A 72,089-nucleotide genomic window follows, 5' to 3' on the forward strand; every position below is an offset into this window, starting at 1 on the left:
CACCATCCAAAGGAGGATACAAGGGCATATCACCCTCATGCTCTCTACATGCAGGCCCCGTTCTAGGTATAGGGGATGTAGACCTAGGGTGCCATCTGTCTGGAAAGACACCAAAGAAAAAAAAATGTATCCATGATAGTCAGCAGCAGTACCACTTTTTGGTGGATATCACAATATACAATACATGTGCTATGTACACATTAAGGCAGTGAACACATTAGTCAATACAGCACATGATAAAAATGACATTGAACATACAAAATTCCAATATCAGTGTTCTTGAGCAGGAATGCATTCAGCACTGAGACACAATAGCGATTTAAGATGTGCCTTCATATTTAGTTTGTGCAGCAGACACATTGTCGCAGGGTTGTGGAGCAGCTGTACAGCTGGGTCTATTTACTGAAGCACCTTGAAGAATCTTGCTCAGGGGTACAGTACATTTGGGTACGAATTCAATGAGTGCAACATGAAGGGAATGTTAAGGAACATGTCTCGTGATCTCCAGCCCACCAACTGTCAAAGAAATGAGTGGTGAAGTTCGAATGGCAGCCATTGTCAAAAATGTGACAAGCCTCTTTCCACAATGTCATCTTTTAATTACATGCATTTTTCATGCCCCTTTGCACACAATAGTGACTGACTGTTTGAATACCATCCTTATTAGAGTGCGCTCAATCAAATCGCTAATTTGTCATGAGGAAGTGTTAATGAATAAAAAATAACAGTGCCAAATTATGATGACGATTAACCACAGGATTCAATAAAACAGCCAAGCCATCTTCCGGGATACCTTATGTTGTAATTGCACTGGACAGATGTACAGAGACACAGTCCTTGGCATTGGCAGCACCTTAGAAAAGACACAACAATTCCAACATCGTAACGCACCAGTACTAGCACAAAATGTACAGCTTCTCATCAAGAAAATGGGGTTGTTACAAGGTTAAAAACCCAACTGACAAATGACATTCTTAAACTCAGTGGATTGATGTCTCTGCTGCTTTCTCTGGATAGATTCCCAGTCACAAAGATCCATTTAAAATGGGCCATTCTTTCCAGAGCGCTGGTAGATTGCGGAGGTTACAATGCACAGAAACAAAGAGCAACTCCGACATGTTACTGTTCATAGAAGGTCTAACTGTGAACTCTGAAGAGCCAGTTTTTTCTGGTTTGCTTTTGCATTTGGCAAAAGATTCCTTCTGTCTGAGAAAGACAAAGCTCTGCATCTTGTGTTTTATAAAATGCATAATGCTGCAGAATGTAGAACAGAATCCAGGGACAATTTTGTCATACAGAGTGTGCTGTAGGAAAGGCACAGTGAACAAGAAAGTTCAAGTTATTTTGTTGTCACTTTGCTTTGCTTTGTAATTGCAATTACCCATTTTGCTTTCTTCCTGTAAGCTGTCTGTGTTCTGTATTCTCTTCTCATGTGAAATGTTTGACAGCATAGAAGAAACAGCATTTTAGTGGGGGAAAAAATATCAGACCCATATTCATTTAATCAATTTGAAATTTGAATGATACCTGGCCTTTTAACGGTAAAAGTTCAGTTCAGTTCTTTGAATAGAATGAAATTAAAATATAATTAACATTGCATGGCAACTGCATATGGGCCTCGTTTACATTTACATTTGACTACTGACAACACAGATACATTTTGAATTCTGTTGATGTGTCATATGCGGTTGTTGGCTGATAGATTTAATGTATACCATGATGCATATCTGATCCAGAACCTGGATCACATTTCTCCTCGTTGCTTGGCTTGGTGTTCCATCCAACCTGTCAGCCAGCTCTACAACACAGTTTACAGCTAAATGTCAGTAAACACAGCGTCTTGCAGTGCCAACAAACTCATTATGGGATGTTATTTGTCAGTAGAATGTTAAACTGTGCATATAATTACATTCCTTAACTGATGTGTTCCTCAGCGCTGAATCACAATGGTGTGTGGGCCCGGAGATGGATTGGCGACCTGTCTAGGGTGTATTCCTGCCTCTCACCCACTGCATGCGGAGATAGGCTCGAGACACCCATCCCCGCCCCCCCTTCCCCCCAATCCCTGACCCTGACCAGGAATAAAGGGTTCAGAACATGGATAGATGGATGGATGGATGGATAATGAATCACTTAAATGGTGAATGGTTTTAATTTATATAGGATACATCTATACACTTCTTTGTTTTCTGTTCCAAGACTGCCATTAATCTGTTGTCCCAGTTGCATATGGCAACAGATGGCTTTTTTTTTTTTGCAGATGGATCCGGTCATGGTCAACTATATATAACAGTTTACTGAAACTGTTGAAACCTGTGTGATAATATGTTTACAGTGCAACCTTTTGAGTGCTGCTGGGTTGTATATAGAAATAATGTACCTATGTTCACAAGGTATATCATCTTGTGGTTAGAAGTGATTTGTACAGTAACAAAACAGTACCTCTAAAATTCATGATTTAAACACTCTCACCCTCATTAAAAATATTTTGGAAATAACTGAGAAATGCAAGCTGAGAAATGTACCATCTTCTCTAAATGAGCAACAGACATTTTAGAACACAATGGCCCAGTTAATTAAACCAATTTTTTGGCAAAGATTATTCTTAATCCTATTTATCTGACTATAATTAAAAAACTGGCACAGATGTGGTTTGTTTTGTCATTTCCACCACAAGATTTAGGCATGGATGTCCAATGACTTTAGAGGTATATTGGAGCAAACATAAATTTTTAATTAGCAATTAAAAGTTACAGTTAAACATTTTGATAAATTATCCATGGGTGACACAGCTTAAAACTAAATTAAGTTTATTTTTAGCTCCATCCCTGATCTGAAGTTACACTGCCCATGTTGTTAACATCCACACATTAATAGAAAAGAACAAAGTGTGACAAGAGGTTAATGAAAATGGCTTGGCTAGGACTTCGAGACATGGTTGAAGGCGTGATGTGATTTCTGACTTGTGTAACCCTACACACATTCATCCATTATCCTGAGCACTTATTCCTGGTCAGGGTCACAAGGGGGGGGGGGGGGGGGGGCTAAAGCCTATCCCAGCATGCATTGTGCAAGAGGCAGGAATACACTCTGGACAGGTCACCGATCCATTGTAGGGCACTCACACCATTCACTCACACACGCATACGTACGGGCATTTTATGTTCTCCAACCAGCCAGTCCTGCATACATGCGGACTGTGGGAGGAAACTGGAGTACCTGGAGGAAGCCCACACAGACACGGGGAGAACACGCAAACTCCACACAGAAGGGGCCTTCTTGCTCTGAGGCAACAATGCTATCTGCAGCACCACTGCGCTGCCCACATTGCAAAACAGCTTCTGAAATAAATGACTGTGGGTCAACCTCCATCCTAATAGAAATCCCTTTTCTTTCAAAGCATCCTTCTGGGGGAGGGACACAAGATCAGGCCATTTACTTGCTCTCTGGGAAGCCTTTCTGTTACTTTGCTCATGCCCCACAGTACATCACCATGTACTGTGAAAATTGACATACGTGGTGCTATTAAGACACCCATGGATTGAAATTTCGTTTTTTTACATGGTGTGGAATGTGCTTCTTGCTCAGAAGACATCAGGCACAAATGAGTCCGCATACCTCAGTTTGAAAAGAAACATTGATTTTCCATCTTTTGTGTGATCAGCTAAAGACTGAACCAACAGCGACTAAAAACAAAATTCAAGTAATCAATCTTTATTTATTAAGGGTCAGCACGGGTCTATGATCCGTAATAACACTACTGGGCAAAATCCCACTGTCAATATGCATTCTGTAAAAAGAACATGCAATACTGACTTTAAAATGAAGTCGGGAGAAAAATCAATATTGTCAATACAAAACATCTAGTCAAAGAGGACTATAAACCAAAGAGTCCTGTCAGGTCTACAAGGCGTCTGAGCAATAATAAATTAATTGAAGAGGCTGAGGATGCTTGTAAAGCTCCATTCTTTAGCTAAACAGGACAAAAACTAAACAAGCTTTTCATTCTGAGTCAATAACTGAACCAGGAATTTGACAAAAATGGACATTAAGTTGCGAACATTTTGTTTCTGTCCTCGAGCTGAGCAAATTCCATTTGGACAAGTTTATCCCATTCAGAAAGTATGATTACTTCTGCTTTTTAATGAAAGTGGAAAGGCATAGATTCAGGAGAGTAGCAAAACCTTCAGAGAAGGGAAAGATACAACAGTGATCACGTTAAAGGGATATTTCATTTTGGTATAACATGAGTAATTTTGTGGAGCTTGCCTCATTGTATTGCGTAATGTGAATACAAGCATCATTAGCTGAAAGTACCCTGTCATATAGCATCAAGATAAAATATTCTTTTGACTTGGTCCTTTTAATGAGAAATGTTATGAAGGACATGCAAAGTACCAGTTGGCAAATTTCCAACAAGGAGTGGTACAAAGGTTCAGTGCCGAGCTTGAGTCTTGTGGGCAGGTGGACAGTATGTGGTTTGGTAAATGCATGTCAGTGCACACACTGTGTATTCTCAATGTCCAATGTGAGTCAGCGAAAAGTCTGTATTTTGCTAATTGAATTACAATATATTACCTCACAAATTAATATCAAGGCAGTTGCATGGATCCATTATACAAATTTCATTTTCTAATTCCATTTTCTAAAGCCAGCCAAAAGGTGCCCTCAAACAAAATGTTAAGGATTTAATTTTTTATATGATACACACAAATATAAAATGAGTTAGGATAGGAAAGCCATAACATTAGAAAACAGTTATATAGATATTACTGTCCATTATGTGAAAACAGCAGACTTGTTTTCTCACATAAAATTTAAATGCCTCGATGAAAGACCTTGTAAATATATATATTAAAAAACTGTTTTCTCCACAGGAAATCTTGTTAGGTGTGGACAGCAACAGTTGGTCAAAACGGATGAATTGATGCACATTTCTTTCTCATTTAATAGCCAGTATTGTCATCACTCCACAACACTTATATGGCCTTCTAAATGAAAGACATTACTTGTTTAGATATTTTTCCTTCTAGCATTTCCTACTTTCAGCATCCAAAAGATTATTATCATCCACGAAAGATGTGGGGATTTATTGAAAGAGTAGTACAATATCAAACATGGCAACCACTTCAGTGCCCACAGTGTACCCAAGTGCTGAAAACACAGATCTCACAAGATCCCATTGCTTAGATGTGACTCATAAGTTAGAAATGCAGTACTGACATTCTGGCCTGTTATTGCCCGTTCCCAAAGGCTGACATGTTCACTGTTACCTGCACTTCCAAATGAAAGACTGTCGCACACAAATCTAAAAATATTGTTATAAAGGAGGATGATACTGTAGTTTGTAAGGGTCGAGAAATCAACTGAAAAATACTGTGCAAACAAAATACTGTTAATGTGTAATGTCAGCTTTAGATCCATTTACATTTTGTAAAATAAGGATGTACAATTCAAAAATCTATCTATCATACAGTTCTCATGGAGTAATTGCACATTACTCTATATCCATATGATTTTTGGAAAGCACTAGATTTCTATCAATGCATTATTTAAATCACTCCAATAAAATAATTCAAAATACATTTATTGATATAATACAGTCCAAAATAATGCATACTTTTACATCATAGGGTAATAACTTGATATAAAAGAAAGAAATCTTATATCTTTGGGCCAGAGTTCAGCATTCTTCCTGTAAAATAATGACAGCACTGCCACCTGCAGGGGAAACTATGGGATTATCACTGTAGAGTGGATTTGATGTATGAAGAAATGATAGCCAGCACGGCCTTCCATAAGCTACAAGATGGAACATTTGAATTAAACAGTTTAGTATTCAGCTGCCCAAGTACTTTTATTTCTTCTATCACTTTAAAATGAATAATGCATACAGATAATGATCTTAATGAAGACTGTAAGCATGTTTGTGCTCAGTGCTGGATTTATAGCAGCCTAAAGAAGAGCTCCCAACTGACAATTCACTGTTATTTAATCCCTTAAAGACCAACGGTTTCATTGGCTGGGACAGACTAACAGAAGTGTTTGTTACATCCATCATTCATCACAATCTATGCGTGTGAAAGCAGTACTACAGCATAGCATAGGCCAGGAGAGTTGCAACACTTCTTAGTTGCTGAGTGTGTATATTTGGTGTCTGCGACTGTGCTGAGCAAAAGGAAATGATTCTGACATAGTTTTATACTCCAATATGCTCATTTATATCAATATAAAATATAAGGCAAATATAGTACAAGCACGTAAGTGCTGTGGTGTTACCTTTGAGTGCTGAGGTATAAAATGCAGGGCCATATAAAGTTATGCAGTCATGCCAATGACTACAGCATGAAGCTCATGCATATGCATGATAACAAAACCCATTTAAGTGGGGTTCCGTAAAAATGACTGATACAGCAAGAACATTTTCTGAATGTCCTGCATTAAATAGATAAATATGAAGCACTCTGCAGGTAACTGAAGGAGAAAATAATTCCCAATCTTGTGGGGGTAATGACAACACAACACACCTGTGTCAGTTTTTGAAGTTATAGTCCAGTAAATGGGATTAACAGTACAGTAATTTGTGTTAAAGATGGGTATAATTAACTGGGCCATTATGTTATAGTTAACATTAAGTGAATTCCTGTAAACCAGGTTTGTGTTGACAAATTAAAGAGGATAAAATGACTACAAAAACTGAACTTTAAAGCACAAAAAGATAAAAATGTAACGTGACACTAAAAGCTACATTACGGAATAGTAATTAGGGTTCCAGTGTCTGTCTGTCTGTCTATCTATCTATCTGTCTGTCTATCTTCCTTTCTCAGTCATCGCTCTCAAAGAACAGCTGCACTCGAAAGAGGGGAGAACCTGGGTAAATGGTAAATGGACTGCATTTATATAGCGCTTTTATCCAAAGCGCTTTACAGTTGATGCCTCTCATTCGCCAGAGCAATTAGGTGTCTTGCTCAAGGACATTTCAACACGCCCAGGGCGGGGTATGAACCAGCAACCCTCCGACTGCCAGACAATCGGTCTTACCTCCTGAGCTATGTCGCTGAATGCTGTGGACATGCAGCATTTAAATTCAGCGAGCCGATCCACCGCTCAGGGGCTCTGCTGGAGAAAGCCTGGCGCTCGACGTGTTCTCTCCAGTGAGGTCTTTGTCCAGCTCACTAGAGGCAGCAGCTCCGAATTGCCCGTCCAGGCAACCTCCTGGGTGAGGCACTGGTGCAGGCTGAGGCCAGCCCAGCCATCCTGCATGACCGGCACGGTGGCAGAATGCCTTCGCAGGGTGGTTGGCTCAGAAGAAGGGGGGAAGGCAGGAAGTAACGCCAGTTCCTGCCCGGGCGGTGACGATGCCAGGATGTGCTGGCGGTGCGGCAAGAAAGGCCATCTGATGAAGGTGTGTAACTGGAGGCTGCGGGATGATGGTGAAAGACAGCAGAAGTCAGGAAACAGGGGCAGGCTGGTGTAGACGGGACACCGTCAGTCTGTGGGCAGGACCGCCCTGAGAAGAAAAGGGTGGGCTGCTTGGGCTGCGATGAAAATAGCATCTCATTAAAAACACGTTTTCAACGTACAAAAACGGCAAGTTACTCACACTTACAAAGCAATTGCACCCAATGTCTCCTAAATTGTTTCAAGTCACATATATGATCATTTTCTGTTTGCATCCAATGTTTTTATTGATTGATGTATGTAAAATGACCAATGGGGAGACATATTCTTTGTGGGATAGGAGCATTTGTGGCAGGAAAAAGAAGAAGAAGAAGTCCCTAAGTTGCAAAATCCCCTTAGTTTTGGGGCTTTATTGCATGGACATGTGACGTCGTGAATGAATGAAGTTATGAATACCGTCCGTTGAAATGGGGTCAGAATGTAAAGAAATTAATGTTTTTAAGGGCTGACAGTCTGTGGCTGTTGCGGTTATTTCTGTGGGGAACCCTGAAAAGTGCCAAACTCTCGGTGCTGTATAGGTATGGGGCATGTCCCGCCAAGGTGTATCTTGGCTGGATGGCATACCTGCCATTCCAATTTATGTGTTGTGACGTAGCCGGCACACCAGTGACCGCGCTAATTGACACAGGCTCTACCATTAGTTTCATTCAACTCAGGCTGTTAGCCACATCATCGACACAGGTGCAGCCCTGCCTATCTGCCAGCGACTGTGGCGCCTCCTGCTGGCACTGAGAGCAGAAGTGGAGGCAAAAATTAAGGAAAGAGCTGCGGCTGCCGTCATTCGCCCCTCAGAAAGGCCTTCCCAGCAGCGCTGGTAAGAAAAAAAAAGAAATAGCTCTCTCCGGTTCTGTGTAGACTACAGACAACTAAAAAAAGACTCCTACCCACTCCTGCATGGTGATAATGCTTTGGATAGCAGAGGGGGTTCCACTTGATTTAGGTCACCCGACCTATGTAGTGGTTACTGGCAGGTCCCCCTCACTGCCGCTGTATGCCCCAAGAGGGCCCTTACTGTGGGGAGCGGCCTGTGGGAATTTAACTTTATGCTGTTTGGGCTTCCTAATAGCTCGGCCATGTTCAAGCAGCTAATGGAGAAAGTGTTGCAAGGCGTTCCAGCGACAGTCTGCGTAGTCTACTTGGGTGATATGCTGGTGCACGCCCCTAGTTTTGACGCAGTGCTAGCTAATCTGCTGCTAGTCTGGAAGCATATTAGCAAAGTCCTCCTCAGACTAAACCCAGCTAAGCGACAGTTGTTCCGGAGAGAGGCGAGCTTCTTCGGTCACATCGTGGGAAAAGGGAGCTGGCTACTGACCCAGCAAAACTAGAGGTGGGAAAGGGACCCCAGGGTGGACTCTGACTGACTACAGTTAGTAATGGCGCAGGGCCTCCAGTCCAGAGTGCCACAGTGCATCCATGGGGTGCCCGAGACCGTGCCCAGGCTCCGCCAGCAATTTTACTGGGGCTGGAGCAGAAGAGACATGGAGAGCTACAGCCAAAGAAGAGGCCAGGGGACAGGGTGAGGGCACCGTCTCAACAGCAAGGCAGCGGGGCTCCGATGCACAGGGTGGCAGTAGACATCCTGGGGGCCATCCCCAGTCACCCAGAGGGGGAACCACTATGTGCGAGAGGCCATGGACTACTTTACTAAGAGGCCGAAGGCATGCGTGGTTCCCTCACAAGAAACATCGATGACAGATGGAGTGCATGATTCACAGTGTATAATGTGAAGATATAAAAGTTAAATTTATAGTTTAGGCATGATTTACAGATATTCTAAGGACATCAGTGTCAACACTGAATAAAACATGTCATGCATTTGTGCATACTATAAATTAACAGTTCACATTTCTGATAAAAAAATCTATTCTCTTCTTCTCTCATGTCTTATAAAATGTGAATACAGTGCTGGAAAACATTTGAATAGAATATTATCCTGTGTAAAAACGGTTATAAAGGCAAAGGCAATAGATGTAGACCTATGTACAAATTTCTAAAGTGATTAGATTCGACAAGGAAATACTATAAATCTATGAGTAGTTTGGTAACAAAGCAAAATTCTGTTGCCGTGGAAAGATTTGGGTTGACATCACTATGTAGATATGAAACCTCACTGGTTAACACAACGTTTACTCTCTAGCGCCCAAACCCAGTCCAGTTTATTAGCCCTAATCCCATCCCAAACCTAATCCACCCATCCAAACCCTAGTCCACCAGTATGTCAAACTTCTATACCCCAGCAGGCCCGAGTCTCAAATGGAGCACCTTTGTGCAAGTTAGTTGACCTTAAATGATTCAGTACATATCCAGATTTAGAAATGAAAAAAGAGATCTGCCAAGGGAATGCATTAGGTAATGAACCCTATTTGTTGAGTAGGAGAACCACATGACTTGATCTGTGAATCTTCACTAAAGTCGCTTTTCCACTGCATGGTACCGACTCAACTCGACTTGATTCTACTTGACTTTTTTGGTTTTCCATCGGGCAAAAGTTGTGGATAGTACCTGGTTTTTTGGTATCACCACCGACGAGGTTCCAAGCGAGCTGAGGCGATACCAAAAAGTGACATGAAAACACTGCAGACCACTGATTGGGTGGAAAAGCGACTTCACCCTCTTACGTCGCCTTTGAGCAACCAGAGTCGTCTCGTCGTCTGAGCTCGGATGTAGGAATTCCCAAACTCTCCTGTTTTTTTCCGGAGTCTTTTGTCTTGCTGCCTTCAGCCTCTTCTGAAAAACAAAATTTGTCTCCTTGCTGTGACAGCCACGTACCGAGAATCAAGAACACCATCCGTTCGATATCCTCCATTGTTCCTGTGTGCGTCGCGTTGAAGATGACGTCACGGCAGTTTCATGCGGCGTCGCTATGACGACCAGCTACATTGACGGGGGTATTATCTGCAGTGGAAAACGAAGTACCTGGTACCAAAAGCAAGTAGAGTCGAGTAGTCGAGTCGAGTTGAGCCGGTACCACGCGGTGGAAAAGCGTCTTAAGGTCATTACTGCAACTCAACCAATGTCTCTAATCTCAATCCCCATGTAATTCTATTGTCACCGCCAAATTTGTTTATTCATATAAATAAAAATTGATGCAAAGTGACTGTGTGTAATGTAGCTGCAAGGTATACTATACATAGGGAAATCTTTGCAGAAAAAGATGAAATGGTGAAACTCTGTATGAGCTGGTTTAATCAGTACTGCCAAGAAACACACACACCAACAAATGTCCAGAATACAAATGAGACATGTAGACAAAAGAGGTACAAATGCCCCTGGTACAGCCACTACAATGTTACAAAGCCTTGTTACTATAAAATATAAAACAGTGATTAATGTATCACAGTGTTGACAAAAAGTGACAATTTTGGAGCATACACACTGTCACCACAATACATTTCTTTTGTAAATAAGATTAAACTGTCACTCGTTTTAAAAATAAATGTATTCAAAAACACAATAACATGGGGGGAAAAAAAATTTAAAACAGTCAGGTCAACTGAGAAAAGGCAAATCTGGTTCATTGTGAAGTCATTCTCAGAACCCTGGTCAAGAACCACTGCCCAAAAAAAAAAAAAAGAAGTAAACCAGAGCATGGCATAACAGTTAGTGTGGTACTTCCCCAAAGCGGTCAGAATCACTTACAATCCACTAGTTGTCATTATCCATCAGTATAACAGCATATCTAAAATAGTGTAAGTTTGATCCCTCCACCCACCAATCAACATACTTCTAAAATATTGATTCAGTTCTAGAGATTAGCGAAACAAACAAAGAAAAGAAAAGGATAAGCCATGCTCTTTCACCTGTGTTCACTTCCTTCCAGATGACTGTTCATTAAATGTACACATGAATGGCTAGGCTAATCAGAATGCCCAAGTAAATGAGTATGGGACTATCAACTGGTATGGCTCTAAATTCTGAACCTGAAGGGTGACAGCAAGTGGGAAATTGGGGCATGTGATAAGCTGTCATTTAGAAAAGGGGTAAGGACCACAGGGTCACTGTCAGTGTAAATCATTACACTTCAAATCTACTGTGAGAGGGACAGACAAAGGTTCCAACCACACACGAAAGTCCATTCAAACCACAGGCACATCTGCACTTACAATAAAACTCTTAGTCACGTCCACAGTGGCAGCCAGTTCAGAACAGCAATCTCGTCAGTACAGACCTCAGCACACATGCATGAGTTTAAACACAGGCACGCACACGCTACACGTACACGCAAGCACACACACAGACAGACACGGCACATGATGACGTGAAACTTTGCAATACCAAGACCGATTAATACAACTGCTTTGGGCCTTCAGAGTCCCAGAATGAAGAGGAGACCAGGGTAAAACTGATGAGAAACACTTGATATAGCGAGCATCCAAACGCCATAATATATATCCCTAAATGGTGTTTCAGTGTGATAAGTCTTATCACACAAGAGACTGAATCTGAATCACATTCAGGCGCTTATATACATATCATATGTATATATCTACGTTGACACACACATACTGCACATACTATAAATACATACATAGATATGTATCTGCATGTATATACGCACATGTATGATTACTAAAGCAGATATCTTGGGGATCATAAATTTAAACCCTGCAAACGGTCCGCCCCCACTTCTTTCAAAGCATACACTTAATGTACACATTCATAGTCGAGCTGCAATAAAAACACTTTCCTTTCAATTCTATTTTCCAATCCAATTTACTTACAACTCTCGTTAGTCATTTAAAGAAGAAAGGGGGCGGACCATGAGTGTACGAAAGTGCGCTTTGGTTCTTTCTTCTTTTTCCCTTAATTTATTCCCCAGAATTCCCTGCTGTGTACCTCTACAATACTGACCCCACTGACAAAAAGTGCAAAAAAGAGAGTCCTTCTCTTTTTTTCTGGATCTACTAAGTGTTTAAAAAAATAACTATTTTATCGAATCTATTTTCACAGGAAATAAACATCTTTTCAGTAACCCATCTAACAGACCCCCCACCCCCACCCCCCAATTAAACACACACACAGAGGCAGGACACATTGTAGACATTTTACACAAACACACACACACACACACACACACACACACACACCGAAACAGAGGCAGGACACATTGTACACCACAAATGGTTTGGCACTTCGTACAGTGGAACATGATAAATTTATCTGCTGGCTTGCGTGGCAAAATTATTGTCCTATTCAAACAAAATGGCACTAATTCTCCTAATGGATATGAAAAGCAACATGTGTGAATTCATCAGTCATTTTGGCTGGAAAAGTAGACTAAAAGGATATGGGAACTCTCTGTCTGATGGTTCAAACTGCATCCAACATGCTGAGGTTTTCTAAAGAAAAAACATGTTGGTCCTGGCATTTATTCAGATTTTTTTTTTCAATTCTTTGATTTTTTTTTTAAACAAACATTTCTACACTGAGAAAATATTTTTGTGTGCTTAAAAACCTGAGCAGCCTTAAATATCCCTTGGGTTATCAGAAAAGCTAGGTTTGGACTATTGCAGTGACAGCGTTGTGGCAATAATGGCAGCAAAGACACAAAATCAGCTAGTTTGTGCAAAGTTCTCTCTAGGGACTGTTAAAATGGACAGTTAGCGAGCTATGTGTTCCATCCTGGTAATGATTCAGTGTTGTCACGTCGTCTTAACTATGACCGGTCTGGCTTTCGCTATGTCTTATGAATATTCATAAATGACAACGAATCAGAGCTTTGACAATACAAAAACAGAATTGTAACACACAGGTACACACAGCTGAATATCTGTTCATCAAATAGGATATCCGTGTCCCCTCCTGGACCCTGGATGTGCAAGCTTCCGAAGGAGACGCCTAAATCTCAAAGTTCTGAGGGCCGCATACCGAAGGCCACAGATGAACCCCGTCCCATAAAAATAAAAGTCAGTTTTACACCACACAAGTTATCACCCTCCAAGTCACACCAAGTCCCGCACGCTTCATGTTCGCATGGTAGGGTCTGCCAGTCCCAGAAAGTATGTGCTGCTTTCTGTAGGACCAGGAGACTTGTGCAGTGAAATCCCAGGGATCTCTGTCAAGCTCGGAACATTCTAGAATGCGTCCAATGCATTTTGCAGAACATCTGAGAGAGTTGTAGGAAAGCTGGGCCTGAGACACTGACCAAAGTGGACGGAGGGGAGGTCTCATAAAAAGAAGAGACGCATAACAGGTTTGTTCAGGGCACATATTGCACAACCTTTCCATCGGACTCTTAGAAATCTTACCCATAATTTGGTGGAACCTTTCACACTTTCAGAGAAAAAAGCAAAAAGAGTATCTATAACGTTTTAAAATACTTAATCCAATATGCATCCATACAAAAAGAAATCTATTTTTCAAATGTTGCATTAGTTGGACTGGCCATTAAAACACACAATTCAATAAAATGATTTCCGTTAGTTGACAGTAAACTGAAGAGTTACAAGACAAAGAACCGTTCCTTGGCTCCCTTCTACAGTAACATAACCACCCTAGAACATCAGCGCCAGATTTTGCTAGTTTCGTCATTGTCATAGCAAAAAAAATTAAGACAATAAGACATTTCCTGTTGATAAAAATCCTCTCATTGAATTTTAAATCTTTACAAAATATTCTCCTGAATTTACAGTATGGCTGAATTTACCAAGCAAGCAGCATGTAAGATTAAGGTCCTTTGATACATGATTAAAGGAAAATAATGCCTAAGAAAATGCACACTGTATTGGGTCATTCAGTTATTTAATCTAAAGTTTAAAATGGCCATGTGGAGCACAGCTGTGGCCATTAAATTTTCACAATTTGGTTTTCTTGCCTGTATTTTCACCTTCCAACCAATCTGTAACCTTAAAGTGGATCTTATTCTATTGCTTTTGACTGAACGTGAGAGTAAAACAGTATAGATTTTTTTGGGATTCTGCTGTTAAACATCAGCTTTGTATGTTCACAGTTCATCATGGTCTTCAATGATGATTCACAGGTACAAACCTGCTTAGATTGAGCTGGTAATGATGCTGATGAATACCTTTTTGCTATTTTCTTAAAAGCAGGAACAGTTTAAATGCTTGCCTGGCTGGTCATTCAAAGGACAGCTGGTGGACAATCAGCATTATGTGTCTCAAGAAACAAGGTTCTTAAGAAACAGAAAAGTCAATATTTAATATAAAGCCTCACCAAGGTTCATTTACAGGTAGAAATTTACTGAACTTTAGTATGAAATATTATAGCTGGCATTTCACATTTGTTGACCGAATTATACTGAGGACATCATCAATTTCGCAAAAAAAGGTAAGAACTCACTTGTGTCTCATTTAAATTTTGACATATTTAGAATACTTGTGCAAAACTGAAAGGTCAAAAGGGTCGAAAACTATTTTTCTTTAAATATATTACCCATATTCAAACAAGAAAGTTGGTCTACAATAAACAGCAAACAAATCAAATCAGAGAGGGCCAATTTGGATATCGAACGCAGGAATACACCTTGCAGTTTGTGACGAGGACGCAAATTAAACCAACGTTAAGGAAAGGGAGGCAAGATTCTGGGTCCTGAAGGAACCTGTGCAAACCAATCCCAAACCCAAAACCCAAAAGCCCTTTTAACCCAGTCACAACAAAAATCGCAAATGGAGAAAGGATGCGATGCTGGTTTATAATTTCTCGACTGAAAAGTTTGATAATCGCAAACCAGCGTCGCATTCAATCAAACTTTTCAGTCGAGAAATTACAAATCAGCGTCGCACTTCGGTTCTTCACCGGACATAGGCGATTTTCAGGGAAACTGTACCGTAAGTCAGTGCGCCAGTGTCTTAAAACTGCGGACACTGCACTGAAGGGCCAGGGCACAGACGTTCAGTTACGGCAAGCCATTGCTTCTGAGGGACACACACAGTTTGAAGAAAGAAGTGGATACGAACGGACACGATGGAAAGACCTCTTGGCTCGGGAACAGTTCAGCTTCACGTAAACAAAACGATGGCTAAAGAGTGGGATATCCTAAGGCCTATTTGAGTAGATTGGCATCCAGCAACTTTAAAATGTATTTTTTCTTTCACAATTTCCTATTTAAAAAAAAAAATTATTTTCCAATGGAGGTGATAGTGTATTTCCACAATGACCAAAACCCTCTAAACACCATTACAAACCAAACAGAAACGGCACCCTCTGCTGTAAGGGTTTGGAACTGCAAGAGCGCTGTGGGCTTTTCCCATTGGGAAAAACCCGACCGTGCTGACAGCCGCGCCTGACTGCCGACAGAGGGTATAAGGCAACTTCTGTTCCTTTTCAGCACGTCACTTCGGATTCCTCCGCAAACCGCCATTTCGCCGTCGTCCCACACAGTTTCAGTTTTTCGTTTATTATTACTCGTCGAATTTCCGCGGGTTGGCTTCGCTCGGTCCCGGCGCTACGCGCTCTGCGCTCCCAAGACAAAACACGATCGCTCTCCGAGTGTCGCTGCTACTGAAAGGTTGACTTTTTTTTGTTGTTGTTGGTTTTATTTTTATAAGTTTGTCTGACTGTCTTGTCAGCCAGTCTGTCTTTAGAAAAAAAAAGAAGCTGGGCACTGTTCCCAGGGGAAAAACGCATCAGCGCGCACCTCATCATGTGCTCTTCCCTTTCTGGTTGCAGTTGTTGTCCGTGGAGGCGTGGCTGTTCTGGGCCACGCCCTCTCCGCAGGGGGCCTGATGCAGGCTGTTCTGCTGCTCCTTCAGACGCAGGTGCCTGGGCTTCACCGGCAGGGCTACAACCAGCAGCAAGCAGAGGACGTGGATGCAGAAGTACCACGATCTGGGGAGAGAGGGCAGGGAGGAGGGAGAGGAGAAGGGAAAGAGGGACGGATGAGAGAAGAAGGGGAGGAGAGAAGGAGGAGTGGAGTAATATTTTAAATGTACGCACTGTAATTTCAGACAACAGGATAGCCACTGAAATACACATTTACATGATAAAAATGCGCTCCTTAACGTTAGCGTTTATGACCAAAGATGGACCCCCTATAATTGACATTCGAGCAGATCATGTGACCGTGGATGACTGGCCTCTGGGGAACTCACCTGTAGAACTTTAATGATGGTCCCACCGCCAGCAGTACGAACGGAACGACTGTGTAACAAATGGCGATCTGGGTTCCCACCCACGTGATGACATCATAGATCAACTTGTGTGTCGCTGAACCCAAGAAGTGCTGCCTGATATTGTGCCTTATCTGGACATAGATCACAAAGACAGTAGTGTTAAAATGATCATGCAAAACTGAGTGTATGGGGGGGGGAGTTTGAGTCAAGTTTATCAGATATAGTTGCCATAGTCACTACGATACACCACTGGGAAAATGCATATCCATATGATTCATATGCATTTATTATTTATCATATATTTTTTTAAAAAGCACTGTGATTTTTTATGGTTTGAGTTGGAAAGACATTAAAATCATTCTACAGAAAAGTTCATCCACAGGGTTCTATGCAATAACTTGGCTAATAAAAGTGTGATGTGGCTTTTCAGTGAGTGCTCTGGTGCAGTGTGTGCTGTGTTGTGGCTTTACAATGCTTTTTGTGACGTGGTTTTGCAGTGTGTGTTATGATGTGGTTTTGCAGTGTGTGTTATGATGTGGTTTTGCAGTGTGTGTTATGATGTGGTTTTGCAGTTTGTGCTGTGTAAGGTGATGTGATTTTGCAGTGTGTGCTGAGTGCTGTGATGTGGTTTTGCAGTGCATGCTGTGATGTGATTTTGCAGTGCGTGCTGAGTGCTGTGATGTGGTTTTGCAGTGTGTGCTGTGATGTGATTTTGCAGTGTGTGCTGAGTGCTGTGATGTGGTTTTGCAGTGTGTGTTGTGATGTGGTTTTGCAGTGCGTGCTGTGTGCTATGATGTCATTTCCTACCGCTCGTGCTGCCAGTGTCATCAGGATGCCAGTGAAGAAGGTGAGGTAATAGCCGGGGTACACCCCGTGCCACATGGCGGAGAGCAAAAACGTGGCCGCAGTGGGGTTGTAGGGACAGCGCTCGTAACACACCCTGCGGACAGCGAAGACGTTTTCAGTTTTCATTGAGCTATTCCTTCAGTCTCCAGCCCTACAAGGTTTCAATAAAATGTGAACTTATCCTACAAACTATTTTGTTTTAGGCAGAGTGCGGGAGTGAGAACGACCACATTAAGTTAAATTTTTTAAAAATCACCATTGCAATTTAATGCATCGTACAACATTATGTCACATAACATTACATAACATTCCTGTGAGCTGAGCCAGCAAGAGTGACATAATGGATTTGCATCATATGTGCATAATCAGTGAGATCAGTGCCATTGAGGAATAGAGAATACTTTCAATTTATGTTGAACAAAAACATTGTCAGAATATGTTTGTCTACACTGAATTGATGCAGTAGCACAGTGGACAACAAAGCACTGACAAACAAACTGAGAACACAGTAGTGATACTCTACACAGCACTGACAAACTGACATAGTACAGATACTCCACACAGCACTGACAGTGACTAACATAGTACAGATACTCCACACAGCACTGACAGTGACAACATAGTACAGATACGCTACACAGCACTGCCACTGACAGTCTGATAACAGAAAAGACAGAACAACTTGGTAACACTGTGTACTCTATGCAACAGATTACAGAGCACAAAGCTTTGACAGCGAAGCCCAGTTAATATCACAGAACAGCAGCACTGAACACAATTGAGTGCTATACTGTACACCTGCATAACTGTCTGCCGAATACCTTGCTGGTGTACACCCGAGTGCTGAGCACATTTTTGCTCAACACCCTACTGCTGAACACCTTTACCTTTTGAGCCAAAGTGCAGTCTGGATGTTCCAGTTATCCAGGAACATCTTAAAGCTGGTGGCAAACTGTAAACAGTAAAAAAAAAAAAAAATTCAGGAATCAAACTATAAAATAAAAAGCCTTCAACAGCTATAGTTATACCAAACAAAGACCTTTGAAAACAGAACTTGTTTGGAGAATTAAATACTGCGTGTGGGTATTTTTTTTCCAAATCAGTAACGCTCCAAACAATAGCAAAAGAAGGAAATGAAAGAATTTCTTGACTGAATCTCACCTCAATGTCCAGTATTCTCAAGTTTGATATCAAATCCCATCTGGGTGTGCCATCTTTGTTGTATCCATTGAAACCAAACCCAGCAGCATTGTTAATGGCATCGGCTGACGAGAAAAAACAGGAAGAAACAATAATTAGCGCAGAACATCCTTCCCCGCAATCTACGATGCTCACTTAACAGATTGCGTGCACAGTGGACTCAGTCCGACACTGCAGAACTCCATTCACACATAACATCCAATAGGGCCTCAAGGCAGAGGAAACCACACTGGGAGCCTGAGCAATCAGTCGACAGATCACACGTTTCAAAAAGGAAAGATTTAAACAACGCTACATATCAAGGACAGCAACTGCAGTTGTTATCGACGTGCACAAATTAGCTTTTGCTACAATGGCCCAAGGAAAGCCGTTTCACTTCAGAGGAGCCATAGCAGAAGTCAACAACCCTGCTGATTTGCATTATGAGACTGCACTGGCCAACTGCAGTGCACTTAGCTGGAGTTTAAACCTCAGGTTTAAACTTGAAGACCTCAGAACTGCATTACAACTGGAACAGCTATCCAAAGCTGTGGAATAAGGATTAGCTGCTCAAATTGTAATTCAGTTCCGTGGTCTAGAGGTTTAAACCTGATGTTTAAAACTCCAACATGTCTGAAATGTACGTGTGTTGACAACATGGACCTGTTGATGCAGGGGGAGATGGAAAACATTTATTCATTTGCTTTGCGATTGGCTAATTAGCGTACTAAAAGTAACAAGGTCATGTAAGCAACCTTACGGCACTAATGCCACATGAAATTATCTCTTCCTAAAACCCATGCTGATTGACAGCAGCCAAACTCAGTGCACAACAATTACAATTATGCAGACCCTGCCAACAGCCAACATGAACATACCACAGCTACCAAATGTAGGTTTACGAGGATCAGCATGTGGATGTGATGGCTCCCTCTCCCTCTTATGGCTTTGGGTTCAAGGGCTCTATCTATGGACTCCTTAATGGACAATTATCTGCATTTGGCGTGTTATTTGTCTCATACCTATTATATGTTCCTACTTTTACACCTGGGCATGCTCTCAGCTATTTTTTCAACTGCTGCTGACAAAATTACAGTCATCATTTCCTTACGGTTAGCTAATGCACACGTTACCGCCAGCAAGCTACCTATAATTCAGTAGGTAGGAAAATGCTGGATATTTTTGAGATTTTCAGTATTTGAGTCGGAATGCTCATGCATAGAGGGCTGATTCAGAAAGGCTGTGCGTCCAACTAATCCCTTTCCCAGAGTTTCCATTTCCTGTAGAACCACCCTGCTGTGCTATGTTATGACATCAGCGACGTGTAATTACTTTGTGCGCTTTTGAAACCTTCAAACACGCTGTGAGTTAGCACCTCGCAGGTTCCATTCGAAGCCAGGAGAACCGAGCTGGACACATACCGAGAGTCCAGACGAAGTAGTACTTGGGTCTGGTGGCCAGCATGGAGAGATAGAGGTAGAGGACCTGGCCGTAGAAGGGCGTGGACGCGATGAAGCCGTCCTCGATGTTGCGCTCCACGGGGCATATCCTGAAGACGAACAGGTACACCAGCAGGGAGATGGCACAGGTGCACAGCTTGTAGATCACGTCTTTCTGCGGGGGCAGAAGGAAACGATTTGGGACCAGCTGGAGAGACGGAGAGGTCCCCGGTCCTCTGCATGCTAAACGATCACCACACCTCACTGCAGCTCAATATTCATTTCCAGCACTCCGGCAAAATATCACACCGGGGGGAAAGCATCAAAGGCTGAAGCTTATAAGAGGGTTTAATGTGTCCCTTATGAGTCCATTAAACTAAATACCACATTTACACAGTTTTTCATTTTTATACAAAATGGTTTTCAGAGAATAATTTTAAGTGCCTTTTAAAAGTAGAATTAATGCAAGTGAAGAAGCCCACACCACTCCATGGGGCAACCCTGCAATAAGCAGTCATGCCCTCACTTTGTGGGTTGCAAAAGCAGGGTGTAAAACCAATGTGAAAACCACTTCTATTTCCTCAATGGGGGTGGTGAATGTGGGCACTGAGTTATGAGAGCAGTAAGTTTTGTACTTGCAAAGAAAAAACCTCATTCTTACATCTGCCCTCCAAGTATACAACTTCTAATGTACTGCCATACATGAAAGACCTGGTTCACATTTTTCCTGGTTAATGAATGATCCATTAAGGGACAGGTGTTAATGGCAGTGAGATTATCATAGAGCTCGTATACTTCTGTAATTAGCATGGCTGGAACAGGTGGTCTTTAGCGACCTCTAGTGGACGTCTAGTAAGAAAGCACAGACAGGACTTCCAGCACTCGTCAGAGCTGCTCACGGAAGAGCAACAGACACAAATAAGAATTTCTTGGGTGCAATGAAAAGACATGAGCCCAGAACATGAAAAAACAGAAGGCACAGATGGCAAGACTTCCATACTCATTCCAGTTATTCTCAGGGGAAGGAGTTGCAAGTGTAAAAAAAATCAGATGCTCACTGGCCAGTCAGATTGATTTGTTTTCCAGAGAGCAGTCTTGAGCTGTAATGAATATGTATAGCTGAGCCACTTCTTCCCTGCCCACTCAATCTGCGAACAAAATCCGGCCAACAGGGGGAGACAAAGGGCAGGAAGCGTACCTTTGGCGAGGGATCGCTCTGCTTGTACTTCCCGTTCTCTTTCCCGTTGGACTCCTGGTGTTTCTGGTGGTAGGCGGTGCCCTCGATGAAAGCGATGTAGTCGTTGTACGAACACGTGGGACCGGCCAGGATCCCCATGAAGTTACAGTTATAGCTCAAGTACTCCAGGAGGCTGGGCATCCTTCTGCAGAAGGGAAACAGCAGAGCCAGCAACACAGACGTCACCCAAAAAGACCGCAAAAACACAAAGACCAATAATGAAATCCAAGTAAAAAACAGAACCACACACGGTTCATTTATAATATAACAGACAATGCTATTATTATGTACACGGTCTGAAGAAACCTATTCCGACCGTCTTTTCACGTCTTTCCATAACAGGGAAGGAAGAGACCATCTTTTCCTCCGCTGGCAGGCCTCGGCTAAGGCATTCGCAGTACTGAAGGACTTTTAAAGTGGGTTTCTTTTTGGATTGTACTGAGGGTGCCCCTTGTCAACTGTGCTCTGTAGGCTGTATGGGGCAGCAAGAGATCACCCAACCAAAAACTTACTTTCTTCCTGAGCATTTGTGTGTGTATATGTTTGTACATGTGCATGTTTTTCTGTTGTCAAGTAAAGTAACAAAGACTGTAATAAGAATCATTATTCTCACAAGCAGTGCAAACTCAAACAAAGTTCTGTGTGCTGCAATGCAATGAGTGGACAAAGCTATAATTATGGTTCAGAAACATTATATGAACAAACAAATACCTTATTATTTTATTTTTAGGCAATTTAAATTGTTTATGACTCTCCTGCACCTTTGGCAGCCTCAAATACAGTACACCATGAACACAAATTAAATTATTACATCATAATATTATGTTTCTCTTGCACCTACTACTGCACTTAATGTTACGTTGCAGGTTTCTGTAATGACGTTTACTATCACTAGTGATACTGATACATTTGCATCCTCTGTCTTTTGCCTGACATTTTTGCAAGCCGTTTTGGATAAAAGCAGTGAACTGTAATCAACTTTTGTCACAGAATAAGCACTAACAACTAAAACAGGACTTGAGCTTCCCAATATCCGGTGTTGGCCCCCACATATTACATGATTAACCTCCGTGAATGCATTCATTATTGGATTAATTAAGATGTTAGATACACCCTCATACGAAAATAATGACATTTCACTTTCTGCTAGAGCATCTTCCAGTACAGAAAGAAGATTGACACAAAGCTCATTACTCTTTCATTGCTCCTTAATGACCTTTTAATGATCACTAGACTTTTCACTGATCTCCAACATTTCCTCCCCTTCTCCCTCCTCCTTAAAATTCAGCTTGGTCTCTGACACCTTCCTGTGCAGACACTGGTCACATGTTGTTGTGTGAACGTGCTGTTGCCTTGGAAACAACAAGGAAATCCTTTGGTGTGAAAATGGGGAATGAACAGTGCCAATCTGCATATCATAACAAAGAGACTCAATGATATAAGCGAAAGTATGTGTCAGACTCATAAGAAACATAGCATGACTATATGTGAAACTGCACATTACTCAAGCACAAGCCCTGTACAAGCCCCTGCCCATCAAGGAAATGCATAAAACACATTGCTGATAACTGAATTCCAGGCATGAGATTTTAAAACCTCCTGCTCCCTGAGGAAGCAGGTTCTTTTTTTTTTTTTAACCCACAAGAAACATACCTTTAAAACATACCTTACAGCCAGGATTCTCTGATTTGGGCTGAGCTGTTCTTCCTTCCGGAACATTCCTGTAAGAACCCGGAGACAAAAACACTCATAAAGTTCTTGCGCTGGGAACAGCGCGTCGTCCATCCTGACCCTGACTCACTTCCCTGACTCAACTGGAAAGCGCATGCAGTTTACAGAGAGGGAGTTGTTGCCCACGTGAAATAACGGATGAAGAATCACATCAGATAATACTCAAAATGGCTGATTTCCTGAACATATATATCATGGTATAATGAGAGAAAGGGCTCACAAATATGACTGGTCAGACCAGTCTGCTGAGAGTAAAAAATAATCTGAGCATAAAGACTTGCACACACAGAATATGAGGAGGAGTTGTTTAGGTATGGCGGTGTTCACGTGAGCCATATGATTAGGCATGCAGTGTCGCGGTTTGTTGCATAACCTTGATTAACATAAATTGTTAAATCCCGCGTGTTTACTGTTGGGAAATCGCAAATGCCTTTCCAGACTATTTCCAATAGTAAAGGATGGGAATGGGGCCTGGGAAATTTGTGAAAATAGTATGTCCAGTACATAAGTGTACAATATATCTAACACTGAAAAATAGAACAGATGTAAACACATAATTGCCTGGAAATGACTCATCAATTGCTTAGAGATGCATAATGGATTATAACAGATGTTAGCTGTACAGGAACTTCAATATGAAAAGTAATAAATCTTGTTATGGAAAACGTGACCATCAGCTGAAACAGGTGACCTTTGTTTGACCTTTCAACTGTAATGTAAATAGTGTTTCATGGGACAGAGAGGACCAACTAAAGGAATGAAGACATTCAAGCTTTCAGGACTTCAAAGGGCGCCTGTGCAAATCCTCCTTACCGTCGTGAATCTCAAACGCCAAACTGGTGATCTTCTGAGTGATGACCATCATGGGCCTAAAAACACCACAGGAGAGAGGGTGACATCATCACTCTGCGCCACTGCGCACGGCTGCAGAGCTACACATACGTGTTCAAGAAGAGACTGCCATCTCTGTGATTTTTGGGGGGTATAAATGATATGAAGTATGAAAATTAAATGTAACACAAGCGCAATGAAATGCAATTAAATGAAATGAAATACCTGTCAGTATATTGTTTTTCAAAGTCATGGACATTTAAAGACATTTAAAGTCATGGACGCCCTAGACTGCATGTCTGTACTGTTTTTTCCTCCTGAATGAATTCCTTTACGCAATCAGATTGTATTTCAGTGTGACACAAAAAACAATCAACATCTTGGAAAACAATAACCTGATGGGCGTATATTTCATTCAGTCATAATCAGGGACATCAAAGAGGGCCGAACTTGGTTCACACGCATTGCATTTTGGTTGCAGGGCATTATAATTACCAACCCTACAGTAATCCTGCCAAAAAGTAAAGGGAACGCACAGTCCGTTCACAGCCCTTGAGTAGATTGACAGGGGTGGAATTTGGCCGCATTTCAATGAGACTACTGCACTCAATCACAACACTTTTAATCGCGCTGGATGGCTTAAGTAGCTTACGCATGAAAGAAATGAGCTGTCAAATAAATACAGATTATAGGAAAACTCACAGGAAGTATAAAAGTCATTTTCAATCCTAACATAACCAGTGTCAACAGTACTATGTCTCTGTTATGTCTTTGTGCCATTACTGACAGCTGCGATTTAGTTAACATGAAGACCCAAAACCCAAGACCCAAAATGGCACCCGCCGATGGGGAGGGACTTACCCGGTGAAGTCAGCGGAATACATGCCGTAGTCGAAGACGTAGACCCGGGTGATCTGACAGAAGCTGAGGTACCCGAGCGCCATCATGAAGCAGTACCTGGGGGAGAAGAGAGTCCGCAGCGTCTGGATGAGCGACCAGTGGAAGAGAACACAGGGTTTGGCTGAATTTAGGTCGCGGGGAAGAGGTCGCGGGGCACAGATGAGTGAGCTGCAGGAGGGAGCTAAGGCTGATCGTCAAAGAGGCAAGTCTCAAACAGTGAGCTGCTTCGGGGTCACTGATGCAGCTGGCAGTCATAAGAAGAACGTTCCAAAGCTCTATGAAGCCAATTTTGTCCTGTTGCTGCAGATTCATAGTCAAAAAGGGCTATGAGAACAGTCCAGAGACCAACAACTATTTAATTGGTTCATATGGGTCACATGACTAGCTCCACAGAAAGCACTGTGAGGTTGAAATTCACAGTAGTCTGTTCTTGGAACCAAACTATTGTCTCAGGGGCCTTGTCAGTACCATAGATTATTATAATGTCATGATTACAGTGACACTGACAAGCCTTACATACACCATGCAGGGGTCATAGGTCAGAGGACTTTGGCAGATACAGACCGAGGAGGTTATCCCAACCTAAACAACCAGTCCAGGACAGAGCCACTGTTTGCGTTTCCAATAACTTAAATGTTACAAAATCCAAAACTTTATCCAGCCTTGACCAGGCCAGCTTGTTCAATATTCCAAAGTTCTGGCCATGAACTCAGAGTCCCAACTGATTCACACACAGCGTGCATCTGGCCACAGGGACCCAGGTCAGTGTGACCACGGCCGCGTCACTATTCAGAGCCGCCAGCAGGCGGCGCTGTCTCCACGCCGCAGGCAGACCGGGACCAGGTCACCGAGGATTAGGCAGCCGCTCCAGAACGTTCTTTCAGTGACACTCGCACACTGCCGGGGAGACCAGGAAGCCGAGTGAAATGTCACCAAGACGCATAAAGCGGAGTAAGAGACGGGATTAAAATACTACCCAAGTTACAGCCAATCAGGGCAGGGCACAGACTTTTTCCCAACGCACCCTTTGTTGTGTGCCAAGACTTTTAATATAGCAATAGATCTGACTCACTCGACCTACCGGAATAAAAACGAACTGATTAAGCAAGTAATGCAGCCAATTCTTACATCTTAAGCAAGACACCGCCAACACACTGAGAGACTAAGGCAGGATAATGAACACATAGCAGGGTGGAAACTCAACTGTATTTATCTGCTACCGATTTCAATTTGGACAGGAAGGATTCCATTTCACGATTCCTTTTAGAAATTTGGTAAATTGCCCAGGAATTTCCATTAAGAACAGCGTAGTAAATAAATACGTCTCTGTCTTGTCCCAAAACACCCGGCTCCTTAAAAAAAAGCCTTGTACACACTGTTGTGGAGTTACTTGAAGCGTACGTTCTTCCTTTAGACCACAAACCCCCTAATGTCCCTGTAGCAGTCACTGTAAAGCCAGAAGTTCAGCGGTAACTTCTGTAAACATCTAAATACATTACTGGGCCAAATGAAAAAACACGCTAAAACTAAAATTATTTAAAGAAATCCCAATGAGCGAACGATCCCTTTAACGGAATTGTCTCGGTCTTAACAAGATAGCTCAGTGTGTGACAGCTTTCAGACTTAATGGTCAATGACATCCACCCAAGATGGATGCATTAACCTCCGTCCCGTCCTTTCCCTCTCTCTCTCTCTCTCTGGACACAGTCTGCCCTGTTGACAACAGAGAGACGTTATGTGTCACTGGCCTCAAATGCATCCTGAACAGCTGATACCAATGACATGATGGGGAAATCTATAAATATACTCAGCTCTGATTTTACAGGATCATGTAGGTCTAACTAGCTCAGATCCCGCAAGATCATGTGATCTACACATATCAGATCCTGCAGGATCATTTAGATCCACACAGCTCCAATCCTCCAGGACTGTGTAGATCTGAAAAGTCGCTCTCTTTGACAGGGCAGCTAAACTGGTTCAGTGAGACAATTATTCAGAGAGAAGTGTCTGACTCGGAAGGAGAGCCGTACAGGCACTGTGGCCCTCCGGGGCCATTATATCACAAGTGACTTCAGGGGCAATAAAACCTCACCTGCCACATACCCATTCCCCACAGCCTAGCTGATCATAATTCCAAACTAAATCCACAAATTCCAAAAGCCAATTCCCTGCACATCCACATTTCAGTCCAATAGTCCAGTGGTCTGCACAAAAGCTTAAGTAAACACAGATTTGGGCTTAAATGCCCTTACTGCACAGATAACCACTTTTGAAGTCCCTCATTATTAAATGGAAAGGCATGTACATTAGTAAAAATTTATAAAGGTAATTTTAATTCCAGTGCACAATAGCTTGGCCACAGAGATTGAGGCCCGAATTGGCTTCTAATTATTAAAAAGAGAGATTGTGACAAGATGCACTTAATCATGTGAAGGACAGGCCAGGTGTAAGGTTAATTACTCCATTAATGCTTCATTAATAAATCTCAGCCATTTAAGAATTGATCGGTCTAATATGACCCTCCCTCAACCTCACCCATGGCCCAAGGCTGTCGCAGGGAGGGGAAGTGACATCACTAAACTGTGGTACAGCCTCAGCCTCTCCTGCTTAATTCTTACACGCATTTCAGCATGGTTTACAAGACATCAGCAGCCAGGACTTCTCAGGTTATTTTATTTTGGTTGACTGTACTTGATGTTCACACCCGTTTAAAAATACAAGTGTAACTGATGTAGCTGGAAACAATTACTTATCCGTGTCATTCCCAAATATAATACCTACCCAGACATCCCTCTGAAACTCTGTTCCCATTCTAATGCTAACACCACTGCTGTCGCATCAATCTAAGGTCAGAAGCAACACTGACCAATTCAACAGCATGCTGGCACGACCTGCTACGACTGTCAGCTCATTCGGCTGCAGCCAAACTTTTCGCTGATTTGGGAGGGGGCGCACTAGCAGGCAGCTGCTGCTTCTATAGCCTCTGCGGGCTGCTAGCTATGCTAGCTAAGCTACCTCAGCGGTGTCACCACCGAGCAATGATGCAGCTCACATAAAAAAACAGTATACTTCAGCGTTCTGGAAGTATAATCATATAAACATGAATTATACTGTAAGTATACTAAAAGTATAATTCTCCATACTATATTTCCCACACAGGAGGGAATATGGCAGCAAATAAGACCCTCCCTACCTGAACGACCCCATGGGCAACAACGCACTGCCCTGCCAGATACCAGGCTAAAGTCGGTACGGTACCGGTCCAGGTTCTACCTGGTCTGTCAGGTGCGCTGCATAAAACCTCCTGCAAATCTTAGAACCCTCCTTATGCAGAAAAAAACGGCAGCATCATGAATTCTCTCTGCGTAAATGCTAGAGCTCACCGTAAATAAACTGGCCAAAGGAAGCCGCTATCATCTGCCCAGTGATGAGTTTACACTGGCAACTTAAACTGGTAAAATGCCGAGACTATTCCGTCTAACACTCTCCCTCTTTGCTCCCTCCCTCCCTCCCTCCCTCCCTCCCTCCCTCCCTCCCTCCCTCCCTCTCTCCCTCTCTCCCTCTCTCCCTCTCTCCCTCTCCCTCTCCCTCCCATGTCCGTGGCGATTGTCTGGCTTTTTTATTTTTAGGCACATTCCCGCGGGGGAGTGAGCGCGCGTGCCTTGTGATCACATCCTTCCATGAATGTGACCTCAGCTCACACGCACAAGCTCTCCCGTGCCCGAGGCGAACAGATACACAAGGTGACGCAGATAGCGGGGGGGGGGGGGGGTGGGGGTGGGGGTGGGGGTGGGGGGTGATCTCGCTCCGCTCTGACTCTGTGGAATCTGGGACGGGTTTGCTGCTCACTTGTGCATGTGCTCCAGGCTAGCCAGGATCATGATGCTGTAGGTGAGTCCGCTCTGAACCAGGAAATGTAAGGCATACCTGCAACACACAGGATGGAAATGATGTCATCGTTTTATTACGGCCAAAAACAATCACCGCACAGCAATGTCGAAACGTTTGCAATCAATACCATCACGAGACAGCTGAACTGGGGCCCATATTCATAAAGAGCCTCAGAGTAGGAGCACTGACCTAGGATCAGTCTTGCCTATAAACCCGTAACAGATGAGGTTAGGATGTGGATGTGGGAAATCTGATCCTAGATTACCACTTCTGCACAGAGATACTTTATGAATACGGGCCTGGGTGTAACAATGAAGTAATAATCAACACACACACACACACACGCACACACACACGGTGGTTAACATTGTAACCATAATGCTAATCTTTATGGGAAAGGGGATTAGTGGCCCAAAAAGCTCAATGAAGTAAAGGTTTGCCATGCTGTGTTCAGGGAAACATCAGAGATTCACCCTGCCCCACCCACACCCCCACACCCAAGACTCACAAGAAACTGTATTTCAACACTACAGACTCATATAGACACATATCTATGAGTCATCCCCAAGAGGACAACATGACCTCAAACACCACGCTTTCTCGAAAGTGTGAGACTCACTCTTCACCAAACCACAGTCAAAGCTCAGGATCCACTGTGGAATTTCACAAACCCCTTCCGCACTTCAGAAAAGGCCGGCTTTTCCTTCCTCGCTGCTCTATCAGAGATAAGAACTGCCTTCACCTCAGCCTGAGAAGTGTCCACCACCAACTTCGCTGGCAGCTAGCCATCTTTCATAGTATAAACCTGGATATCTGACTATGGTACGCCAGCTAAGTAATAAAATACAATGCACAAATCGCTCTGCATAACAAAGACAAACTGCCATTTTCACAAAGGAAATTAATTTGTCATATTTAACCCTTTTAGGTTAAAAGAATAAACCAAAGTGCTGTCGTAGAGGCAATTTGTCAGCCAGCCAGCAGTGGCACACAGGGCACTTGCAGGGTCAAGCCTAGGCTCACAATGACTGGGACACGGCAGCAGCGCTACACAGTTCTACTGCCTGCGTAGGGTGGGTTTAATTGGGCCACGGTGCCAGGATACCAGTTGTCATCAGCGAGAGACACGCCTCCCCTCCCCTGTGATTTGTGCGAGCTCGCTCCTGTACATTACATTACATTACATTGCAGGCATTTGGCAGAGCACCGCGTGTGTTTGTGCTTCAGCTGCAAAGGCCTCTGCACACATATAGGTGTGAAACTAGAAACTCAACAGCAGGCAGTTCCATCCACTCGCCCCAGTCTGACCTCAAGGTTTAATCGAACATGACTCACTCTCAGAACCCCATAATTATCTCATTCAAACAGGAAGTATTACTGAGGTTACTGAAATTGATTGGAGATTGAAAGAGTAGATAAACTGAGCTCCAGTATGTACAGTATGCACATGCTGAGTTACATACAGTGCAGGAGCTAAAGAGTTACTGTGCACACTGTATTAAACGCTACATTAATGCATCTTTATGCACGCTTCAACCATAGAAACAATACAAAAATAAGTGTATAAACATAGTACATCAAATGGAGGCAAAGATTGTGAAAGTGGAGAAGACTGAAAGCTTCCTTAAGCACTGCTTAATAAGCTTCCTTAGCTGTAAGATTTTAGTCCAAAAACATAGAATTGTATTGTGGGATTTGTGGTTCGAGCCAACAGTAAATCACCAAATGGGTTTATGCGACATATTTTCATTAATGTGCTGCCATTAAAGTCAGGGTAGCTGGGTAAATTAAACAGCGTTTCTTTCTCAAAGGGCTGAAAGCACATACCTGGCAAGTGCTTGCAGTACCAACTCAGTGTTCAGAGATCATAATAAAATCAGTTTACAGAGAGTTTGGCTTTAGCCAAAGACCAAGACCAGCACAAAGGCTGTGGCCCAGGATACAAAGCAATGGAGAGAGGACTATCCACATTGATACAACGCCTAGCACAAGGAAGACAGGCTAATTGTTTGGACAATGCCACTGTCTTTTTGAGTGGCTTTGTAAGCATGCATTTGTGCTCACAGCAGTTGTAAATACGATCTGGCTGTAGTTCTGCCAAAAAGCTGTAACTGGAAGTGCGTCCCTTTGACAACGCACTACACGAGGGAAACTGACACCGCGCTACAAAGCGTGGGCCTTCCACTGATCTGCCCGTCCGACGTGAGGTGAGACGGCAACCGGCCGGGAGGCCGCAGCCCATTCGCCGAGCCGACGGCTTTCTAATTGGACATCGATTACCCAATGAAACGGGCCCGCTTTCCTTCCACCGCAGGGGGGAGGGGTTAAGGGAGGCGGGGGGGAGATGCTCACCAGCCGAAGCAGAAGAGGGCCAGGTAGAAGCCCAGGAGAGTGGCCACCACATGCCTGACCAGCGGGCTGCTTTTGCTGGGGTGCAGGTAGAGCCGGAACCAGAAGGCCGTGAGCAGAGCGAAGAGCTGGCACACCACAAAGTTCACCTGAGACACAGAGAGAGAGAGACATTATCGTTATCATCCTTACTGTCTGTGTTACCATTTGCATTATTATTGCTTTGGCGGTACTGTGCCAGCGAGTGGTCATACCATTATCGGAATTCAAATTTCAATTTGAGAGAGAAAGAGAGAGGGAGTGAGGAGGGACAGAGAGAGAGAGAAGAGGGAGGGAGAGAGAGAGAGAGAGAGAGATGAAAGAAAAAGCAATAAAGAAATGAAAGACAATGAGAATCATTGTCTTCTGTTGGTGTTTGAGCACTGAGGCAACTTGTCAGGAGGGATTTTTCTGCTTTTCCTGTTCGTCCTACTTTCCCCCATTATGTCTTTCTACAAACATATAAAATACTATTACATGGCTAGTTCAACGTTTCCGCACCTGAGTGTGTCCTCCCATCTAAATTTCCCTCCCCTTGGGAAATCCACAGACACGCGACAGTGATATGACAATGCGTTTCCTGCAACCGTATCCTTGCACACACATAATTCTACTGTCCTTTTAAAAAAATGCGTATTACTAGCCTACATACAGTCACGTCACCTGGACACCGCATTACCTTGAATTTACCCGCAGCGGGGCCCCAGGTGTTTTTAGTGAGGGTGTACCGAGGGCCACAGCAGCTACACAGTTAGCTTTAGATTGGAACTGGAAACCTTGGGGTTCAAAGAACTGGGCCACAACCACCTGTGGGCAGCATCTCTAACTGACTTAAGATAGCAGGGGAGTTTTCAGGCGCAGGAATATTCCACCTTTCTTCATACCGCCAGCCCCCGCCCGTGCTCACAAAGCAAAGCAAACACGATGCCAAACAAAGACGCGGTGAGATAAGCGTTACTGCGTGCGTTTAATCAACCTGCAGCAAACGTCACAGGGACAGGAAGCCGGGAGACAGAAGAGCACTTTAACCCCTTAACTCCGTAGACAGGAAATGGACGATGGTGCCACTTGCTGCGTACGTACATGGTAAAAACATAGTAAAAAAACGCACTGTAAAAAAACGTGTCGTAAAATCAGCTAAAGAGCGTAAAGTTCAGCTCTGGCCTCCCTCAGAACCTCCGGAACATTCTGACGACTGGAGTTCATCGCCATGGCGCCGTGTTCCATCAGCGGCAGCGCAAAGCCAGCGCGCAATGCCAGAGGAGAATCGCAGTGGGAAACGCCCCGAAACGCAGCTGGAAGAGGTAAAGCCCTGTTCCAAACCATACGGGGAGGCAGGAAAAGGAAACCGGAAGCACGGGGCAACACAGCACGTATGCCCCAGAGCCAACATGGACTCCCACTCACCGCCCGCAGGACATTAGCAGCCTCCTGGCACTAGAGTAGAGTAGCAATGTGCAATTCACTTTCATTACCTAATGCACAGCTTATCTGGGAGATAAAGAGGCTTTTCTGCCATTAAGTAGATCGTCAGGTCAGTAGCACGGGTATAATAAGAACAGCAACAGTGGTTGCCAACGAAAGTATGCATCATCATCATCATCATCCTCATCATCATTCCAGCTTTACCCCACCCGTTACAGTACAGTACACGTTACCATTAAAGCTGCCCCCTGCTTTCAGATATTCCCTTTGTTCCAAGCCTTCACTCATTTACCAGTCTGATCAGTTTTTGGGTTCTCCTACACAGGTCCGTTCATCACCCACACACCCACACCCATCCAACCCATGTGCCACCAGTCTTGTCTCTCCCCTCTGCGACCTGTCTCCACACGTTCAGCAAAACAAAAGAGGTAGAGAAGGATTTCGAACATGGACAGACAGAACGAGGGAAAGGGTGAATAAGAAGGCTGGAAGAGAGCGAAGAATAAGTTGGGGGGGAGGAATAGTGTGAAGGAGACAGAGAGAAAAAAAAACAGTAACTATCAGGGAAGGGAGGACGGCTGAATGACAAAACGAAAAGGAATGCATGACAAAGCAACCAAAGGAGGATCGCTTCAGCGGCTCGAAGGATTCAGAAAAATACTAAATCTCCGATGCCTCGGTAAACTCCCGCTGCTGACACAGAGGCTCTCACTTTAATCTCACTTTCCAGCGCTCCCGCTCTGACCCAGGCATTGCATTACATAACACCAACCCACCTCTCTGCCAACCTCAGTCAGAAGCCTGCCACAAGGACCAGTCGATCTGACAATCAGCCAAGCACGAGAAACAAAACAGATTTTTAAAAAAGGTCAAAAAAAAGCTTGTGACAAAACTATCAAGATCACACCTCCAAATTTGAAATAACACATCTACATTTCAGCAAATCGTCAGCGAGCTTTCAGCACGTCTGGCTCACTCGGCACATATTTGGGGTGCCTGGGAAGCGCAGGGGTGTGGTCCCAGAGCTGAGGTCATTTCCTGGCCGAGCCGACTGCGGCCCGCGCGCCGAACGCGGCCCAGGATCCCACGCAGCGCTTCCCCTTACGCGGAATCGGCTGCGGCACGCTGCCACAAAATGGAGTCGGTCAATAACGGGATTTATTTACGAAAGGTGTGCTAACGCCCTGTTATTTACGGGAGATGTACTGCACACATTCTTCTGCACCCGACTCCCGCTTGTTCACCGGTGAATGACCGCAAAAATATGCAACATCGACAAGGCAATAAAAAGGGTACTTTTTTTATCTCCAATGATAAAGAAAAGGTTTGTTTCTCCCCTCCCCTCGATTATACCATCAACAAAGTCTTAAGGTTAATGTTAACCCAGCTGTTTACGGACTGCGTAAGCTGTAAACTGTACTTAACCCGTCACGCTGCCACGGGTGATGACCTCCAAACCTAGAGGAAACGCTGCCACAGTTGTATAACTGACGATAGCAAACATTTCACTCCATTATTTCTAAATTGTGCTACAAGTAGCTCAAAATGGAAAATACAGAATGACGGCAAGCAAGCTAACGACTCGTGTATACACTTGTACTTTTAATGTGAATTCCCAATGCTCTAGCGTATGTGCAGTAATATTACAATAACATTTATCAAACTGGCTAGCTTTGCATACGAGTTTATGAACTACCCAACTAGCCACTTCAACTAGCTGTCATACCTTGCTAGTGTTAGTCAGACAATCTGTGGAACGTGTGTGAGAAGCACTCGTCTCCTTCTATGTGTATTTGTAATATGTGGTAACATTTCATCATTAACACAATGACGATAATACGGGACCCTACATTTTACATACTTAGTGCTCATCTGATCATCGTGTTTGTTTATATAAACTACATGCTATCAGACAAAAAAGAGTGCACATTTAAACTAGCTCATCAGTCATCACTGTTTCTGTTGCTTGAGTGACTGGAGAGACACCACACAACAGCTTCACATTTTGAATAAATGTGAGCAACATCAATCCATTCCCTGCTGATCTACGCTGGTTTTGCAAGTCAATACAGATACCACTCAACTGAAAAGTAAATTGAATGTCACAATCCATACACTTGTCCATTCAGAATACAGCATAAAAATTTTCTGAAAAATGTAGTATCCTGCATTAATGTGACCTCAGTGTTAGAGCACAGAGTTCAAAGTAGCCCGTATATCTCTACACATATCATGCAAATTAAGTCTTTCAAATGGATAGATGAATCAGTTATACTATTGTAACCTCTGGAATCCAATATGACGACTATAGAGCATGTATACCAGTAGTCCTATATTTTAAACTGAGTATTGCACTCAAACCTGTTGCTCTTGGGACTTCAGGTATCATCACACACACATCACAGTTCACCCCCAAGAGCCACCAAACCACACTACGCTCAATACTCACAACACTTTAAATAACGCCCTCGTTAAGAGTTTTAGGGCAAAATCTCCAGTAAGATGCTATACATTCAGACGGGAGGCAAAGATCTGTGAGACACACGAAACAGGCTACTTGTGACTGAGATAGCTGTTCTACATGCTATCCCTGAAAAAAAGGTCTATCAGAGTGAAAGGAAGGCTGACTTCAGTTCAGACAGGCGTTGGACAGCTGTAGCTCCAGACCCCTGAAACGCCGATCGGCGAGGGCGGGGCGCTGCGGGCCAGGGGTAGTCCCGGGGGGGTAGGCGGCCGCTTCGTTAGCGGCAGCTGTTGACGGGCAGCGGCCTTCAAACGCGCAGGATGTTTTGTCTTTGTTATGGAGACAGTGGCACCATTAGCCCGGGGGGGGCGGGGGGGGGGGGGAACCGCCGCTGCAGAAATCCGCGGCGTGGAAAAAAAGGGGGACAATCGCGGCTTGTGCCGTCCCACAATGCACCACACAGCCGTCGCCCAGCGTCCCCCGCGCTAGCGCCGCCGCTGTTAAGGCGTATTGTGCGACTTGGCAGCTGTCCCTCTCGCTCGGAAGAACAAACAGACGGGGCTTTGTTTGCGTTGGACACGCCGTGTTTGCAGCACATCTGGGTAATCGCTCTGAGGCACCTCTCCATGACTCGTCTACCCTGGTAACGGGGGGGGGGGGGAAAGCCAAGCCCAGCGCCGCTACGGGAGACCAGTGCGAAGTGGCCAGCCTGGCACAGCACCAGTGCATTCTGGGCAGGCGGAACTCCCGCTGCGAGGGTGCGGGCGCGCCAGGAACCCCTCTCTCGCACTGGGCTGAGGAGGCTCTCGCTCCCGCAAGGCCCTCGCACGACTCCGAACCACCGAACCCCAGCCAAGAATCTAAAATATTTAACTATTTCAAATATTGAGTAGGCCTAAACAGTCAGCTTTGTTTCATAATAGTGAGAGTAGGAAGGGGTGGAAGAAAGTATCCTTTTTTTAAATCATCAAAGGGAGGTGGATGCAACAGCCAAAAATATCACATTCCAAACACGAAATGGAAAGTACCCTTCGGGCTCCTTTGCACCGTAACCCATCTGCTTTGCGCCTCTACCAAGACCAGCTCATTTCTGACGGCTTAGCAGCAAAACCCTATCAGCTCGCTTCTGACTGCTTTGAAACTGTACCCAGATCAGCTAATCTTGAACCACTTAGCAAGTGTAAACAGATCAGCTAATTTTAGATATCTATGCGCTACTAGTACCCATATCTTATCACCATATCAGCTTGCACTTTTGCTTAGTTGGCCGAGGTCAGAGCCCAAACAAACCCTTAGAGTACTTCACGGGTCAAAAAGCCAAGCGCTTACGAAACAATGAACACGTAACCACTGCTCCCGGAACCTGCCCTCAAAAGCCAGCAAGAAATTTGGTTGCAAGATATTATCAAGCAAATCAAGCAAAATGAACTTTAGCGACATTCCAAACAGGTACAGATAAAACACCGTCTCTCAGGTTGACCACACCGGGGCATTTAATCCAGTGACACTGCAGACCATCTATTCAAACCACCCCGTGCGCTGACTCCACCGCACTGCATTGTAAAGCACGGTCATGTCAAAGCCACACACATTCACTTCACCACATGGAACTCCAAAGCATGTTTGGTCAAAGTTGCGTATTCACAATATGGTATTCTAAACTACTATTTGGAGGGCTCCAGTTAGTTAATCAAGGGAAAAGAAAAGGAGCCCAATGAAAAATAGGCGGACTTTTGCATGTCACTTTTAAGCTATGCTATTCTCCTTTCTACGCTCTTCCTCCTGGTCTCTCCAAATAAACCAACAACGAAATTTGTTGAGAAATAAGCCATGCCAATTTATAACACGGCTATCTGTTATCCCATAATATAAGAAATAACTGAGGACAGACCAACCTTTGACAAATATCACATTTTCCTCCTCTGCACTGAGTCAGAGGCAAGGGCAGGACTGAAAACATGCAGGTGAAAAGTCAAACAACGTCCAACCAACCCGAGAGAGAACACCCCAAACCAGAATGTGAATCAGCAATCTTCTGAGTGCATGTCCGTGATATCCAACATGCAGTACATGACCAGGTTTACTACAATTACTCGTCATTACCTACAAGCCAATCGCGGTTCTCCAGCCACATTTTACTTTATTGCTATTGTAGGCTATATGCTGGACACCAATGAGTGAGAAAGCCTCCATCATGATTTTTCTTTAGTCTCTTATATTCCATAAACAGCAATCTGAAAATATGAACTCCTAAATACTGGAAGGCGTTTTTAAAAAATAATTGTATTCGACTAATCAAAACTGAAAAGAATTTTAACGTATTTGTTTGGCGCATTTCACAAACAACTGTCACAATACACTTCATGGACAACCACGGCCTAAACCCCCACAGGAGCAGGTCTAAAGCAACAGCGGCAAGGAAGAACTCCCAGGTAACAGTTAGGAAGAAACCTCGGAAGGAACCAGGCTCCAGGGGGGAACCCATCCTCCTCTGGTCGGCTCTAGGTGTAGGTTTGTTACCAACATGGTCACTCAGAATGACTGATGTCGACTGCAGGATTGAAACCAGTCCCATTAAAGCAGAATAAAATAGCACAGGTTGCTCTGAGGAAGGCATAATCCATACAGGAAGGTCAGCCAACCTCAGAAATCTACAGAAAAGAAATAGCCTAACTTCTGTCTAGAGGTCATCTTTATTATCATCAGAGTGCTCCAACTCTATTTTCTGAGGAATAGCCATGAAAGTTTTCATCTGTATATTTTTTTATGGTTTATAGAGTCTGTAGCTGGAGAGAACCCCTCTCATTTTTGAAGTGATTAAGCACAGAAGACACATAACTACTGAAAAATTATTTCCTGCTGTTCATCCCTGCATGACATGTTAAAAGACAGACAGGACAGGAGAGCCCCAGATACACTTATACAGGGGTACACTACTCTGAACCGGGATGGCCGGCCTGCATGCTGGTTTCTATTCCAACCAGTTACCTTTGTTTTCTTTTCCGGACAGCTCTGTAAACTACTGTGGTTCACCACTGTACTTGAGCACAGTGAATACTTTAGTATACATTTGCAGTCTGTGGTTGTAGCTGCTTAAACTGTTCAACTGTCAGGTCAGGATATTATTGAGCCAATTAAATAATTAAGAGAAGAAGATGGCACAAAATCCTGGAACGGATCAGCCCTGGTTGTGGATCCCTGCTCTTATAAATGTACAGGCCTAATGATGACTCGCTCCAAGAGCCTGGCCTTAGAGTGCCAAATTAAAGAAATTATGAACTCATCACACTCTGAGACTCCTCACTCATATGTTAAGGGGTGTGTGTGTGTTAAGCACACTCTTCACTCATGTGTTAAGGGGTATGTAAGATGGTATGTGTGTGTTAGGCACTACTCCTAATAGCGCGTCATAGAAGATCCATATCAGTACACACAAACATGATGTAACACTAAAGGTATTTAACCGTGTGGCACAGTCCATAGGGCAGTACACCCTCTAACCACATACACATCCCCCTGTATGACCTGGGGAGGGGGGGGGGGGTCCTGCACAGTGACCCCATCTTTATCTGAAACATTCTCTGCTTTCCCCCTGCCTCAATAAAGTGGAAAAAAACAGAAGGAGCACAGAAAAGGTTTAGCCAAGTAATTCAGTTGGTTTTCCATGCTCCATGCTCAAATTGCTTCCATCCTTCTGTAGGTAGTTAGTCAACATTACAATAGTGACCCAAGCAAACTATTAAATGCATCTCAACAGCTAACTAGCTGCTTCAAGTTAGGCTAATCATATTATTAAAGTCAAGAGAGCTGTAACCAAAAAAATATTACTTTCATTCAAAACACACTCAGTGCAGTTGAATGGGCCATTCACACCGGAACACAATCGCAACAATCTCTTCATTATTTGAGGGGATGGTATGAATGGTATGCAACAATGCGATAAATCTGGTCTTCAGAGCTGTGGCGTGCCACATAGTTTGAACTTTGATTTTTGCACTTCAAGACATGGACATGTTATCGAACATCTTGAGCAAGAAAGGCATTCAGATCATTTCCATTTTGAGGCTGATTACAGAAAGCAGTGTTGACTTTTACCTTTCCAGAGATTATTTAGCTCGCTACTGATAGCCTGCGGGAATGGCACAGGGGGTGGCTGGGCTGTTCGAGTCCGAGGATGTGGCATTTACCAAGAGTTCTCTGCTGAGTTCAGGGCAGCCATATTCATGGCTCTGGTCCTGAGATAAGACTCTGGGGACGGGCGGTGTCGTGACTCTGGTCCTGAGATAAGACTCAGGGATGCGCTGTGTCATGACTCTGGTCCTGAGATAAAACTCTAGGGATGTGCTGTGTCACAACTAAGGTCCTGAGGTCAGGCTCAAATAAAATCAATATTTATTTATATAGTGTACTTCACAAACAATTGCCCCAATACGCTTTACAGATCTGGTCTAAACCCCCACGGGAGCAAGCCTAAGGCTAACAGTGGCAAGGGAAAACTCCCTGGTAACAGATAGGAAGAAACCTTGGAAGGAACCGGACTCAAGGGGGAAGCCATCCTCCTCTGTTCGGCTCATGGGGTAGGTTTAAATGACCCACACAACCAGTCAGTCAATGTGGGGATGGGCAGTGCCATAACTCCAGTAAGGAGATTAGACCCCGGGGACGAGCTGCATCGTGACTCTGGGCCTGGAGAGTGAGACACAGCTGTCTGACAAATTTTTCTTCATTTTCTCTTCATTAAAAGGGAATTAAGAATGTATTTGGCAAATGTCTGCAAATAGAAGACAAACTACCGGAGTCGTCAACATACTGTCTCTCTTGCAGAAACCTTCAGCAGCCGAAGTTCCTCGCCATTTATTGGCGTTGGGATTTAGTGAGGGCACTGCCAAACGTCAAGCAATCAGGCAGACCCATCATTTTTAATGACTTGCAATGTATGAGGTATGTTGATATGGAACGTGCCCCAAATGACATGCCTATAATAAATTGTTTACACCGCAGCCAGAGAGCTAGCATGAGCTAAGGTAGCCCACAGTATGCCAGGGATGATTCATGCATGAACCATCACTGTAGATGAAGAGCATTTGACCTAAGCCAAATCTCCACTGGATTCTTTTAGTATAAATTAGGTAATGGCAGACAAGGTTAAATACAGTCTAAAGCTAAGGCCTCCAAGAGACCATATTATGAGTAACTGCCATCGTTCAGGACTACTGCTTCTCCAGAGTCATGGACATCCGTCTTAAAAAAACAGAGCTTGCTCTGTATAGGCCATCAGCATTGAGTGCTATGACACACACATGCCCCTGCATCCGATTGGAAGGCTGAACTTAACCATTTCAGTGTGACATACAGTACAGCAGCTTCTCCTATGTGACCTGGTTCAGCGGTATGGCACATCAGCACCCTTTACATGCGATGCACTCAAATGCAGATAACACAGTTTCTCTCTCTCATTCTCTCTCCTGCATTCTATCTCCCACTCTGTCCCACAACTCCCTGTCTCCCTCTCTCCATCTCACACTGACTCTCTCTTTCACACACACACACCTCGCAGTTCTTTGTGTTGACACAGCACAGTAGGTATGCGGGGATGTGATATAACAGAGTGGTTAACCAACCAGGCTTGTGACTTTGAGGTGTCAGGTTGAAACTCCAGGTGGGGGCACTACCGCTGTCCCCCTTATGTACATATGACCTGAAAATGTCCTTCCAAGAGCGGATGGTATGTAAAAATATTAGCTGTGTAAGTCGCTCTAGAAAAGGGAATCTGCCAGGCGTATAAGTGATGTAACCATCACAAGGCTTCTATTAATATCCGAGCAAGTACAGTCACCACAGACCCAGAGAACTCCGGTGGCAGTTCATTTCAGATTGACTGTCAGAGCTAAACAGGAAAGTCACAGATGATTTATTCTGTTAAATTACTCCGCGTGAACCTGAGGCCATGGGAATTCAAAAATGACTTACTCGTCGAGACTTCAGGATTAGCGACTGCTTAGCATCAGTGGCCTTGTTGCTTACAGTAAGACACTGAAGAGCCTCTGATTTGAACATGTTCACACAATGCCACTTCCTTCTTTTAAACCACACGTTTCCTGGCTGAGAATGCAGCCCATTTCATATGTCCCACTGTGCTCCCTGAGTGAGGTTCGGGACTGTAAGGACACGTACAGGGTCTGGTTTAAAGTCAGTGCCTTCAGCAGACCTGCACAAGGCTCGGTGACTCCATTCTCACCGCTCAGGGCCCAAGTTCATACGCAAGCAGTTCCCTGGAATGTCCCCATAATGTGCAACATCCCCTCCAGTCACTGAGTCACACTAATCAGCCATTTTCCTGTTGACAGTTTGAATAATGTCTTCATGATTAAGTGTACCACTGTTTTTGAGTTTCAAAATTTAAGAAGTGCATTTTTGTCACACAGCGATGCGTTAGTGTGCCCATTAGCAACTGTATTTTAGATAAATACTTAGCTCTAAAATGTCAACATTAGTCATTTCATTTTTGTGGATTTCTTAAAACTTTCCTCTATTGCCGGACCTGGGTTGGCTAATCGAAGATAGCCCTTCATCTGAGAACAGGCAAACGGGCAGATTCTCATGTACAGAATGCACATGCGCAGAATGCGGGAAGCTGCTGACTCAGCCATAAACAACGCAAGGCACAGATCAGCAGATTTTGGTCTTAAGACAAAACCATGCAAAATACCGGAAAATACACAGATTTGCTGGCTTGTTTCCAATATGCTGGGAATCCAGTTATTAGTCCAGGAAGTGAACCAAGTGCACTGCTCTTCCAAGTTAGTGATTCCTAAGTTTACTTGAAAATATCCTAGCACAGCCGTGCAGAAAAACGAAAAAAAAACCTTTATAAACGGTATAACTTTACCATTTCATTGAGGCTTAACAACTATGTCCAATTGGAATGTAACAAATTCTCAGTTTCCTGAAAAAGTGTGCTTTATAATAAACTTCCACTTCTGTCAATACATGCACACAAAAATGCCTCCCAAATAACCACCTTTCTATTAGAGCAGCAGTTTCTTCCATGTGTCTGTCCTCAAACTCAGTATCAATGTTTACCTTACCTTACCGTACAATCAGTCTTATCGCCTGATCTCATTGATAAATACTGGCTGTTATCAAGGAGCAGTTTTAGCGTTTGAACAATGGAAACTTTAATGGGTCGCCACCTAATCTTTTGCGCCAGTCCATCCATAAAAAATGTAAATTTTTTGCAGTGTTTTTGATCTGCCATAACAGAACGCAGTTTCTGTCGGGTAGGATAACGAGGTTTGGTGAGGAGCACCGAGAGTTAACGAGCAGGTAACGGCTATGGCAACACGCCAGAATCTACTACAGCAATATACTTTGGGAACACACTCCTAATCAGATACCTGCTCTCCAAAAGGAGGCCATCTGTTCCAACTTGTCGTGAAGGAGACAGAACTCCCTAGAGAATCATCACTCAGTGGATAAGAGCAAGGCTCAGGAACAGGGCGAAGGCGAGGCGTTGGGCACCAGAACTGGACCGACCCAAAAGCCTGTATTACCAGCATACTGAGCATTACATGCGACATTACAGTGTTTTTGCTGCATTCACATAGCAGTGGCGGACAGTTGCTAAAACATTCTCACCGCCCCTGCAAACAAAGTACATGAAATTTATCAAATTTTTCCATCAGTAATAATCTGGCTGTCATCGCTGCCTATCCAAAGTAACAATATTTTTGGGTACACTTAGCCTACTCATTTTATCCAAGACTTCCCGGAGATCACCTTGGGAACCATCATAGCACCTTATTGCAACAACCAAAGCCACGCCCTGTCCTCCTTTAAACGTTCGCAATTATGAAACAAGCGCAATATCAGAACCGTTGACCGAAGAGCAAGGTCAAGTGCTTGTCGAGCAAGAGATAAAATAGCCTATTTAATCTGATGCAATGCTCTACGTTGACCTATTTCGCAGTAAAATATTTACTTCTGTTGTGTGGCCAGCTAAATATTACATGCTAAAATATTTAAAATATTTGTATTTTTAAGTTTTTAAAAATTTTTAAGTACCATTTTAAGTTTTTTTTTCAAAAAATGCATGGATTTTTAAAATGTTAAAAATAATTAGTCACAGTTCGAATTCTAAACTCCTAAAAACAACTTTCTCTCACAGTAAAGAAAAAAAAGAAATGGCAAAACCAGTATTTTTTTTACGTGAACAGTAAAATAAAAGCTTTTTTTTTAATTTAAAAATTTAAAAATTTTAAATTTAAGGAAAGGACACAAACAGCAACGCAGACTTGCTTTTCAGTGGCGTTGAATGTACCGCCGGAGATGATGAAAGCTGCTAACAGGCCTTGAATGACCGACAGAAGCGCGCAGACGGCGGGGGCAGGAAACGGCACGGGCTGAGCTGGGAAAGTACAGGAGGGGCTCTCACCCTGCCGTGCCCCGGAAACCAGGAACAGCGAGACAGGGAGGCTCCTTCACCGCGGCTTCCCCCCCCCACCCCCCCCCACCCCCCCCACCCCCCCCACCCCCCCCAACCGCTGCGCGTTCACGGAGCAGGGGCGCGCGTTCCCACACACCTGTCCTACACTGCCTGCATTGTCTAAGCATGTCTCAGCCAAAAGGCCTGAAGCCCAATCGCACTTCGCCATTTTCCCGGAATGGGGGGAGGGGCACAGGTACGGCCAGGGAGAAGCAGGAAGCAGCAAAGAAACTGGTGGTGAAGCCCAAAAAGAGCTTCAGTGAACTCCGCTTCGGGTCCGCTCACGTCCCCCTGGAGCCCCGAGCCTTTGAACGCTATGAAGGATTCCCCTTTCGAACGGGCTGCGGGCTCAGTACAGGCCAGCGCATACAGGAGAATAGAGAAGCTTCGCGGCCGCGCCTTGTAGTTCTACGCCTCGCAAATAACAAACACTTAAGGAGAAAGACCTTTTTAAAAAAAAAAAAAAAAAAAAAATACAGGAACTCGCAGATCTCACTGGCCCCCGGATTACGAAGCATCACCAAGACGCCCGTTGCTAGGAGACGGCCTTCAGACAAATGAGCAGGGGCTGTGGAGCAGAAGCCACCGAACGGAAAAAAAAAAAAAGGCCCGGAGGCCGCGATTGCGTCTATTTATAAACGCCCGGCGCTCTGAGCTCACGTTCCCGTTATGTTTCCACAACATTTCAGAGCTGCGTTCTGCCGTCGGAGGAAGGAGGCGGAGACACAAACGCAAACATCTGACAGGTGTGAAACCAGAAACATTTTATAGATCTACCATAATATGCCTCTCTAGGACAGTCTCCCTCACAAGATGAGGACACTGGAAACAGCAGGCATTCACATTGTGCTACATCATCCGTGGCTGCCACTACGTGCTTATGTAACCCTGTTAAGTAACCGACATCTGTGACTGGAATGAGTCTGTAATGCATACTACAGTCGCCATGCTGAGGTTCAGCCTTTTGCACTGCCTAGAACACCAGCCACTTAATCTGACCAAAATACACTTTTGCACCACCTAGAACACGAGCCAATTAAACTGACCAAAATACACTTCAGAACTGCCTAAAACACAAGCCATTTAATCTGACCAAAATATACTTCTGCACTGCCTAGAACACAAGCCATTCAAACTGACCAAAAAACACCTCTGCACTGCCTACAACACCAGCCACTTAATCTGACAAAAATATACTTCTGCACCACCTCGAACACAAGCCATTCAAACTGACCAAAATACACCTCTGCACCGCCTAGAACACAAGCCATTTAATCTGACCAAAATATAGGCTACTTTTGCACCGCCTAGAACACAAGCTATTTAATCTGACCAAAATATACTTCAGCACTACCTAAAACAAGCCATTTAAGTGGACCAAAATACACTTCTGCACCACCTAAACACAAGCCATTTAATATGACAAAAATACACTTTTGCACCACCTAGAACACAAGCCATTTAATCTGACCAAAATATACTTCTGCATCGCCTAGAACACAAGCTATTTAATCTGACCAAAATATACTTCAGCACTACCTAAAACAAGCCATTTAAGTGGACCAAAATACACTTCTGCACCACCTAAACACAAGCCATTTAATATGGCCAAATATACTTCTGCACCACCTAAAACACAAGCCATTTAATCTGACCAAAATATACTTCTGCACCGCCTAAAACACAAACCACTTTATTTGACCAAAATACACTACAGCACTGCCTAAAACACAAGCCATTTTATTTGACCAAAATAAACTACAGCACTGCCTAGAACACAAGCCATTCAAACTGACCAAAATATACTTCTGCACCGCCTAGAACACAAGCCATTTAATCAGACCGAAATACACTTCTGCGCCCCCTAGCATGCATGTCGTTTTGTCTTACAGAAATGCACCGCACCCTATAACTGACACCAGTGTAAAAATTATTTCTGTAACTAACTAAAGAAGGACGTCCCTTGGCACAGGACCGTATAGGTTAGAATGAGGGAGTGAGAGAAAATATATGCCACTTACAGCTATAAAAAGGCCAGGGGAGAAAGTGTACATTAAACCATAAGCGGACGTGACAGACAGAGCGAGAAAGAGAGATGCACGATCCGGTGGACCATTAATAAAACAGCTATTACTGGCCTCGGTGAGTGTTACAGTACGACAGCTACCCCAGCCAGTCTTGGCTCACAAGCTTGACAGGCCTCTATGACACATATACAGAAAAAAAAACACATTTCAAGTCTGGCCTCTCTACCCAGGTCCTGGGCAAACCAGCGAATGGGAAACATTTGAAGAAGGGAGCGGGGCATGAAATTATGGGTCCAGGGCAATGTGAGCTTGTGTGTGTGTGTGTGTGGCGAGAATTCAGGGGAGGGGTCCAGGGCAATGTGAGCTTGTGTCTGTGTGTGTGTGTGTGTGGGGTGAATTCAAGGGAGGGGTCCAGGGCAATGTGAGCTTGTGTGTGTGTGTGTGTGGGCGGTGAATTCAGTGGAGGGGTCCAGGGCAATGTGAGCTTGTGTGTGTGTGTGTGGGGGGGGTGAATTCAGGGGAGGGGTCCAGGGCAATGTGAGCTTGTGTGTGTGTGTGTGTGGGGGGTGAATTCAGGGGAGGGGTCCAGGGCAATGTGAGCTTGTGTCTGTGTGTGTGTGTGTGTGGGGTGAATTCAAGGGAGGGGTCCAGGGCAATGTGAGCTTGTGTGTGTGTGTGTGTGGGCGGTGAATTCAGTGGAGGGGTCCAGGGCAATGTGAGCTTGTGTGTGTGTGTGTGGGGGGGGTGAATTCAGGGGAGGGGTCCAGGGCAATGTGAGCTTGTGTGTGTGTGTGTGTGGGGGGTGAATTCAGGGGAGGGGTCCAGGGCAATGTGAGCTTGTGTGTGTGTGTGTGGGGGGTGAATTCAGGGGAGGGGTCCAGGGCAATGTGAGCTTGTGTGTGTGTGTGTGTGTGGGGGGTGAATTCAAGGGAGGGGTCCAGGGCAATGTGAGCTTGTGTGTGTGTGTGTGGGGTGAGAATTCAGGGGAGGGGTCCAGGGCAATGTGAGCTTGTGTGTGTGTGTGTGTGTGTGGGGGGGGTGAATTCAAGTGAGGGGTCCAGGGCAATGTGAGCTTGTGTGTGTGTGTGTGGGGTGAGAATTCAGGGGAGGGGTCCAGGGCAATGTGAGCTTGTGTGTGTGTGTGTGTGTGTGGGGGGGGTGAATTCAAGGGAGGGGTCCAGGGCAATGTGAGCTTGTGTGTGTGTGTGTGTGGGGGGTGAATTCAGGGGAGGGGTCCAGGGCAATGTGAGCTTGTGTGTGTGTGTGTGTGTGGGGGTGAATTCAGGGGAGGGGTCCAGGGCAATGTGAGCTTGTGTGTGTGTGTGTGTGGGGGGTGAATTCAGGGGAGGGGTCCAGGGTAATGTGAGCTTGTGTGTGTGTGTGTGGGGGGTGAATTCAGGGGAGGGGTCCAGGGTAATGCGAGCTTTCAGGCTTGGTGAGCCACAGGGGCTTCCTGTGCTCGCCACAGAAAATGAAGCCATCCTCCCACAGTGCAGGGACCTAAGACTGTAATATACTGTACACTGTATTTATATATAACGCCCCCCTCCCCCCAAACAAACACACGCGCTCACACTCCCCAGCTCACCCTCTCTCAAACAGGGGGTTGCCATTTACAGCAAAAGCACCAGGGAAATCCACGCGCTGACCTTTGTAATCTAGTAACTGCTCTCTTTGAACGCCTGTCCCCGATTTAAGTATAAATACCTTTCAATGATGAAAGCACTTTATTTATTTTATTATTAAATGTGTACTCCGGGTGATGGTAAATGCTCTTAGAGCTCGCTCACCGCGCACGTCCACTGGTGACCTCGAGCACATTAAAACACGTTTATCGCATCAAACCCACGGGAAGATTATACTGGCCAGCTACTGCAAGCAATCAAACACTCAACGCGAGTGTACTGTCACAAAATGAAGTTCTAAAAGCCACTCACTGGTAAAGCCGGCCTGACCTGCAGATACCCACAAGCTTATCTACATCTAGGCTATATATAGAAACGTAAAATTGATTTGATGTAAAACTGAAGATATAATTAGTAATGCAAATCTTTCATGTCGTTAAACCCACGTAACAACTCACTGGAATCACGCCTACCAAACCATTACAAATGTCTGTATTACTAATCCAACAACACAAAGCAGCATCAATACTGCCAACATTAGTAGCCTCTTATTCATACTAGATTGCGAAGATTAAAACGAGCGATGACCCAGATTTCAAGCGTCTTTCATTTGTGTTGGTCATAATATATACAACGGTTTGTAGCATTACAAGACAAAAGTGCTTAATTTGACTGAAAAGTGAGATTTCACACTCTAGCTAGCTTGCTCAACATGCGTAAATGAAAACAGAAATCATGCCTAGGGTTTTTTAATATTATTAGTCTGAGTTGCACAAATTTTTTATCAGAACACTTAAACTTTTTTTGTAGTATATTTCATCTTCGCACTTCTGTTACAACTTACAACTGTCAGAATAAAATTATGAGTTTATTATGAGTTTTGGGAGTTGGCATATTATGGAAAAAAAATATTTTGATCAAAACACAAGTGAATTAGTCCAAAACACTGATTTTGAAATGCCCTGCATTCCAAAGAAGCAGCACTCCACAGGCTAGCTCAATCACTGGAACAGCTACAATGATAATTAGCTACAACTACTTAAAGTAGCCTAAATCGTATTTACTTTAAATAATCATTATATTAAGCTATATTGCCATCACACCAAGGCAGAAGCTCACCTCTGTCAATGCAGTCTGAATATACAAAGCTCTTTTATAGCATTTAAATGCACTGTGGCAACAGTCTGGGTGGAGAATTTGCATCAGCCACAGGCAGTGCTGTTCACACTGACCCCAGCACGAGTTCAGCAGAGCTGAGGAGAAGACAGCTACCCTGAAGCCAGGGAGCACAGACACCGCCACTTTTCATTTTCATTTGATTATTTCACGTCAGCACAATTTTTAAATTAATTTCCACCTGACTTGAAAGAATAATAGTGCAACTGTCATGCCAATAATAGTACAAATAACAGCAGTGTTCCTCCGACAACTACATTTTAAACAGTGTTTAACCATTATTCATCTTTCTGGATGTTTTATGGAAGCAATTCAGGTCCAAGTGCCTTTTGGCTGACAGCAGTCAAATCACAACAAAATCCGGGATTCAAATCTACTACTCTCTACCTCCAAGTCAACTTCTCTGAGCTCCACCCTGCACACTCACCCCAGAACACTGATGTGGGAGAAAAGCGCCAGCGGCCTGTCTTTTATTACTTAACCGTCAGACTGCAAAGATGTGACCAGTGGTCAGGGAGATCACTGGACTGTGAGGACTGATAAAAGTCCCCCAGCGAGGCCAGACTTTTACTCTGGCACGGTAGCCTCTGTATGACATTTGACATAACCATATGAATGGCTTAACTCAAATGGATTTTGAAGTATCATATTATCATTCCAAGACCGGAAACCATATAAAATTCCACATGTGGAATTGCCAGCATCTAGCAACAGTCCTTATCCAGACCGACTTACACAACTTTTTACAAGGTATCCATTATTACAGCAGGATAGCTGGATATAAAACTGAAGGTTAAGTACACTGCTCAAGGGCACAACGGCAGTGTCCTACCTGGGAACTGAACCTAATGGTCCCCTAATCATTGTACTACACTAGCGCACAGCGTTTAACTGTCCTTTGAGGACACGATCATAAACGTGCACGTACGCACATGGCAGAAGGCAGCACGGGCACGCACACGCATGCACAGCCGTTCAGCAGCCGCGAGTGCCTCGGATTCAGGGCGTGCTCTCGGTGCGGACTAATCCCCGGCCCGCCTCTTCTGCGGCGGAGTTTGGCCCGCGGGCACTTCCTGGAGTGTTTCTAACGCAACAAAAAAAAAAAAAAAAAACCCGGCGCGCTAACGCCTTAGCAGGACAGGCCCCTCCGTTTTTCACACACCGCGCGGTTCCCGGCGGGTTGAGTAAATTACAGCAAAAGGCTGGAGGAAAAACGCGCCTTCGGTTCCCTCTCAGACATCGAAGGGCAGAAAACAAAACTCCAACCGCCACAATGAGAGTCAGTCAAAACCGATCTGCGGCTTTTCACCCAGAATTACAAAAAAACAATGCCAGCCAGATCGACAGGAAACCCTTCTGTTGTGAAACTGAGCGGCGGCGGCGGCAGTCAGTCAAGCCGTTTCGGTGCGAGGAGAGTGCAAACGGGCTGTGCAAACTGCAGTCTTTGTGCGAGAGCAAAGACCACCTCCAGGCCTCGCGCTGTCTATCAGTTTGACTCTGAAATTGCTTAGAAAGGGCATCGGGCTCTGCACACAGCAAGCACGACATCATACAATGTCACTAAGTATCAAAGACAGGGCTCAGAGGTGGCCTTCTTCAAGCACTACTGGCAGGGGTGTGGGGGGAGGGGGGAGGGATTTAAATACTATTCAAGCACGAAGGAGGGATAAAAAGTCCTAAATATTACAACCCGGTGAGCGAGGTTCCGCTCTTTTTCCATTCAAACTTCAAAATCGATTTCCCGCTTCAGTTGGATTCTCATGTTAAAATGACAGCTGCAGAGAAAAATGGAAGTTACTCATACTGTACATGTTCAGAGAACAGCTGCCTCTCGATGGCTGGGCAAACAACATCCTGAGAGAAATTAAAGTGTTTATAATTTATTCCCCGAAGAAGAGAAGGTGGGGGTGGGGGGGGGGGGGGCGAGCTCAGTCTCCCCGGATCAGCCGGCACATTCAATCAGCTGAGCCTACTCCCCCGAGCAAGGCTGAGGAACCTCCTCTGAGAAATTAGGCCTCCTCCCTCTCCTCTTTCCTCCTCCTCCCTCCCCCTCCCCATTGCCCCCCCCTCCCCCCATGTGCCAGCCGGCTCACACAACAACAAGCGAGTCACACAACACAAAGCAGAAGTGTGTTTTATCGGTTCTGCAATACGTATCGGTGATTTACACAATTTAAACAAAAAACAAAAAAACAAAAACAGAACACGTGGCAGAGGGGAAATAAATTGCACTAGCTCCGTTGTGAAATTGGTCACGTAAAAGGACCAACACCTGAAGTAAGAGCTGCAAATCACACGGCTCACAAACCAGTTTGGACAGAAGAGGATGTTGTCCATGTCAACACAGGGCTCATTCCAATCGCTCGTTTCATCCACCTGTCTCCTTAGGCCTCGTGCGACCCAGAAATCCATAGAGGTCTGCCATCTTTAAAGACATCACAATTAATGAATTAAAGAGTGAAGGAGGCTCCTGGAGGATGCTTCAGCGAGGACACGCGAGTGCAGCCTTCGCCTCGATTCCTCCGTCCTCGTATTGTATAATGTTCATTGCGACCTTTGTTACGACCTCTGCCGGGTGGGGATGGGTGGAGTTAACGAGTGAGTATAAGCCCGGAGGAAGAGATGAAAGGATTGAAAATATGTGATTGGAATGAGTCCACAGATACACAGCTTAGTGTTTTCCTCCATTTATACATGGTGTCACAACCGCCCCCCGCTCACTGTAGGAGAGGGATACGCTGATACTCACTGAATGAGAGGGATACACTGATACTCACTGAATGAGAGGGATACACTGACACTCACTGAATGAGAGGGATGCACTGATACTCACTGAATGAGAGGGATGCACTGATACTCACTGAATGAGAGGGATGCACTGACACTCACTGAATGAGAGGGATGCACTGATACTCACTGAATGAGAGGGATGCACTGATACTCACTGAATGAGAGGGATACACTGATACTCACTGAATGAGAGGGATGCACTGATACTCACTGAATGAGAGGGATGCACTGATACTCACTGAATGAGAGGGATGCACTGACACTCACTGAATGAGAGCGATGCACTGATACTCACTGAATGAGAGGGATGCACTGATACTCACTGAATGAGAGGGATGCACTGACACTCACTGTCAGAGTGGGATACACTGATACTCACTGTCAGAGTGGGATACACTGATACTCACTGAATGAGAGGGATGCACTGATACTCACTGAATGAGAGGGATGCACTGATACTCACTGTCAGAGTGGGATACACTGATACTCACTGAATGAGAGGGATGCACTGATACTCACTGAATGAGAGGGATGCACTGATACTCACTGAATGAGAGGGATGCACTGACACTCACTGAATGAGAGGGATACACTGATACTCACTGAATGAGAGGGATGCACTGATATTCATGGTAGGAGTGGGATACACTGATACTCACTGAATGAGAGGGATGCACTGATACTCACTGTATGAGTAGGATGCACTAATATTCACTGAATGAGAGGGATTCACTGATACTCACTGAACGAGAGGGATGCACTGATACTCACTGAATGAGAGGGATGCACTGATACTCACTGTCAGAGTGGGATACACTGATACATACTGTAGGCCAGGGATACACTGATACTGTATGAGTGGGATGCACTGATACTCACTGAATGAGAGGGATGCACTGATACTCACTGTATGAGTGGGATGCACTGATACTCACTAGGGTAGGGCATTACTGCTGAGCCACTTAGGTGGGTATCCAACCTTCCAGTGTACCATTGGGTAACACATGCAATCTCAATTTGCCCTGCATGAGCTATCGCAAAAACACAAGGAGTCCTGTTCTCTAAGAAAATAAAGATAATACAGAGTATCCCAGCAAACAACGGCACGTGACTTTGGGACTTGAAGCACTGACAGAAGCAGAGGGGCAGTGCCCCCCCTAAATCAGGATTACTGATTTAGAATGGGGCCGACTCAACTTCATCTCTGGCACAGCATCTAATGGGCAGCCGACAGACAGGCCACCTGGCCAACCTCCAGTCCGCCTAAGCTTAGCAGAGGTCAGGGGGGCAGTGTCATGGAGAGATGCCAACTGTGGGATAGGTTGTAAAGCAGAGGGTAAAGCTGGGTAAAAAAAAGGAGCTTGTGAGTAATCCGTACATGATCTGGACAAACCTGTCATCCGTGAATCTGTGACCAGTTAAACATGCAGGCCGCAGCAGGGGGCTCCAGAACAGACAACTACATACACCCCCATCAATAGTAAAGAATGGCACACCACCCTATATGCTGAGGAATCAACACTCACTACCATCCACACTGAGCAATCAACACTACCATCCACACTGGGGAATCAACACTGTCATCCACACTTATTACGCCTAGCAGATGCCCCCAGCAATTTAAATACGTTCAGCGTTTTCATACCACTAAGCAATAGCAGGAGGTCACTCCAGGAATCAGAAATCAACCATAATCAATATGCACCTGACCCTTGCATTAAACTATAGAATGCATGTTTTAATATTCTAGGACTCTCATTTGAAATACGTAGCCTAATTGGTGGGCCAAAATTTGAGCGGCACTTCTGAGCACTAGCTCTGGCATTCACTAGCCCAGGCTTTTGGAAGAAAATTTAATCTTGAGGACTCCATCAGGACAGTGACAGACCATTATTGACATGACTGATTAGACGGATTCTGAATAGCCACAGCGTTAATAGTATTTTTGAATCATTAGTTCATTTTAGAGAAATTAAGCCAGCTCTTTAAGGGTTAACTTAAGAGTTATCTTCTCACCCATCATCCATGAATTCCCATCCTGCATGTAGCCTATCGCTAGCTAGCAAAGTACCAACAGCCAACTAGCTAACTTAAACTAATGTTTGATTGCTTCTGAGTTAGAAATTATTTGTTTATTTAGGTTAACACTGAAGCCATTAATTTTTCCCCATTTAGAGATGAGGATTCAAAAAAATTTAATTAAGGAATTTAAAGCCCCCAGACCATCTGTCCAAAGAGCCGATGTTGTTACGCGTTATCTGTAACAAACAACAAAATTCATTTTCAATACAATGAAAATGCGGAATTCAAATGCCAAGATAAGAATATGCTTCTCAAACAAGGGGCTCTTAACAGTTCCTGTGGCCAAATAACCATCATAGAAACACATTTCTTTCCATGCCCTTGACACCTCATTCCTGTTAACTGCAACATAATTTAGACCACGGGCAGCGATAATACTTAACAGCTCTAGCGTGTTTGCGAACCCCTGTGTGTCTCATGCCAGATGCCCGTTATCCATCTGCATGCGAGGGGCACCCCACAGGACCTTCGTTCACAGCGGCAGTAAAGGAACCAAAGTACTATTAATCCATTTAAAAACAGCTTTGTTAAGATTCTCAAATCCGGCCCAGAACAGGGGCCTTTAAATCGAACCTGCACTGAAACAACAGCCGAGCTGGGAAGCACGCTCGCCCCACAGGTCCCTTTATACCGACTGGACAAACAGGGCCCTGAATGAGTCAGGAGGCAAAAAGGAGGAGGAGTCACCAAGGTGGGGGCTGGGGGATGGAGGCGAAGGGGCTGGCAACGGTACAACAATCCCCTCTCATGAGGCAAAGCCGCAGACTTCTCAGTAGGCAACATTCCAAACAAGGAATGCGGACAGACAGGTAGGCCCTCACAAGTATGACTTCAGACGGTATGGAGTAACGTTGCCGCTCAAATTCCAACCAACAGCACCTCCCACCCCAGACCCAATATTTTATTACGGTTAGCTTCACTTAGGTCTTGACACACTTCTAAGAGGACCACAATAGTTTTAAAGTATGAGTCAATTTCCTGCAACTTTCAGAGCTGACACTCTTGATAAAGCCAGCGGATAAAACTGTTGATTCAGACGGTCCTCCCCATTTGTAAATAATGTACGATACGCTAATGGCCATGGGCGAAGAGAATTCTGCAATTGCGACACCTTCAATGGCGTATACCCAGGTCATTCTGAGCACTCGTAACAATGAGACAAAAAGAGTTTCCCAGAAAATGAACAAATGTGGATTTCCTTTCCTTCTACACAGATTCTCTGGGATGTATGTAGAATGGTCTCCGATTAGGATGGCTTTGTGCCCCATAATGTTTGGTACCAACAGCAAGTGTGAAAAAAGCAAAAGGCCTGGGCTTAAACAAGCATTTTTTTATTTATTTTTTTTAAAGCATTTCAATCCTAAAAGTTTTAATAATCAAGATGCCAAGCAGGATAGCCAAGACCTTATGGCTACGCAGAAGGCATACGCATAGGGTTTACAAATCACACCTAGCCAATATGCGTCTTAGAGGCCTCACACGTCAAATACATTCATACACTGCAAATGTATTTTACTTTAGCTTGTATACCTATAGAATTACGTATAAGACTGCCATCAGCACATAACTCCATTTCACTGATGAAGGCAATATGCTGAAATGCATGAATCTTCAATCAGCGTTTGCAAATCGAGGTGCTGCTTGTAACTATAGGCACCAGTATATCCCCAATGTACTTGCCTGTTATATCTCAATTTTACTGTACATTTTCGAATGGCCCAGGCAGTTTTACAAAAGTTTCATAGACTTGCCCAAAACTCAAACAAGCCTGTAGGCCTATGACGACACTGCATGTTCCACAGACTCGCCCATTTCTTCCCAAGACACACCTAGTGAAAAGAGAATGACGTGGGTCAGCTGTACATGGCTGTGATGGTCAAATTTCAAATTAGTCAACCCAGAACACCAAGGCAGTAGAATGAGTACTCAGCAGTGAAAAAAGAGACAGCTCACGCCTTCCCCCCTCCGTCACCCCACATAAAGTTGTACCCATTTTGACGAGCCAGTTCGTATAGTTTTTCAACATACAACAAGATCCTCAGACACCAACTGACTCAGACGCATCACATATCATGGGGGGGGGCAATCACCGCATTGCTTCCTTCAAACCTTGACCCTTGCCATTTCAACGGCATGTAGCCTACGGTCCAGCGTTACCTGGGAATCAGGGCAAATGAACACCTGCACCCTCTGTAACAGACAGGAGTCACAGAGAGCACTTGAGAAGCTCTGAACTGTATATGTCCAACAGAGGCCAATGCAAAAGCTACCAAAACTGAGCTCCACAACCCACCACCTGTGACTGGCCAGTGGCAGGTCAGGAAGCATGCAGTTTTCATTGCTCTGATTGAACGCATGAAGTTCAATTCACGGTGTAAGATCCTGAAATCAGTGATTAACATTTCACTTTTGTGAAAAGGCTCAAGAAAAGCATTCTGTGCTTCGTTCGCCAAACCCACAATTTCAGCTCATGAAATACATTTATTTGTTTGTGGCCAAAGAGGCATAAATTCCACAAGTTATTTTATCTGAGGGGGAAAACAGCTGCCATTCTTAGAGACAAAGGAAATCAGACAGAGCTCATACCCAATACAGCACACAGTAAGCCTCTGTCAGTAGCATATGGTAGCTTCAATGGATAAGTCTAATGTTGCTAAGAATAGAGAGCAGCTTTTTAGGAGTATTTAGGACAACATTCAAAAAACACTAAAACTGCAGCTGGCTGCACAGTGAAACTGTCATTCAGACAGCATGACGCGCAGACGCCTTACACACAGGAGTAGGCTACAGAGCCACCCAAAATTACTCCCACTCAGTCGACTGCAACACACGCAAGGACGCAAAGTAGCCTACAATCAAACGAAAAATGACAGAAAAAACGGCCTTTCCCATGGCAGAGTGGGTGGGTGTATTCAAAGAAACAGAGTTTAAAACTTAGGTGAAATATTAAGATATCAATAAAACGATACCAGATGTATTTTTATTTCTGTGGGGGTTTCGGCGAAAGCAGTCTTGTACCACATCATGCTCGTAACCTGTAGGGTCTAAGAAGTGCCTGTGCGCTGGCACGTGGATTTCTCATACTACACCGCCCACAAGAGAAGACTGAAAGGCTCTCTGTACAATAATGGCATCCTCATCTCCATAGAGGACATTATTTAACTGTTAAAGTAAAGGGAAAATCTTACTGATTAAAACCTTCAGTGTATTTGGATATAACACACTTCATCTGGCCGTCTTAAAAACTGTCTTAATAAGGATGGATCCAAATAACACGATTTTTACGAACAAATGTTTAACGAACATATGCCATGTTGGTTTCATGTGAGGAGTTGATATTTCAATTCATCATTAAAACTCAAATAGTTTGCACAACCGTTTGCGTACCAACGTTTATACAGCACTATACAGTTCCTAGCAAATATTGTAGTTGGAAAGGTAGCCTAATCGGTTTAAACTAAGGATTACCAGGGTAACCACGATCAAATTAATAGATTTAAAGGATGACAAACGCTTCTTGACATTCAATATATGCCTTAACACGGTATGGTAATTAATATTCCTAGGAGACCACTGTGCCCATTATAGTAGCATACAAGAAGGCCGATCTATTGAAAGAAGGATATCCATTTCACTGTACTCCCTTTATTTTAGCGAACTGCAATTAAATTCAAGGAATGAACATGGGATTGGAACATGGTCAAAACAGGGTGCATTCCAATCGATGTAAATTATAACAACGGCAAATAGCCTAGTTAAACGCAGTGCCAGTGTTTTTATACAAGTATTTACGAACGTAAAAGTTTACTTAGCTAGCTACATGCCAACTTAATTTGCAGAAAAGCATCTTTCTATAGCTAGTCTTAGTTCCATGAAAACGTAAATCAAGTTCCTTTTCCACACACTCCAGCATATAAAACTACGAACTCAACACGCGAAGGCGTGCACGCCCAGACAAAAACGCCTCAGAGGAAATCAAGAGAACTTTAATTTCACTCGTGGAGGTGAAATTTTTTTGAAGACACGGGCCTCATCTCTGAAAAGCAAGTAGCAATGTAGCATAAAAGCACAAACCAAACTGACCCACATAATGAAACGGTATAGGAAAAGGGAGGAGACCAATTTAAAACACATCTGTCCGTCAACACTAAAATTCCAGTGGGAGATTTGCGATCCGTCGTGTGAATCCACAGATCAGTGAGTTACATTTTTATTATCGAAAACATTCGGACAAAAATAGCATATGAATGCTAGTTAGGCACCCCTAGGCTATCATTTGGCAAGCAATATTAGTGGTAAATTATTCCAACGAAACAATGAATGAACACTATAACGTTGACAACAGTTGTTTTATTTTTACAAGAACAGTTCAGCATGAAGATGATTTTCAGAGAATACGCTATTTAAATTAATTCAATATTGTCGAAGCCATTTTTGTAGCTGAGAGCTTATAGTTAGCAAGATAGCTGGCAAAATATTAAAATGATAGGTTAGCATTCGAAAGAAGCAACACTTCAACACTGCCCGCATTTAGATATAGGCTATCATTTGTGTAGACAACATCATCAATCAACAGCTATGTATGTCGCTCAAAAACATCAGTGGTATCACTATACAAAGGGAAATGTTTCAAATGGAGTAATAACGTCAGTGGGTTAGCTAGCGATGTGCTATACGTAATTTCAGTTGTCTTCATCAGAACGACGAAACCATGTTTCAATATAAAAACATTTTAATCATACTGGAATTATTTACCTGGTCTAGAGGGAGGTTTATAATCTTGCTGATCGGCTGCAATAAGTTGGATCCTGTACAAGAAGATACTGTTTCAGTGGCCATGATTCATTCAGGGCTGTGTGAATCCTTTTCCCCTCTCCCCGATTCGTTCTCTCCTCGGTTGATACCGAGACTGCTGCTGCAAACTGGCTGTCTGTTATTCGTGCTTTAGCACCGCCGAAAGACACTGTACCTTCATAACAACAAAACCAGTGTGGGTGGAGACACATATCCAACCCCATTTCTTAACCAATCATTAGAACTATTGATGGCTACTCCATCCAATCAAAAGAAACTAGGCCTAAATTTGGGTTTCGTCGTGGTTGATATAGGCTACAATGCCAAATCAACAAGCCAGTTAGGCTGACACTAACTGACAGCCATCCAGGCTGTTTTGTCATTGCTCAGTTATGTCAGAGAAAGCGACGATGACAATTTGGGCTGCCCCGAATGCACTTTCTCTTGTAGGCAAATTTAGTATAGTAGTTACAATTTGTGTTAACTCTACCCGGCACATTGACTAAGTTGGCACCGAAATCAACAGTTATAGCATTCTAAGATAAAATGAAAATTGATTTCTAAACGTATTTCGGTTGTTTTTTGTTTGTTTGTTTTTTGTTTATCATAACATCGATTGGTTGTTGCATTCAGTATAAATTCTCATTTTTCCTGCAACTGGCATGCAGGTGGTGGACAAAAAATGGAAACACCACAAAATATTTTCATTAAGAATAATTGCTCTCTACTGTGATGCGCGCAGGTTATTGCCATAGGCTGGGTGCAATCACACCAGTTCTGAAGTTAACCTTGACCATCGGTACTTGAAGGTAGGTGGCGATCTGCACCACATGTTAAAGAATGTATTTGCTGCAGGCAATGGTGTCTTTTATCCCGTCCACAAAGCGCACCTCAATATTCGGTGGTTTGAGGAGCATGACGTCGATACTACCCATGTGTTATGACCTTCTCAGTCACCAGAACAAGACCCCTACCACCAATAAAGTGTGAGGGGTTGGACTATCTCAAGGAAGAAGGGTGTACTATTTTCTTTCAGAATTATAAAAACGGGTCGACTGTATTCCACAGCAAGCTAAACTGGCCACATGCTGTGGCTCAACACCCTTTTAGGTGACTTTACAGTAGGTTATATAGTTTTGTTCAATACATGTGCTGATCTGGTTTGGTGAATAACTGTGTCAGAGGCAGTGGTACCGCTGGGCACAAGAGGCGAAAGCTCAGGCAAGTCCTGGTCCTTTACTTTCACTCACTAATGCGAACATTCAATATCACATTCATTGGTCCCAAAGAGGTTGTTAACGAACGCAAATTAAATTGGGGATTCAACATGATTTTGTGCAATGTATCCAGGTTTCAAACAAAATTTTTTAAAAGACAAGGACCCTAATTTTAAATAAATTATCGTGTTATGGACTTTAGTAAAAAAAAAAAAAAACGATAAATAATAATAATAATAATATATTATTATTACTATTATTATTATTATGCAAAACTTTGTTATTAAATTCAAAATGGTTTGGATTTTTGCCTCAATGTACATGTGTGGTCAACTCTCCCAAATAAAACTGCCCAATCCCCAATATCCCTTCAAGTATTCTTACTCACTGGTAGAAGGAAAGCTCTGGTTTCACCATAATCTTTAGCGCCATGTTCCTAAAATGAATGCCACACTTGCCAGTCTTCATTTGAAGTGAGCACACTTTTCCTAGCAAACATAAAAACAGGACGACTTTATATTATGTTCCTACAGTATATTTCCCCTTTTCCAGTGGGCATATAGGACAATTTGAGGGAAATATATGGTACATGCTAAACAGAAACTGTGTATGTTTCAGAAGACCATGGACGCCTGTGTGACGGGCGGTAACACACACCCTGTCTCCATGGACGCATACGTGTTTGGCAGTAAGACGCTCTTTGTCTTTGCTGAAGTCTGTTTTTGTTATCATCTCATGTTCCCCAAATGTGTTTTTAATCCAGAAAGTAATAAACCAACAAGTCTTTGTGAAGAAATCTGTCATTTGTAGTGATGAAACAGAATGTTTAGATCCCATGAAAGAAAATTGATAAAAAAAATTGTATATTATTATTTTTCTTAGTAATAATAAAATATTGTTCTAATAGTATGAGTACTACTGCCATTCTACTACATCTGCATGACTTTGGAACCACTTTTCTAAAAGTGCCATGAGAACTCTATGTTTATTGGCATTTTTTATTTCCAAATGAAAACTTTATTGATTGAGATTTTAAGTGTAAGTATGATCGTCTAAGACATGACACCAAATGGCCTCTTTCCTCTGAGAAATTTATGAGTATAGTGCTGCAGGACAGGCAAGTCCTGACTTGATTCCAATGCATTGAGGACTGGGGATTGGGCACCACCTAGCTCAAACTGTGAGAAACTACACAACTCAGTGCTGACACTTTGAGCACCATGCAGGAAATATTGGATATCTTCATCTCATGGTGGATATCTGCCATCACCATTACATGCATGTCCTGCACAACCCATGTTGTGCGCATATGAAGCTCGCAGATCACTGCTTCTTCTTAAAGCCAGGCTACATCTGAAAGTTTTTTTTTCTTGTTCCAATGAATGAGAAAATATGCATTGTATTAACATGCTGTTGAACTGCCATTAATATTAATATATGCACAGAAATTGTGGGTTGAAAATGTGACAGTTCTCTGTATATTTCCACTTTGCTCCTTTAACATTTTAGAAATAAGCCATTAGCTGTTCATCCATTATCGAACCCACTTATTCCTGCTCCCACTTGAGGGGGGCTGGAGCCTGTCCCAGCATGCACTGGGCAAGAAGCAGGAGTAGACCCTGGACTCGTCACTAATCCATTGCAGGCTACACACACAAAATGAATTCATACACTCATATCGATAGGCAAATTAGCCTCTCCAGTTAGCCTATCCTGCATGTCTTTGTTGGTGGGGGAAAACTGGAGTACCTGGAAGATACCCACACAGATCCGAGGAAAACGTACAAACTCCACACAGAAAGGCCCTGGCTGGGATTCAATCCTTCTTGTGAGGCAACAGTGCTATCCACTGCACCACCGTTCTGCCCAGCCATCAGCTAACTAAGCAATAAATAAAAAATAGTATAAAGGCCTATTGGCAGGACCTTCCTGTTCTTTTATGAATTATAGAACAAGAATTTGTCATTCACTTGCTCTGACAACAGCCAGTCTCACATCCCAGTACTAACCAAGATCACCCCTGGTTACTGCAGCAAATCATCATAAATATACTACTGCCTGGAAAGTGAGGATTAAGTAAAATATGTTTCATTTCTGAATCCAACAGTTTCAACAGTTATTATTATCAAAGATATCAATTATTAATTAAATTGCCGATTTTGCTGATAGGCAGAGCCACCTGTTGGATTAACCTTTTTCAAAAGGTACAACCCACAACCAAATTAAAAGTTAGATGTTTTTTAAGTTGCCAGTACGCAATATCTAATCTAAAGACAAAGGTTGACGGCCTTGAGAAAAACAATGTTACAAGCACAGACAAGTTACAGTCATAAATGAAATTAATGAAAGAAGATACCAAACCAAAGCTTGTATCTCCCAAGGTAATTTTAAGAATGTGCCAAGTCTAAAATTCAAAAACAAACAGACAGCAGAATATTCCAAAAAGACCCGGGATGAAATGTAGAATGCCAGACCTAGATGCAAGACTCCGATGCCAACTTCCAGCTTACTTCTCCATCCAACTTACTCCAACTAAAAGAAAGGCACACATTTTATATAGTTGAAAGGGGGGAACTATACTTAATTAATTAATGATCAAGGGTGAATATGAGGAGTGCTGATTTCTTCCCTCTAGAATTTCCTTTGATTGTGCCAAAGGCAATTCCAGAAGAGATGAGAAAAAAGTTGTTGAAATACATTAGTCTGGAAAGGGTTACAAAGCCATTTCTGAGGCTTGGGGACTCCAGTGTACCATAGTGAGAGCCATCATTTCCAAACGAAAAATACTTGGAACGGTGGTGAATTATCCCTGGAGTGGCTGGCCTGCCAAGATTTCTCCAAAGGTGCTGTCACAACTCATTCAGGAAGTCACAAAAGATCCCAGAAGCTCATCCAAAGAACTGCAGGCTTCTCTATCCAAAGCTAAGGTCAGAGTTCTTACCCACAATATGAAAGAGACTGGGGAAAAAATGGAATTCATGGAAGGGAAGCAAGGTGGATACCACTGCCAACCAAGAGAAACATCAATGCTAGTCTCAAATTTGCAACAACAGTGCACCATAATCCTTATTATGGTACAAAAATGTGGAAATTTTGCCCAATATGAAGGAATGTAACTACTAGCAATACAAAATAAAAGGGCTAAAGCAACATCAGGTTTAATTAGGGTTAGGCATAGTGATTTTTAATCTGTATTTCTCTAGAATTAAAAAAAAGAAGTTTTCTAACCATGTACATGCAGTTGTATCACATTCATGCAGTGTTTTTTAAACAAACGTACTGTGTTGTATTTAAAAAGGTGTGTACATAATTGGAACTAGAGCTTGTAAGTTCAATAAATGTAATGTAAATCAGAGAGAGCGTGCTCTCATTTTGTAATGTGTTTATATTAAGAACTGAGATTATCTCTGGGATTATAGTCTTGACACATCTGGATAGCTACCTAGTTATATTTTTCCAAAGTCATATTAGATCACTTGGTTAGCTACAGTAACTAGCTAGATAGCTGAATACTAACACACTGAGTCAGAAAGCTAGCTTGTTGGCTGCCTAGCGGTTTCCATTTCCAGGCATTTATTTCACTTCTATAACATCATTAGTTTCAGATGTGCAGATTAAAGTAATCGGTTTCACGTGTTCGTTAAGGATGATCTGAGACAAGGAGGTTGTATATCTTGAGACCATTAAAGGGGTTGCATTGAAAATTTCTGCTGAAGTCTCGTGAAGTAATGTGTACTACTGGCCTATTAGTTATGGGCGGACTAGTATCATATTTCAGCTTGTTTTCATATTTGGTTATTTTCCGACTTGACTATATAGTGCCACCTTGCAATATTTTGTTTCCTGAAGGACTGATTAACATATCTCCTCAGCTGGATGGCATCCTCCAAGAATTAAAGCACTAATCAGCCGCAGAACAGTACAGTTTCCATGGTGATTAATTTTTCTAATGCAATGAATAGAGAATACTATTGCCGCCGGGTTGTTTTAGGCATTTTGCTCAGATTCTGTTTTATTTTCAGATGAGCGAGGTGATCTCGTATTCTTCATGACATGGGACTATGGGGTTCCTGTAATGTGTGGTGAGTGTTCTGGCACAAAATGACTGCTATGCATCACCCAGGTGGGTGCTACACATTTGTGGTGGGTGAGGTGAGTTCCCACTTATCACTGTAAAACACTTTGAGCATTCAGAATAGTGTCGTATAAATTCAATGATTCATTCATTCATTCATTCATCCTCGCTTACCTCATAATAGTGTTTTACTATTGAAATCATTCATTCATTTATTACTGAGAGCAAAGTCTTGGGTCAAATGAGTCACACTGACAGAATGTCATAGTCACCATCTGTAGTGTGCGCTTCTCTGCCTGTGGACTGAGGTAACGACAGGTTGTGACAAGGGCACCAAACAGCAATAACACAGGTATTGTGTGGAAAAATGGGAAAAAAATATTAGCTTTCTGTTCTTAAGTTGTTTGTTATATGTCTCTGATGCATAAGTTATGGCCACCATTCTGAACAGTGCAGCAGATAGTATGAGGTGACTCATCAACGGACAGCAGGGGGTGCTGTTGGATTCTGATTGTCAGACTGTTCCATTTTCAAGTTACGTATTGGACATTCTCCAAGAGGCTAAATGAAGGCCTTTTCCTCAGCACAGGGTTTGAAGAAAAGGAAGGGGGTTACTTATCTAATTCAATGTCTGTCATCTTAGCTTTTAAAATTGTGTTTACTTCATACATGTGCTTCTGGGAAGCAATGGCTTAAATACTCTGGTGTGAAAGTAGAAGGAGAATGAATGCTGTAGACTGGTGCTGCAGATAAGTTTCATATATAATTAATCTGACAAATGAAGAAGAGACATAGAAGGAATAGTAATACCAGTGTGGCCGCTGGGATTAAATGAATTTTTAGCAATTATTCAGTCCTCCAGCAGAAATATACTGATTCAACCTTATCTAGACACTTGTTAAGCAATTATTATGAAAAATCACATATCGGCGACCTGAATCAGCTCAATTACCACATATTAAGCATAATTGCAGTAGTTATAAGAACACCTGCTAATTATTTGATAGGCTGCTTTGTCCAAATAATTATCTGGTGTAATGTGATGCATTGAAATGAAGCATTCATTTTGTTTTTTCCCCAAACTCAGGAGTTTACCCCTCTTGGTCCATGTTTAGCTAGTGTTCTCAAGTGAATGTTCATAGAAGTGTTCACATTGCAATTGTGCATTGCTTTGGTGACATGGCATATGTATAATGCATCCCATATCGCACATCACAATACTAAAGGCTAAAGAGTAAAGCCTTACAGTACTGAGATTAAAGTCTTTTAGATTTAAAAGTCTTTGAGATTAAAGTTGTACAGTACTGAGAACAGATTAGTGCCTAATAGTCCTGAGGGCAGAGTAATGAGAACAGGTTCATTCTTTAGCTGGCCAGCATTTAAACACACCACAGCCCCAGAAGATGTTTCTGTGAAAAGTGAACTTTGGTCAGGAGGACCGTCAGTCTCCGGCTCGTAGTAAACGCTACGCCTTTGTCATCGCTACGCCTTTGTGTCAGCATGGAGGGCAGCATCACCTCATGGTGCAAATGCACCTGTTTAGAGATGGGATGCGATGTACAACAACGTGGTGTAAAAAGCTGTGCGGGTGTGGCAGTGTCAGGAAAGGGAGACGTCACCTGACTGTCAGCACACCTAGGAACAAGTCCATTGTGGCCGAGGACTGGATTCTGAGCAGCAAGGCATGACATACAAATCAGGATTTATTTATTTATTTGTTGTCATTTATAAATTGTAAAATTTCTTCTAAATTTTTATGACGGATTTTTACAACAATCTGGGCCCAATTTGTCCCTGAATTATTCATGGAATCCAGGTGTTAGCCTATTTGCGTGCATTGTCTCTCTCTTCAGTATGAAAGCACAGAGCACCCCATCTGAGATTTTAGGTGTGCTTGAGAGAAAACACGGGCTCTTGTATCTTATGTAGTAGCAATGAACCATTTAGAACCAGAAGCTGTCATGAATTATCCAATACAGGGACCAGGACCCAGTGCTGCGTTCAAAAATGCCAGACATGCTGGTGTGTTGTATATATATGGAGTGACCCATTCAGGTCCCCATACTCAAAGGAGAGCTGTTTTGTTGTGTCACCATGGCAACGTCTCTCTAGCTGCTCCAGGAACGTCAGAGCAGCCCCACTCCTCTCAACATCCAGCACACAGGGTGGAAGTTGGGGGGGGGGGGGGGGAGTAGAGAGAGAAAAAGAGAATGAGAGAGAAGAAGGGGAAAAGATACTGTTGTTACTCATTTTGAAACGCTGTGTTATTAATTCATTCCGCCGAAGATGCCGTATTGACTATCCAATCTGAAAGATTGCAAACACAGCACAGCACTTATGCTGGTACTGAGAATGCCCCATAATAATAATAATAATAATAATAATAATAATAATAATAATAATAATACATTACTCCCCCAGGTACTTTTGGCAAATAATAATAACCCCAATGCCCTGCAACTAGAGCTTTTGTGATGGGTCATAGTGAAAATCAGGTACATGGGGCAAACTCTAAAGCTTGCTCGAACTTTTAAACATGAGGAGAACTATCTCATATTCTATCTGGAATTTAACAGGTAGTCAGTGAAGCGAAGCTAACACTGGGCTGATGTGCTGAAAGTGTGTGTTTATGTTGGTGGGCCAGCAGGGGGCAATCTTCCCTCTGGTTGAATAATACCCAATGCGCCGCTGTAGCGACGGGGACAATTTGCTGTACGAGATGCAGTCTTTTGGATGACACGTTAAACCGTGGTCCTAACTCACTGTGGTCATTAAAAATGCTATGACACACATTGCAAAGAGTAGGGGGTTCCCCAGTGTCTTGGATAAATTCCCAACCTGGCTCTCTCAACCTGCCACCTAATCATCCCCTGCTTTAATAGGCTAAAAATTGTTCTCTCCCTCTCCACCTGAGCTGATGTGTGGTGAGCATTCTGGCACAAAATGGCTGCCCTGCATCACCCAGGTGGGTGCTACACATTGGTGGTGGTTGAGGTGAGTTTCCCCCTCATCACTATAAAGCACTTTGCGTGTCTGGAAAGTATGCAATGTTTCATTCATTCATTCATTCATTCATTCATTATATGAGTTTGTATAAAAGGGTTGAGAAGCGCTAGTGTGTTTTCAGAAAGATATCTGTCAGGTGAAATCTGTGCTGAGCATATTCAGCATAATTGGGGCTGAACTCACCAACCTGGTCATTCATTGATTCATTGATTCATTCATTCACTCTTTCACTCTCCCTTTCACTTGTACACACCCTTACTCACTGAACTGCTTCCTCAGCAGTGAGTGGCAATGACAGTGTTTCTCCACTAGAGGTCAACAGTGACATGGCCACAGCTGCTGAACAGGGCCTATTTTCATGTGAAGGACTTCAATTTCCTCCTAGTTTGGCCAACGGTTCTACTTTGTCACCTGATCCACACATTTACAGCAGCTAATCACAATTTACATACAAACGTCACAAGATATTTATTTTCTTTACCCATGAGGTTGATGTTTATCATTGCTGAGTGGACAGAAACAAAGGAAACATGGACTTCTATCAACATAAAGCAACTGTTGACTGTTCCGAAGAGTTTGGAACTCTTTCTTCCTGCTCACTTCCCTGCATGTCAGCCTCAGTCATCCTGATTCCAGTTTGACTCCTCCTACATTGTGTCGACTCACTTCCTGTTATGCACATTTGGATGTTCCCTTGTCTAGGGTGAGCTCACATTGCACATTTATACGGCATTGATGCAGTTCCCCTTAAATGCCTTGACAAAACCGTGTACCTGTGACAAATCCAGCATTTCAAGCGCTGCATTCGGAATACTATGTCACAGCTGAAGCCGACCAGTAACCACAGCCCTAGTAGAGCAAAGGACAACTCTTTGTGACCTGGTCACTCATGGGAAAACAGAAGAAGCTTTTTTTAAAAGATGAAGCAGGAAACCTTTTCGTATTTAGAGAGCAAGCAGAGTTCATGCTAAAAATAGTCGGCAGAAAGGGTCTGTTGTCATTTTATTACAGCCTCGTGTCTGAGAGTCACGAGACACCACGTTTGTCATTCGTCTCGGCATTCTGGCAAAGTCCTCAGAAGCATCACCAGTTTCACAGGAGGGAATAGAATATGGCACATAAAACCGCCGTGGCCACAGTGCTGCATCTGAACCGCAGTGTATGTAGCAATATCTACACCCTGCGTGCACGCCCACACAGCTGTATCTATAACCATCGCTTATTCTCGGCCGGTTTTGATTTATGCTCAGCCTGGCTTCAATTTCATCAGATTGTATCGAGGGGGGACTGTCAGAACTCAGATTTTTATATTTTAGTCATTTTGATATTTTCCAGACACAACTACAACCATTTATGAACCGCCAAATCATCTTGTATTTTTTTGTAGCAATTTCAGATTGTAAAAGCAGTATACTAAGTAGATTAGGTCACTGCACAATGAAGAAACCCCAGGCCAGGATGGTGGGCCACTGCAATATATCTCTGATTGGTGTATGTGTGCTGAACTGGGAAATTGGGGGACATTGGGTGTATTGTCACACATTAACTCTCTCTGTCTCTCTCTCATTGGAAAATACAAGGACCTTGAAAAATGCAGACATGCCCACACACACACACACACACACACACACACACATGCTCCTGTGTGGTTTAAACTCAAACCTTTTCTTCTTTCATTCGACCAGACTCTGTCCTTCAAACCACCCAAGCTGAACAGAATGAATCAGCCCCTCCAATTGAAGCAGGGTTTGGAAATCTAAGGAGAGGCAGACAAAAGATGGGGAAGCAGGGAAAAGTCTAAAATAAGGGGGGGGGGGGGGAGCTGCAGACAAACCTTAAACGAAAATTTAAGGAGGTCCTACACAATAGCACAGCTTAATAGTTAGGAAGCGGTCTCCATTAATCGTATCCCCGGTAGTTTTACTGTATGGGTATGAGACTTCTGAAAATAATTTCATCTGTAGAGGAGAAAAGGCACGATGAATATTGCATTTCTGGAACCCTCAACTGACATATCCTCTATTGGAGCTTCAACAGTGGGAAGCGAGGCTGGTCTAGGCTAATCTGTCCCCTGCCTTCATTAGCACACAGTAGAAAATGTAAAAAACAGTCTGGCAGACTAATAGATTTTCATTCATTATGACATTGAAGCTGTGTGGGATCCTAGAGCTCCAGTGCTCAATGCCCAGATCAGATGCTTATCTACCCTGCAGTTTAAAGACATGAAAGAGTTTTATGACAAGCCTTCCAGTGAGGCTAAAAGAGATTGTAATAACAATCTGATAACAGCTGGAGAGGAAACAATTGTGGGTTCTTTGTTTGTTTTTTCTTCTTTCTCTCCCATTTCGAAATTGAACATTGCATTATATGCTCTCACACCACTGCTAGGCCACCATCATTACCCATGCAGAAAGCACTGCAGCCGAAGCATGGGTTCTTCGCTGACACCATCAACTGCAAGCCTGTGACTTCTGTACATTCTACAGGTCACACAGCAACCTACAAGTGAGTTAGCACCAATCAGAGTGAAGATGTATCTCGGCAACCTGATGAGACAAATCAGACACAGCATTGTGATCCTTAAGCTATTGGGCTAAGCCTGCACTCATGGTGAGTGCATTCATGGGCACTCAAACACTTTACATATTGGTGATGTCATATTTGGATTAAGATTGTCACAGAGATATTGATCCTGTGTAAACTTTGGGTGCCGTCTGGCCTCCGCGGTTGCCCCGAGTTACATTTAATTATGACAAAACCAGCTAGACCACTCCCAACCTGTGCAGTATATAATGCACACAATCCATTAAAGTAATTGACTATAATAATAAAATAATAAGAGGAGACAGGCAGCGTTTCATGGGGGATGGGCGTAGGGGGGTGGTGTATGGTGTGGTGGAGAATAACATGGCTGGTAAACAGTAAGGGTAGTTATGGGCGGTTTGGAAAGGCAGTCTCTAGATGGCTTTTTAAATCCCTCACCACTGTCTCTGATCTGTCAGTGAAGGTACATTTTTCAGGATTTTCAGGGTTTCCTTGGAGAAAATGACAGAGAAAAGTTCCTGTCTAACAAACACATGCCAACAAAATGTCTTCAACAAGATGACAGTCCTGCGATCAAACGAATGAGGAATCAGAGAGGAAACATTTTTACTCCTGTACACTTTTTTTACTGAGGGTGGCTGAGTGGTGAATGCCATTGGATTATTGTGTTCAGTGAGTGTCAATACAAAACAGAACCTACAGCATCATGTTGCCTTACAAGCAGAGACAGCACTTAGCACTTAGCACTTAGCTTATAACGTATTATAGGGATTTGTTTAGTAGGATTCTCAGGTGGAGAAAATGAGTCTTGGAATAATACTATAGGACAGGGGAGGAGGGGAAGGCATTTCGTCTGAAGCCTAAGAGAAAACAGCAAGCAGACGGATGAGACACAAACATCCCCTTTCAGAGACTCAATTTAAATCCCTAAAACATATGCCACCGGCTTACAGGAAGTAATCTCAGGGTGATAATTAGAATCCAGACAAAGTCTAGATTGGCCGCATGCACTGACTGTGTCATTTCCAAGCACAGTGATACGGAGGCCTAGCGTGCTGTGCATCAGCCCTGGTCCCTAGGACCCCCTGTGTGCTTCAGCCCAAAAAAAAAACTCTTAATCACGTTTGATTGGGCTGTTGATCTGGGAGTGCCGTCTCTTCTCAGCTACATGCTATTTGTCCCCTGTGAAAGGAACGTGTTGCGTGGTTGGTGCGATGCCAGCACGGGAAACAGATGATGGATCAAAAATGATGGAGGCATTGAGATAAAGACGTATGACGGAAAATTATGGTCCTATAAGAATCAGCCAGTCTTTCTCTTGTCTGATTTACATGGTTGTCTGTAATGTTGTGCACGTGACTTCAGAATTCAAACCATGGAATCCAGTTCCATGGTGTTTACAGTTTTTTTGCTGAACTTTTTTGAAGTTTAACTTGCAGTAACCGCACAGTCCTTGGCACTCCCTGTATTATTTGTAGGTCGACAATCAGTCAGGCAATTTTAAATTCAATGTCACTATGCTCTGAAGAGAGTGCTCAGAATCCCATTTAGCACAGACCTGAAGAGACTGATTCTGAAATGTGCAGTGTGTTTATGAAAAGTGCATTAGCGTGTGTTTCTGGAGTGTACAGTGTGTTTTAAAGTGTGCAGAAGAGTGTGTTACTGCACTGTACAGTGGAATGTTTCTGCTGTGTGCAGTGTTACTGTGCTATACAGTGGAGTGTGTTTCTGCAGTGTGCAGCGGAGTGTGTTTCTGCTGTCTGGAGTGTTTGTTCAGTCAAGCTACAGTACATGTGAAATGTGTTCTCTCCATGGCTGTGCAAGCTTATCTGGTTCCTGCAGTGTGAAAAAAGAAATGGCTTGATAAGATGTGTTTCAGAGGAGAGTGGTCTTTCCTGAACTGACAGAGAAGGTTGCAGAGATGAGCACAAACACACACTCATACTTTGAGCATTCCAAACTGGAAGAAAATGGGGTTAAATTTTCAAAAAACAAAACAAACAATCAAATAAAAAAGCAGTGAAATAGTGTTGTTAAATTATCTTTCCCTGCAGTTGCATTGTATGCTGAAGCCACACATGATCATCCAGAAAAAAGCATTTATGTTGCCTTAAATACTGAAAACTTTCAAGTCAGACAGTCAGCCAAAAAGCAGCACTGGCCTAAGTATCGAAATCAGTGAAACAAGCAGCGTCGGCCAAAGGAGTAGTGGATCAGCAAATTTAAAAAAATCAGTCAAACAAGATGCATCAGCCAAAGGATTAGTGGATCAGCAAAATGAAGAAAATCCATCAAAAAAGCAGCATCAGCCAAACTAGAAGTGGATCAGTGAAATGAACAGAATCGGGCAAAGAGCAGAATTTCAGAATTGTCAACGATTAGCTGTAAACTTACTAGCATGGGCACCATAATGATTTTGGGTGATTCTCATAAAACATCAATGAACACTACAGACCCAAACTGTGGTAATGGCTGTGGCTTCCAAGAGTTGTGTTACTTCTGCAAGACCACCAAAAACTAATGAATATATACAACAGAGAGAGAAAATGTGATGCATCTACTCATGTTTTATCTACCATTTTTTACTGTGAGAATGAATTAAACAGCACTAGAAATGTTTTTCTCTTCTGTAGTTATTGTCTACAGACACAGCATGTACTGTACAACTGAACATTTTGTTCATTTGCATCATATTTAATGTGGTATCTGTGTAATTCAGATTTATTTTGGGTTTCCATGTTCTATGATATTTTGTGTCAGAAAGGTAATTCTAATCAAGTTGTTTTTAATGAATGGTGTCAAGTTCCTTTCCTGGTCATTTCACATACATAATTTCCCATATAAACGCATTCTCAAATTTATCAAGTATTTTTAAACATTTTTGATATTTTATGTACTGTAAAATATACTATATTGTAGATAAGAAAATGCTATATGAAAAAATCCATGTCTCTGATTTGGTCTTGGCCAGCAAGTGTGCAGTGACAGGTAGGTGATATTTTATATTATAGAATATTAATTACTGAATGGACTGCTGTGTAACAGGTGGGGAACAAACGAGTAATTACACTGTTTTTTTTTCACAGTGGCTTTGGAATGCCGCATAGATTTACATTACTCTTTCTGTCAGGGGGAGGTGTGAATCTTATTTCTCATAAATCAGTGATGTGGGCAAAGAGTCTATCATTGAATAGCACCTCCACTAGTCACCAACTCTACTGGCTTCTCAGGGGTTCCAATATAAACAGTACGACGTTTACTACTTTTAAGTGCAGCGCAAGTGTTTAATGTAACTGCTCCGTTCACCACAATGGTGCTATTAATAGGAAGCAGCCACAAAGAAGAGGATGGAAGTGGAGCAAAACGTAATTCTAAACTATGGCGGTGAAAGTGAATGAATGGGTC

The 72,089-nt window shown here is 43.3% G+C and overlaps 1 protein-coding gene across 2 annotated transcripts; it reads right to left on the reverse strand.

Annotated features, from left to right (window-relative positions):
- Positions 1-10,624: 10,624 nt before the first annotated feature.
- Positions 10,625-58,014, reverse strand: LOC118233634 (membrane-bound O-acyltransferase domain-containing protein 2-like). 2 transcript variants are annotated; one of them, XM_035429436.1, is made up of 13 exons: positions 57,804-58,014; positions 30,939-31,084; positions 28,545-28,622; positions 24,657-24,752; positions 23,778-23,833; positions 22,900-22,954; positions 21,195-21,378; positions 19,979-20,171; positions 18,540-18,643; positions 18,266-18,330; positions 17,340-17,472; positions 16,512-16,663; positions 10,625-16,248 (listed from the first exon to the last, which is right to left on the reverse strand). In XM_035429436.1, exons 1-13 carry the CDS (start codon positions 57,885-57,887, stop codon positions 16,062-16,064), a joined length of 1,533 nt encoding a protein of 510 aa, XP_035285327.1. In that variant the 5' UTR covers positions 57,888-58,014; the 3' UTR covers positions 10,625-16,061. The 2 variants fall into 2 exon arrangements, with proteins under 2 accessions (XP_035285327.1, XP_035285333.1); XM_035429442.1 differs by lacking the exons at positions 30,939-31,084; positions 57,804-58,014 and having other exon boundaries at positions 24,657-24,778; positions 28,545-28,612.
- Positions 58,015-72,089: the final 14,075 nt, after the last annotated feature.

Source organism: Anguilla anguilla, chromosome 1 (assembly GCF_013347855.1).
Source record: "Anguilla anguilla isolate fAngAng1 chromosome 1, fAngAng1.pri, whole genome shotgun sequence".
Classification (NCBI taxonomy): Eukaryota; Metazoa; Chordata; class Actinopteri; order Anguilliformes; family Anguillidae; genus Anguilla; species Anguilla anguilla.

Bases quoted from the DNA above. Each gene is read 5' to 3' on its own strand.
- LOC118233634 (XM_035429436.1), bottom strand. From the start codon at position 57,887: ATGGCCACTGAAACAGTATCTTCTTGTACAGGATCCAACTTATTGCAG. The intron at 31,085-57,803 runs GTAAATAATTCC...TCTGTGTCTCAG, and splicing joins TAAACCTCCCTCTAGACCAG to GTGAACTTTGTGGTGTGCCA. The intron at 22,955-23,777 runs GTAAGGAGGATT...GGGTTCTTACAG, and splicing joins GGCGTTTGAGATTCACGACG to GAATGTTCCGGAAGGAAGAA.